General features: G+C 44.0%; 1 protein-coding gene across 1 annotated transcript; it reads right to left on the bottom strand.

The window, feature by feature from the left end:
• Positions 1-22,228: 22,228 nt before the first annotated feature.
• HKDC1 (hexokinase domain containing 1) lies at positions 22,229-57,176 on the bottom strand. The gene is made up of 18 exons (XM_045023853.1): positions 57,083-57,176; positions 49,005-49,167; positions 43,677-43,825; positions 43,467-43,586; positions 42,423-42,518; positions 41,408-41,507; positions 40,001-40,184; positions 37,796-37,951; positions 36,365-36,598; positions 34,795-35,099; positions 33,947-34,095; positions 33,741-33,860; positions 30,906-31,001; positions 30,728-30,827; positions 28,749-28,932; positions 27,755-27,910; positions 25,089-25,322; positions 22,229-23,017 (listed from the first exon to the last, which is right to left on the bottom strand). The coding sequence occupies exons 1-18, from the start codon at positions 57,143-57,145 to the stop codon at positions 22,873-22,875; spliced, it is 2,754 nt and encodes a 917-aa protein (XP_044879788.1). The 5' UTR covers positions 57,146-57,176; the 3' UTR covers positions 22,229-22,872.
• Positions 57,177-60,653: the final 3,477 nt, after the last annotated feature.

Raw genomic sequence — 60,653 nt, 5'->3', positions numbered from 1 at the left:
CCCTAACCGTAACTCCAAGTGCCCTACCCATAGGAACCATAAACGTAGCAGCAAGTGCCCTAACCATAGGATCCCTAACCCTAGAGTGGAAAGCCCTACCAATAGGAACCCTAAATGTAGCTCCAATTGCCCTAGCCATAAGAACCCTAATCCCAGGGAAGGGCACCGTACACATAGGAACCAAAACCCCAGCTCCAAGTACCCTACGTATTGGAACCCTAACCGTAGCTCCAAGTGCCCCACCCATAGGAACCATAAACCTAGCAGCAAGTGCCCTAACCATAGGATCCCTAACCCTAGAGCGGAAAGCCCTACCCATAGGAACCCTAAATGTAACTCCAATTGCCCTATCCATAAAAACCCTAACCTAGGGAAGGGCACCGTACACATAGGAACCCTAACACCAGCTCCAAGTGCCCTACCCATATGAACCCTAACCCTAGCTCCAAGTGCCGTAACATTAGGAACCCTTCCCTAGGGTGGGGCGCCCTATGCATAGGAACACTAACCCTAGCTCAAAGTGCTCTACCCATAGGAATACTACTACTAACTCCAAGTACCCTACCTTTAGCAACCCTAACCCAACGGCGGGAAGGCCTATGAATATGCTCCGTAACCTTATGGGTAGGGCGCCCTGCCCTAGGATTACAGTTCCTATGAGTAGAAAACTTGCAGCTAGGGTTAGGGTTCCTGTGGGTAGGGTTCCTAAAGATAGGGCACTTGGAACTAGGGTTAGGATTCCTATGCCTAGAGCACATGGAGATTGAGATAGAGTTCTTATGGGTAGGGCATATGGAGCTAGGGTTGAGGCTCCAATGGGTACGGCATTTAGAGCTAGGTTTAGGGTTCCTATGGGTATGGCATTTAGAACTAGGGTTAGGGTTCCTATGGGTAGTGCATTTGAAGCTAGGGTTAGGGTTTCTATTAGTAGGCGACTTGGAGATACGGTTAGGGTACCTATAAGTAGCACACTCGGAGCTAGGGTTAGGGTTCATATGGGTAGGTGACTTGCAGCTAGGGTTAGGGTTCCTATGGGTAGGAGACTTGGAGATAGGGTTACGGTTCCTATCGGTTGGGTACTGGGAGCTAGGGTTAGGGTTCCTATTGGTAGGATACTCGGAGCTAGGGTTAGGGTTCCTATGGGTAGGGTACTAGGAGCTAGGGTTAGGGTTCCGATGGCTAGGGTACTGGGAACTAGGGTCGGGGTTCCTATGGGTTGTGTACTAGGAGCTAAGTTTAGGGGTTCTATTGGTACGGTTCTCGGAGCTAGGGTTAGGGTTACTATGGGTAGAGCTCTCGGAGCTAGGGTTAGGCTTCCTATGGGTAGGGTACTTAGAACTAGGGTTAGGGTTCCTATGGGTTGGGTACTAGGAGCTAAGTTTACGGGTCCTATTGGTACGGTTCTCGGAGCTAGGGTTAGGGTTCCTATGGGTTGGGTTCTAGGAGCTAGGGTTAGGGTTCGTAAGGGTAGCTGACTTGGAGCTAGAGTTAGGGTTCCTATGGGTAGGCGACTTGGAGCTAGGGTTAGGGTTCCTATCAGTAAGCAACTTGGAGCTAGGGTTAGGATTCCTATGGGTAGGGCACTCGGAGCTAGGGTTAGGGTTCCTATGGGTAGGGTACTGGGAACTAGGGTTAGGGTTCCTATGGGTAGGGTACTGGGAACTAGGGTTAGGGTTCCTATGGGTTGGGTTCTAGGAGATAGAGTTAAGGTTCCTATGGGTAGGGCTCTGGGAGCTAGGGTTAGGGTTTCTATGGGTAGGCAACTTGGAGGTAGGGTTAGGGTTCCTATTGGTAGACGACTTGGAGCTAGGGTTAGGGTTCCTATGGGTTGGGTACTAGGAGATAGGATTAGGGATCCTATTTGTACGGTGCTCGGAGCTACGGTTAGGGTTCCTATGGGTAGGGCTCTCGGAACTAGGGTTAGGGTTCCTATGAGTAGGCGACTTGTAGCTAGGGTTAGGGTTCCTGTGGGTAGGGTTCGTAAAGATAGGGCACTTGGAACTAGGGTTAGGATTCCTATGCCTAGAGCACTTGGAGATTGAGATAGAGTTCTTATGGGTAGGGCATATGGAGCTAGGGTTGAGGCTCCAATAGGTACGGCATTTAGAGCTAGGTTTAGGGTTCCTATGGGTATGGCATTTAGAACTAGGGTTAGGGTTCCTATGGGTAGGGCATTTGAAGCTAGGGTTAGGGTTTCTATTAGTAGGCAACTTGGAGATACGGTTAGGGTACCTATAAGTAGCACACTCGGAGCTAGGGTTAGAGTTCATATGGGTAGGTGACTTGCAGCTAGGGTTACGGTTCCTATCGGTTGGGTACTGGGAGCTAGGGTTAGGGTTCCTATTGGTAGGATACTCGGAGCTAGGGTTAGGGTTCCTATGCGTAGGGTATTAGGAGCTAGTGTTAGGGTTCCGATGGCTAGGGTACTGGGAACTAGGGTCGGGGTTCCTATGGGTTGTGTACTAGGAGCTAAGTTTAGGGGTTCTATTGGTACGGTTCTCGGAGCTAGGGTTAGGGTTACTATGGGTAGAGCTCTCGGAGCTAGGGTTAGGCTTCCTATGGGTAGGGTACTTAGAACTAGGGTTAGGGTTCCTATGGGTTGGGTACTAGGAGCTAAGTTTACGGGTCCTATTGGTACGGTTCTCGGAGCTAGGGTTAGGGTTCCTATGGGTTGGGTTCTAGGAGCTAGGGTTAGGGTTCGTAAGGGTAGCTGACTTGGAGCTAGAGTTAGGGTTCCTATGGGTAGGCGACTTGGAGCTAGGGTTAGGGTTCCTATCAGTAAGCAACTTGGAGCTAGGGTTAGGGTTCCTATGGGTAGGGCATTTGGAGTTAGGGTTAGGGTTCCTATGGGTAGGGTACTGGGAACTAGGGTTAGGGTTCCTATGGGTAGGGTACTGGGAGCTAAGTTTAGGGGTCCTATTGGTACGGTTCTCGGAGCTAGGGTTACGGTTCCTATGGGTAGGGTACTAGGAACTATGGTTAGGGGTCCTATGGGTAGGGTACTAGGAGATAGAGTTAGGGTTCCTATCAGTAGGCAATTTGTAGCTAGGGTTAGGATTCCTATGGGTAGGGCTCTCGGAGCAAGGGTTAGGGTTCCTATTAGTAGGAGAGTTGGAGCTAGGGTTAGGGTTCCTATCGGTAGACGACTTGGAGCTAGGGAATGGATTCCTATGGGTAGGCGACTTGGAGCTAGGAAGAGGGTTTCCAATGGTAGGGTAGTGAGTGCTAGGGGTAGGGTTCCTATGGGTAGGGTAGTCGGAGCTGGGGTTAGGGTTCATATGGGTAGGGCACTCGGAGCTAGGGTTAGGGTTCATATGAGTAGGGCACTCGGAGCAAGGGTTAGCCTTCCTAAGGGTAGGGCACTAGGAACTAGAATTGGGTTCCTATGGGTTGGGAAATCGGAGCTAGGGTTAGGGTTCCTATGGGTAGGCGACTTGGAGCGAGGGTTAGGGTTCCTATGGGTAGGGCATTTGGAGCTAGGGTTAGGGTTCCTATGGTTTGGGTACTGGGAACTAGGGTTACGGTTCCTATGGGTTGGGTAATAGGAATTACCATTAGGGTTCCTATGGGTAAGGCTCTGGGAGCTAGGGTTAGGGTTTCTATGGGTAGGCAACTTGGAGGTAGGGTTAGGGTTCCTATGGGTAGGGTACTCGGAGCTAGGGTTAGGCTTCCTATGGTTTGGGTACTAGGAGCTAGGTTTAGGGGTCCTATTGGTACGGTTCTTGGAGCTAGGATTAGGGTTCCTATGGGTAGGGCTCTAGTAGCTAGGGTTAGGGTTCCTATGGGTAAGCGACTTGGAGCTAGGGTTAGGGTTCCAAAGGGTAGGGCACTCGTAACTAAGGTTAGGGTTCCTATAGGTAGGCGACTTGGAGCTAGGGTTAGGGTTCCTATGGGTAGGTCATTTGGAGCTAGGGTTATGGTTTCTATGGGTAGGCGACTTGGAGGTAGGGATAGGGTTCCTATGGGTAGGGTACTCGGAGCTAGGGTTAGGCTTCCTATGGTTAGGGCATTTGGAGCTAGCGTTAGTGTTCCTATGAATAGTCAGTTTGGAGCTAGGGTTAGAGTTCCTAAGGGCAGGGCACTCGAAGCTAGGGTTAGGGTTCCTATGGGTAGGCAATTTGCAGGTAGGGTTAGGGTTCCTATGGGTAAGGCACTCGGAACTAGGGTTAAAGTTCCTTTGGTTAGGGCACTGGGAACTAGGGTTAGGGTTCCTATGGGTAGGCGACATGCAGGTAGGGTTAGGGAACCTATGGGTAGACAATTTGCAGGTAGGGTTAGGATTCCGATGGGTAGGGCACTCGGAGCTAGGGTTAGGGTTCCTATGGGTAAGCGACTTGGAGCTAGGGTTAGGCTTCCTATAGGTAGCACACTCGGAGCTAGGGTTAGGCTTCCCATGGATAGGTGACATACAGCTAGGGTTAGGGTTCATATGGGAAGGCAATTTGCAGGTAGGGTTACAGTTCCTATGGGTAGGGCACTCGGAGCTAGGGTTAGGGTTCCTATGGGTAAGCGACTTGGAGCTAGGGTTAGGCTTCCTATGGGTAGGGCACTCGGATATAGGGTTAGGTTTCCTATGGGTAGGTGACTTGGAGCTAGGGTTAGGCATCCTATGGATAGGGCATTTGGAGCTATGGTAAGGGTTCCTACTGGTAGGGCATTTGGAGCTAGGGGTAGGGTTTTGATTTGTAGCCTACTTGGAGCTAGGGTTTGGGTTCCTACGGGTAGGCGACTTGGAGCTAGGGTTAGGGTTCCAATGGGTAGGCGACTTGGAGCTAGGGTTAGGGTTCCTATGGTTAGGTGACTTGGAGCTAGGGTTAGGGGTTCTATTGGTAGGCTACCTGGACCTAGGGTTAGGCTTCCAATGGGTAGGGCACTCGGAGCTGGGGTTAGGCTTCCCATGGGTACGCGACATGCAGCTAGGGTTAGGGTTCCTATGGGAAGGCAATTTGCAGGTACCGTTATAGTTCCTTTGGTTAGGGCACTCGGAGCAAGGGTTAGCATTCCTATGGGTAAGCGACATGCAGGTAGGGTTAGGCTTCCTATGTTAGGGCATTCGGAGCTAGGGTTAGGCTTCCTATGGGTAGGGCACTCAGAGCTAGGGGTAGGGTTCCTTAGGGTAGGGCACTCGGAGCTAGGGTTAGGGTTCCTAAGGGTAGGACACTCGGAACTAGGGGTAGGGTTCCTTAGGGTAGGGCACTCGGAGCTAGGGTTAGGGTTCCTAAGGGTAGGGCACTCGGAACTAGGGCTAGTGTTCGTATGCGTTGGGCATTTAGAGCTAGGGTTAGGGTTCCTATGGGTAGGGCACTTGAAGCTAGTGGTAGGGTTTCTATGGGTAGGTGACTTGGAGCTAGGGTTAGGGTTCCTATAGGTAGGGCATTTGGAGATAGGGTTCGCATTCCTATGGGTTGGCGACTTGCAGCTAGGGTTAGGGGTCCTATGAGTAGGCCACTTTGAGCTAGGGTTAGGGGTCCTATGGGTAGGGCCCTCGGAGCTAGGGTTAGGGTTCCTATAGGTAGGCGACTTGGAGCTAGAGTTAGGGTTCCTTTGGGTAGGGTATTCGGAGCTAGGGTTCAGTTTCCTATGGGTAGGATATTCAGAGCTAGAGTTAGATTTGCTAAGGGGAGGGCACTCTAAGCTAGGGTGAGGGTTCTTATGGGTAGGGTACTCGGACCTAGGGATAGGTTTCCTATAGGTAGAGCACTTAGAGCTAAGGTTACACTTCCTATGGGTAGTCGACTTGCAGCTAGGTTTAGGGTTCCAAAGGATAGGGCACTCGTAACTAGGGTTAGGTTTCCTATGGGTAGGCGACTTGGAGCTAGGGTTAGGGTTCTTATGGGTAGGGCATTTGGAGCTACGGTTAGGGTTTCTATGGGTAGGCGACTTGGAGGTAGGGTTAGGGTTCCTATGGGTAGGGCACTCGGAGCTAGGGTTAGGGTTTCTATGGGTAAGCGACTTGGAGGTAGGGTTAGTGTTCCTATGGGTAGGACATTTGGAGCTAGGGGTAGGGTTCCTATAGGTAGAGCACTTAGAGCTAAGGTTACAGTTCCTATGGGTAGTCGACTTGCAGCTATTGTTAGGGTTCCAAAGCGTAGGGCACTCGTAACTAGGGTTAGGGTTTCTATGGGTAGGATACAAGGAACTAGGGTGAGGGTTCCTATGGGTAGGGTTAGGCTTCCTATGGGTAGGGTTAGGCTTCCTATGCATAGGGCATTTTGAGCTTCGGTAAGGATTCCTATGGGTAGGGCATTTGGAGCTAGGGCTAGGGTTCCTATAGGTAGAGCACTTAGAGCTAAGGTTACAGTTCCTATGGGTAGTCGACTTGCAGCTAGGGTTAGGGTTCCAAAGAGTAGGGTACTCGGAGCTAGGGTTCGGCTTCCTATGGGTAGGGCATTTGGAGCTAGGGTCAGGTTTCCTATGGGTAGTCAATTTGCAGCAAGGGTTAGGGTTCCTATGGGTAGGGCACTCGGAACTAGGGTTAGGGTTCCTATGGGTTGGGTACTGGGAGCTAGGGTCAGGGTTCCTATTAGTAGGGTACTCTGAGTTAGCGTTAGGGTTCCTATTGGTAGGTGACTTGGAGCTAGAGTTATGGTTCCTATGGGTAGGCGACTTGCTGTTAGGGTTAGGCTTCCTATGCATAGGGCATTTTGAGCTTGGGTAAGGGTTCCTATGGGTAGGGCATTTGGAGCTAGGGTTAGGGTTTCCATGGGTAGGCGACTTGAAGATAGGGTTAGGCTTCCTATGGATAGGGCACTCGGAGCTAGGGTTAGGGTTCCTATGGGTTGGGTACTAGGAGCTAGGGTCAGGGTTCCTATTGGGAGGGTATTCGGAGTTAGCTTTAGGGTTCCTATTGGTAGGGCATTTGGAGCTAGGGTTAGGCTTCCTATGGGTAGGGCACTCGGAGCTAGGGTTAGGCTTCCTGTGGGTAGGGCACTGGGAGCTAGGGTTAGGCTTCCTATGGGTAGGGCACTCGGAGCAAGGGTTAGGCTTCCTATGGGTAGGCGACATTCAGCTAGGGTTAGGGTTCCTATGGGTAGGCAATTTGCAGGTAGGGTTAGGGTTCCTATGGGTAGGGCACTCGGAACTAGGGTTAGGGTTCCTATGGGTAGAGCACTCGGAGCTAGGGTTAGGCTTCCTATGGGTAGGGCACTCGGAGCTAGGGTTAGGGTTCCTATGGGTAGGCGACATGCAGGTAGGGTTAGGGAACCTATGGGTAGGCAACTTGCAGCTAGGGTTAGGGTTCCTATGGGTAGGGCACTCGGAGCTAGGGCAGGGATAGCTCAGTGGTTTGAGCATTGGCCTGCTAAACCCAGGGTTGTGAGTTCAGTCCTTGAGGGGGCCATTTGGGGATTGGTCCTGCTTTGAGCAGGGGGTTGGACTAGATGATCTCCTGAGGTCCCTTCAAACCCTAATAATCTATGATTCTTTGGGTAGGGCACTCAGAGCTAGGCTTAGGCTTCCTATGGGTAGGGCACTCGGAGCTAGGGTTAGGGTTTCTAAGGGTAGGCAATTTGGAGGTAAGGTTAGAGTTCCTATGTGTAGGCGACTTCGAGCTAGGGTTAGGGTTGTTATGGGTAGGGCATTTGGAGCTAGGGTTATCGTTCCTATAGGTAGGGCACTCGGAACGAGGGTTAGGGTTCCTATGGGAAGGGTGCCCCACCCCAGGGTTAGGGTTCCTATGGGTAGGTACTTCAAGCTAGGGTTAGGGTTCCTATGGGTAAGGCACTTGGTGCTAGGGTTAGGGTTCCTAAGGGTAGGGCACTTGGAGCTAGGGTCTCTAGTATAAGATGTAACTATGTTTTAACAATGCTGGGGAAAAACCATTGTTCTCCCAAAGACCTGACTTTTTAAAGCCAGAAGACTCCTAAAGTTGTATCACACAGCATCAATATCAATCTCTTTCCATTGCTGTTTTTAAAATAAACATATATAAAAAGTTATATATTCATAGTAAGATAAAGGTAATTAAATTGCAGGTTTTAGATTATTGGATCATCATGCCCAGAGTCAGAATAAATCCCCTTCCCCCATGTATAGCAATGTAATGTAACAAGTACTCTTTCAAGTAAGGATGTCCAGCACCAAAAATTCTAGTACATTATGTGGGATTTTCACCTCCTTCTGAAAATGAATCCCTGCCTCTATAAATCTTTGATCTGATCTGTGTAATAAACTCTCCTGTTAGTTTCTTGGGGCTGGAAACTCTCATTTTTGTCTGGAAATACCAATTTCACACTCCCCTGATTTTATCTGGGGGGATAAGACTGAGATTTGTAACAGATACCCAGAGAATGACACAAGCATAGGCCACTGGCAGAAGCAGAATCCCAGACTCATTTAGTCAGAGACTTCTCTATACTTAAGTTTATCATTCGACTGAAGGAAGACAAAGACAGGAGTTCAAGTTTTGGGGATGCCCTGCTTGTATTCAGAATATTTGAATGAACACACACACACGCACACTTCAAACCATCCCTAAATACCACCTTTAACTACCAATAACATTTAGTTCCATACTCCAGTGTACTATAAAATTATCCCAGGAACAAAATAAAAAAGGAACCTAGATACTTTAGTACACACTTAAATTGACAGGTGTCCTGAAAGCTCTTTAGCAAAGACATCCTCAGAAACATCATACCTTGACATATCTATTACAGCAATGTCAAACTGAATGCTGAAAGACGGGACTTCTAAAAGAATGCTAACATTAAATGTTTCCCCTGTTTCTTTCCACTCAAAGTTTCTCCCCATCAGCTTTCTGATGTTTGTTAGCCTGGGACATGCTCAACTGGGCAGCATATTGAGCAATTAATTTTTTCATATTTCTCTGTTGGCCGCAAGCCATATTTAAAGAGCTAAACACCTGCTGGGTAAAAATGCTACTTACTGCTTATTCCTGCTGTAGTTTGTTGAATTAAAAGTTCTTTATTTGAAAGCTGTAAACAAAATCTTTTTCATCTTTCAATAAAAAATGTGAATCATGTTCTCCAACAATATAACTTCGTTGTGATGAATGAAGGCATTGCTATTGCTCTAATCATGATAATATATCAGCTGGTTTCAGAGTCAATTCCTTTTTGTCTAAAATTTAATGACCATGCAATTATTTAAATTTCAGACTAACAGACTGGGCTTTAGAGATACAATGCTGCTCCCTTGCACTGAAAACACAAACTTGAAAGCAATAGAATCGTTTCTAGACCACAGTTTCTGAATATATAATAAAATCTTTAAAATTCAGTCTGCACAAACAGAATCATGCCTAAACTAAACACAGATGCTTCATTTAAAAGTTGAGTAGAAAAAGCCAAAGCATTACTGTATTTCTCAGTGTGTGATTACAATACAACTCAGGAATCCTTAACAGGCCCACGACTTAAACTTGGCTACATTATAAAATCCCATCTCTCTCTGCCGGAGGGGTTTTTGGTGTCAGTTTTGGGTTGGCTGGGAAGATGCAGGGAACCCCAAGTCTGGGGTCTAAGATCCTTGCCCCCAGAGGGACCTGGCTGAGGGGTCCTGGTTGTACCTACAAGCCCTGCTTGGGACTGTGTTCCTGTCATCTAATAAACCTTCTGTTTTACTGGCTGGCTGAGAGTCACGGTGAACCACAGGAAATGGGGAGTGCAGGGCCCTGACTCCCCCACACTCCGTAACAACTCCCTGAGCTCTTTTTGGTTTAAGTTAATCTCCTGCAGCATTACTGCCTGCAGCACATGTGCCCTTCAGGCATTTAAACAATTTCTTTCTCATGTCACTATTTATCCCATTCATTTTCCACAATCAGCTACAGTTCTAACATCACTGTCCTTAATCTTCCTCATTGAAGTTTTGATGAGGCACCTATAGGGACAGCACCTTCCTTGTTTACCTTCTTTTGATCATAAATCTGATTAGGCTTTCTAAAGCTTTCTCTGTGAGCTCTTCTCATATTTTCCCCAGCAAGCTCCCTCCCTTGAGCAAATTGTCAGTCATGTGATTTATCTGCTTAATTAACCACTTAAGTTCAAAGCACCATAATTTTCGTTCTTACCAGACTTTATAAGACCACAGCCAGGGTGAGGTGGCCATGACCTATCCAAGATATCACACACAGAGCTGGAAATAGACTCCTGAATTCCTGCCTACCAGAGCTTTGCATTCAGGGTGGCTCCAGGCACCAGCACGCCAAGCGCGTGCTTGGGGCGGCATGCCACGGGGGGCGCTCTGCCGGTTGCCGGGAGGGCGGCAGGCAGCTCCGGTGGACCTCCCGCAGGCGTGCCTGCAGAGGGTCCGCTAGTCCCGTGGCTTCAGTGGAGCATCCGCAGGCAAGCCTGCGGGAGGTCCACCGGAGCCGCGGGACCAGCGACCGGCGGCGTGCCACCGTGCTTGGGGCGGCGAAATGGCTAGAGCCGCCCCTGTTTGCATTAGCCACACTTCCACCCTCTCTTATTTTATCTTCAGTGTTTTCTCTCATGCCTCTCACTCTCTCCGCTCTTCACCTCCTCACCACCACCATCACTACTCTCTCACTTACTAGTTCTTTCTCCCCCACATTGTCTGTCTGCTTCTTCCTACCATGATGACCGGCTCCTGGGAGGTTGGAATATATGGTGGCAGCAGATGACCCTTCAAGGCCAGGAAACGAGCGAGCGAGAAAGCCTGAACCAAACCAGTATGAACCACCTCTTCCTCCTCCTCCTCCCTTCATGCCTCTTCCCTCTGTTGCACTCTCGGAGTCTGTATTGGGACAGTGAAGAGAAGAGGGGAAGGAGGTGGCAAGCTTTGACTGACTGTTCAACAGCTCTGAGCTGAGCCTCTAGCCGCTGAGCTGAGCATAAGAACTAGAGAGAACACTTCCTCACAGCTCTGCTGGTGAGTCACGTGGGCTGGGATAAAAGGCAGAGCAAAGGCAGTGAGAGTGGGCAACAGTCACACTAGCTGAGTGATACCTGACAGGTAATTCATGGTCCAGACATAGGTGGCAGGTTTGTATAATTTTTGGTGGTGCCCAACATGGTGGTGCCCCCTCCCCCGCTCTCGCCCTGTAAGCCGATATAAAATGAAGCTACAATGCGTCGGCACCACAAGATTACAAGGGTCAATTAAAAGTGGAAAGTCAGAAGCAGCACTTGCCTGCTTCAATATACAGTATTAAATTTTGTTGCACCTGTTGTGACAAAGTGGGAATGTTCTTAATGTTTTCTCTGAATACTGTGTGGGTGCCTCAGTTTCCCCTGCAAGGTGCCAACTGAAGGTGCTGGGGAAAAAGAGATCAGAAGAGATCCAGAAGACACACAAAGGCTAGAGGAGGGAGTGTCAGTTTGGAGCTGGCTGGGGAAATGGGGAGAGGCCCAGAACTTGGGTCTAGGCTCCCCACCCTCCAAGATGGACCTGACTGAGGGGACCTGTTTTCTGTACCTACAAGCTCTGTTTTAGACTGTGATCCTGTCGTCTAATAAACCTTCTGTTTTACCGGCTAGCTGAGAGTCACATCTGACTGCAGAGTTGGGGTGCAGGGACCTCTGGCTGCCCCAGGACCTGCCTGGGCACACTCGCTGTGGAAAGCACACAGTGTGGAAGGGCATGCTGAATGCTCCGAGGTCAGACCCAGGAAGGTGTAAGCTTCTTGCTCTGGAGACAGTATGCTCAGAGAGAGGAGGCTCCCCCAGAGTCCTGACTGGCTTTGTATGGAGTAGTTCCAAAGCATCCCAGCATCCCCTTCCACACCATGCGCTTCCCAGAAGTCCGCACAGGCACTGACACTCCCTCCTCTGGCCTTTGTCTCTTTTCCAGGCATTAGGCGGCCACCTGATCAATTTGTTCTCCAACACCTTCAGTTGGCACCTTGGAGGAGAGCGGCCCAGGCCATCAGTTGCCCGGAGACAGGGTTTCGGCCATTCTCTGTGCAGACGGCATCACACTGGCACTCTAGGGCGCTACAAAAATCACACCCCCTTATCCCACCACCTAGATCCTTGAGAAATGCATAGGGGAAACTGAGGCACCCACACAGTATTCAGAGAAAACATTAAGAACATTCCCACTTTGTAACACCTGTATACTTTAAAGGGTGTAAAATAATCAAGTATTGTGCTAAACACAATGATACTCCAAACTGACCACCAAATTTAAGTTGCACATTTTCCCCCTCAAGTGAGGGCTCTGGGGTGGGGCTGGGGATGAGGGGTTCACAGTGCAGCAGGGTGCTCAGGGTTGGGGTGCTGGGGGTGCAGGCTCTGGGGTGGGACAGGGCTGGGGATAAGGAACTTGGGATGTAGACAGGCTGCCCCAGGGCTAGGGCCAGAGAGGATTCTCCCCCCTCCTTACAGACAGCAGCAAGCTCCAGAGGAGAGACCCCCCCCCACACAGCACACTCACTCTGCACCACAGTCATTGCACATGCTCCTAGGGACTCTCTCAGGTCTAGAAAGCCCACTCGCCTCCCCTATGGTGGGTACCGGGGCAGGGGTTGTCATCAGGTGTGGCCTCCCCTGCTGCTGCCCGTGGGTGCCGGGGGAGAGAGCTCCCAAGCACATGTGTGCCTCCTTCCCCCTCCTCTCTCCCTCTTCCCCTCCCCCGGTGCTCCAAGAAGCTGCCTGCCACTGATCTCTATAGCCTTAGGCAAAAGCAGCACAAAGGAGAGAGGCACTGGCTGTTTTCTTTCAGGCAGGGAAGCTCCGAGGCGGGGGCAGGGGAGAAACCCAGCTCCAAATATTGGTGGAGCACAGCCCCCAGCCTTGAATATCCTGGTGCTTAAGCACCTTGAGCCCACATAAGCTGCCGCCCCTGAGTCCAGATGCTGCTGCCAGTGCTCTACTGATTTACGCTCAACCATAGAGGACACGGAGTCTTTGGGCCCAGCAGGCTGCAATTAAGCAGGGAGGAGGAGACTTGTGCGAAATCTGAGTTGAAAGCAAGCTTGACAGGCTAGGCTGTGAATGGGCAGAGATGAGTCTTATTTGCCGAGGAAAACAGACACTCCCCTCTGGTCCCATTTCCTTTACTTCTCCAGGCTGTCTCCTTTGCTATGGTCCTGAGGGCTGGTTGGCCCACCTATTTCTTTCTTGCAGCAGATGTGAAGAGTTGATGTCCTTCTCCTTGACTGCCCTGTAAGCATCAACTGTAGGCTCACAGCTGAGCCACTAGACAGTGTGCTGCTGTGTCACTCAATGTCTGAGATTTTTCTTAAAGCCCCACCTCCAGGAGACCTTTGGTTACTTGAAAATGTCAGTTTTAATTTAAAAAACCTAAGCTTTAGCCCTCTAATTACAGAGAAAAAGCTTGAAAACTTGAGTCCTAAAGGCTCCAAAGCCAGAAGGTAAATAAAACCCAATCTTCATTACTTTTTGAAATCTCATGATTTTGGGGACCTGTATCGTGATTTTTATACATTTGAGGCTGGCACCTCACGTTTGGAGACGGGCTTAGAGCAGAGACAATTGGTGGGCAGAGAGCTACACGATGCACATCAAAGGGGGGAGACTTTGTGGTCCTGCTTCCCCACTACCTTGCATTTTCTGTGTCCTTTACATCTAAACAGATTACATGTAAAATGCTAATGGATCAGAATTCTCCATTCACTTACACCAGTAGTAGCCTTTTATGCTCAGTTTGCACAGGTGTCAATGACTACACAAGCTGCAAGGGCCGTGGAGAACCTGGCCCCTAAGGAGAACACCACTTTTCATCTTCTTACCAAGAGAACCACCCCTCGGGAGCTAGCCAATGGTAAGAGAACTTACACAAGGGAAAAGACAGAGTGCAGGGACAGAGTAGAGCAGCAACTTCCCATCTCCCCAGCCCTTCCAATAAACAATTAGGTCAGTTGCATCCTTGATCACAGCACTTCAATGTTTTTAATTTATCTTCTTATTTTGCCTCTTTCTCTATTCCTTTTATTCAAGGGAAGCAGTTCTCCACCCCTTTGCACCAGTGTAGCTCCATTGACTTCAGTTGTTATACCTGATGTACAGTGGTATAACCGAGAGGGAAATCAGGCCCTAGTGTTACAATTCTCCCCACTCATCTTTTACTCCTTTTCCAAATAGCATCCATCCTCTCTTGCAAAAAAGAAAAAAGCTTTTATTTAAATCTCTGTCAAGTCAGTTTCTTTCTAATTTAAGGTTTGGATTTTTTTAATCCTCTCCTTTCAAAAATATGAAGTTTCTATTCTTTTTATATTCATAACCAGGCATGAAAGAACAAGATTGCAAATACAATAGTCAGTGTTTTTTTAAGTTCTTGTCTCTTTTTGTTTGCCAAACTGCTCCCAGAAAAATGCCACTTCACCACAAGAGTAAAAGCTGACATTGAATTCTCTGCTACCTGACAGGTATATCACAGCTTACAATTGTGCAGGAGACAGTCCTAAAATATTTTAACAGAGTTCCAACAACAACATCCCTAGTGAGACATTTGCATGTGTCCCCTGCATAGTGCAGTTTAATCACGTATCTTTGCCAAGGCATCCTAGGATAAGGTTTCTATTGCAAGGAATCTTCCCCAGAAGCCTGGTCTTAACGGACTGATGGCTGCACAAGTTTTCTTCCTAAACATCCCTTCAAGAAACCCATGTCTGGAAACAGACCGCTCAACTCCTTCCATACTGTCATTTATTCCTTCATTGCTCACTCACAACTGGATTTTGTGCTCCTCATCAGAAGACCCCACTTCAGATTCTAAAAAATGCTTCTTTTGAGCTATTTTTCCCTCTGGTAGACTCATACCTTTAATAGTCCCCTGGGTGGAGGTCCTTAAAGTGAATGGAGCCCTGCAACAGAGGAGACTGCAGCATTACCCTCCATCCACTTACAGAGGAAGGGGACACTACAGGTATTGCTGCTAAACTGCCTTTTACCCCTAAATTTCTGATATAATCCAACTGTGGCAGAGCTCCATTGCATTCCTTCCTCTCCTAAGGACCCATTACAGAGTTTGAAGTGGTGCACATGCTTTGCAAACCACTTCCCAGAGTAAGGGAATGTAGTTTCACCACCTTCATACCACAGGCTCCTGTTGGCAGTTGCTCCCCAACAGCCGGCAGCTGCAAAGCAAATTTTCCCCTTTTCAGTACCTACACCTATTATCTGTCCCTTCATCCCAAATCCTTCCCCACTCCCAGTACACTTCCCATGTCAGCTTCCCCACAGGCAGTGGTGAGCTGGACCCGGTTCCCACCTGTTCCCGGGAACTGGTTGTTAAATTTAGAAATCCTTTTAGAACCGGTTGTAAAGGACTTTTAAATTTAAGAAAAGCTCCAGCCAGGGGCGGCTCTGGGTTTTTGGCCGCCCCAAGCAGTCATGCCCGGGAGGCGCCCCCGAGCCGCGGGAGCAGCGGACCTCCCGCGGGCATGACTGCAGAGGGTCCACTGGTCGCGCGGCTCGGCTGGACCTCCCGCAGCTGCGGGCGGTTCGCTGGTCCAGCGGCTCCGGTTGAGCTGCCGCAGGCATGCCTGCGGGAGGTCCACTGGAGCCGCCGGCCGAGCGTCCCCTCCGCAGTCATGCCTGCGGCAGGTCCGCTGCTCCCGGGGCTCCGGTGGACCTCCCGCAGGCATGACTGCGGCAGGTCCGCCGGCCCAGCCTGCCGCCCCCCCGGGAAAGGGCCGCCCCAGGCGGGTGCTTGCCCCGCTGGGCTCTGGAGCCGGCCCTGGCTCCAGCAGCTCCCTGCCCCGGGCCCCAGCTCACCTGGCTCCAGCTCTACCTCTGCCTCCTCCTCCTCTGAAGGCTCCCACTCCGGGCTTCCCGCCAATCAGCTGTTAGCGCAGGAAGCCTGGGAGGGCTGAGAAGGAAGCAGCAGCTTCCAGCAGGTAAGCTGGGGTGGGGGGCAGGAGGAGGGCTCTAGGCACCGCGCATCTCCAGCCCCGACCCCGACTCCAACTCCGGGCGGCGCGGGTTCGGGCTGGACCCCGGCCTCGACCCCGACTCCGGCCGGCCAGGCAGCGCGGCTCCGGGCCGGACCCCGGCCCCGGCCCCGACTCCGGCCGGCCAGGCAGCGCGGCTCCGGGCCGGACCCCGGCCCCGACTCCGGCCGGGCGGCGCGGCTCCGGGCCGGACCCCGGCCCCGACTCCGGCCGGGCGGCGCGGCTCCGGGCCGGACCCCGGCCCCGACTCCGGCCGGGCGGCGCGGCTCCGGGCCGGACCCCGGCCCCGACTCCGGCCGGGCGGCGCGGCTCCGGGCCGGACCCCGGCCCCCGCCCCGACTCCGGCGGCGCGGCTCCAGGCAGCGCAGTAAGGGGGGCAGGGAGCAGGTGTTGGATAGAGGGCGGGGGGTGGATTAGGGTCGGGACTCGGGGTGGTCAGACGGCAGGGAACAGGGGAATTGAATGGGGGCAAGGGTGCCGGTGGGGGACAGTCAGGAAGGAGCAGGGGTTGGATGGGGCCATGGGAGGCAGTCAGGGGCAGGGGTTCCAGGACACAGAGTCAGGCAGTCGGGACAGATAGAAGGGGTGGTTGGATGGGGCAGGGGTCCTGGGGGGCCATCAGGAATAAGAGGAGAGGTTGGATGGGGTGGCAGGGGGCAGTTAGGGGACAGGGAAGGGGGGGATGGGGCAGGGGTCCTGGGGTTGGGGTGTCAAAGAACATGGGAGGTTGGATGGGGCAGGAGTCCCGGGGGGGCACGACCCCCTCGTGGGGTGAGGAGGAGGGAACCGGTTGTTATTATTTTGGCAGCTCATCACTGTCCACAGGTATCTCCAGCCTACGGGCACAAGCCCCCAAGCACCCAAAGCTCATAACATCAAGTGATAGCACCACAAGATCCACCAATCTGTGCACAGTAACTTCTGCATCAGTTTCCAAACAGACTCACTCTTCCACCATCACATCCAGAGAACTCGCTGAAGGAGACACTTTGGCAGGAAAAGGAAGTGAGAACTCTCTCTCTCTAGCACACTACCATTGTGTTTGGGTTCCTAACACAACAGGAGAATTTTTAAATCCCCCAGAAACATGTATTTTCACTGAAATCTAAAGAAACATCATGAAAACATTTCTTCTCATTCTGAGGACCACTACATTTTGGCCCTACACTTCTTTACATGATTCTTCTAATCCTATATAAAACTGAGCTCCCAAGACGAGATATTCAGTGATTTGCTATAATCAGGGATTCCTGAAGGATTTACAAGTGATCCTATATTTACTTCTGAACACTAGTTTGTCAGAGTTACCCAGGGAAACATCTCAGTAGTGATCTATTACACCCATTTACTCTAGATTCTAAATCAGAAGCAAATGTAACAACCTTCTGGTAGCCAGTGTACATCCATTCATCTAAGGCAGGATAAATAGCAAGGAGGAACGAGGAAATGGGAGAGGAAGGTATCTTTGAGATCATTCTTTCACAGAGTCATAGATCTTGTCTGACCTCCTTCACAAGCCATAGAACCTCACCCAGTAATTTTTGCATCAAGCCTACAATTGTCAGCTCTCCTGTCACCAAGAAAAAAAAGTAGCAATTTCAAAAAGTAGGCAAACAGAGGGAAGACACTAAAGAACCTGAAGCACAAAAAAACCAAAAAAGATATTGAAGGGGAAAAAAACAAAATGAAGGAATCACAAAACACAGACAACTTGAAGTAACTCACTTTATTGTAAATCTGCTGCAAGAGTTTATATGCTAGTTATATACATAATTAATCTGCATACTTTTTCAATGTACTGTGTGCTGGGTAACAGATATTCATCTGAAGTTTTTTTATTTTAAATCCCAGCTAAAGCAAAAGAAGGTATTGCTGTGTGTGCTGCGTAAAGGATTTTAGTTCAACTTCTTAAAACATGTACATGTGAGACTGCAAGTCTGCAACATTCCTTTCACTTTTTATGTTGGCATTATCAGAAACAATGTACCATATTGTTAGCTAGTTATAGAAGAATTTATCTTATTTTAGCGTAAGCTGAAAGTAATGAAGTGTATAGATCCTAAAAGCTGTAGCTAACAGGCTCTTTAGGAAATCACTGTGAAGTTCCTCGCCTCACCTTTCCATAGCCCAATAGCTGCCAATCCTCATCTCTTTAGAGAGAGACAGACAGAGAGAGCAAGAGACTGCACATCAGAACCTTGTTCATTATTTCTCTACCCACCTTCAGAAATCAGAGCCTCCCCTGCTGCTATGACATATCATTGTTCTGCTGATGTTTTATCATATCTGTGTGGGCAGTGTTTGGATTCACGGTGCCCCTGCTGCTTAAATGAAGGTTAGACTAAATGTGGACTAGAACAATGTCCTTGGCATTTTGAGATATCTTTAGACAATGATTTCCATTTACTGTGTGAGCAGCATTTTGCGATCACATGATCAGATTCCGCAACACCTACACTAAGTGTAAAATGAAGCCACAAACATTTTATATTGTTGGCCTAGCATATCACACTGCAGCTGAGGTGTACGCTACTCAGCTCCAGTTTTCTAAGGGCTTATTTATATACAAAAAAGAGGGAAATAGGACTTTTCTAATCTAAAATAAGAGTGTCCATACAAAGGTTTTGCACCAGTTTGACTATACTGATTTTGTTAAATTGGGACTCAAACTGTATAGATCAGGGGTTGGCAACCTTTCAGAAGTGATGTGCCAAGTCTTCATTTATTTACTCTAATTTAAGGTTTTGCGTGCCAGTAATACATTTTAACATTTTTAGAAGGTCTCTTTCTACAAGTCTATAATATATAACTAAACTATTGTTGTATGTAAAGTAAATAAGGTTTTTAAAATGTTTAAGAAGCTTCATTTAAAATAAAATTAAAATGCAGAGCCCCCTGGACCAGTGGCCAGGACTCAGGCAGTGAGAGTACCACTGAAAATCAGCTTGCATGCTGCCTTTGGCACGTGTGCCATAGGTTGCCTATCCCTGGTATAGATCAACCCTTAGGCACCTACTTCCCAACAAAGTAATATGCTGTTGCCGGTACACACATCTCTATCATCATCATCTATAATGGATTAAAGGGACTGTTAGGGTTTTTTTTAGATAAATGAATATTACATATCATTTTACAGGAGAAACCTACATATTTTAATGGAAATCAAACCAACAGTTGTATAAATAAAATAGGGGCTCTATAAAAGTGATTCTTTAAACCTAAGAAAATGTATCATATACCACTGGACCATACTCTCTCCCCTCTTTGAGGGGACTATAATGAATCCCCCCATTCACAATGCCAGTGGGAGCCGGCCAAGACCCATCTCCCTCCAGTGGGAGCCAGTAGCTTTTCCACTGAGTCCCACAGCTCCATTCAGATTCCTCTGCACTTTGGGGTTCCCCAGTACCGATAGTCCAGAACACACTGCACTTCTCACAAGAGCATTCTTCACTCTGGGACATAAATACGAGTTTAAGCCCATTTGTACAGGAGTTTAGCAGGACCCAATAGAGGCGCTATCAGGTCCCAGCACTGTCAAGTGAACATTGCAATTCTTTCCCTAAATGCCGCAGTCATTTTAATTCCTCTGATCCTGGGTTGGGTGTGGACTCAGGATGTGGCAGCATTGACCATTTCTGTTTTCGCCAGTTAATACCTACTTGTTTTTAAATATTCATGCTAACATTATGGCCTGACAATTGCTAGTATTCCTATACAAAACTAATACAAATCAAATATTCATCCTCTGTCATATATAGCCAGGATACTTTTGAGTCAGCTGATATTGTGGGATTGCTATTGAAGTTAAAATTGGCTATGCAGGGATCATGTAATTATTCCTGCAGCAACATTTGAATGTATATAAAAAAGATTTGATGCAGGTCACTAGTCTCCAACTACCCACCTTTTTTCAGTAGGGAGTACTGTATGGTATGTTTGAATTAGTACCTACAGCTCTGAAAGAAGAAACCCACTCACCCTATCTAATGTTTTTCTAAGATGCTCATCACCACATGATTTACACTGCTCGTTGCTTTGAAAAAGTTGGTTCCAAATAGTGCCTGCTTATTTTACTTACTAAAAGTAATTTTCTGTGAAGAGTCAGTATTTCATGGGAAAATCTGATCAAGTAGTATTGTTAAATCTGAACAAAGGTATAATGAAAATAAATGTAAAATTATTAAACTACTTGTGGGAGATCATGAAAACATGTGATGCATTCGCTTCTGTTTGTAATACGATTGCATGACTAGTCTGTTCTTAAATATTAAATATGCATTTACCTTCTCCAGCTAGCCCAGAAACAAAATTGATACATTAGCTCTTAGAAAGTGAAAATCATTTTGAATTTCATTAGTTTGTTTTATTTTTTTCATGCATTCAGTAATTTCAATATGTCACAGTGAAAGATGCTATTGACCAGCTTTTAAAAAATATATAGTGAATGTACTGTATCTTAAAAAATGTGATTCATTGTTGCTAGGCTTAAATTTTCAATCTTATTTCAGATTTTATATTATTGTTAACATGAAGCCAGCTATTTAACACAGTGCACAATACTTATGGATGAATCCAAGCCCCGGCTGTGTCAGCACAAATGCTGTGTCTTGCTGTGCTCCCAGCACAAGTACACAGGAATATGTGTGGACAGAGGATTAAGAGGGTATGGAAGCAGCTGAGATTGGAAACCAGAGGTTTGCCATTTTGATTCTTTGTGCTACATATTATTTCATTTCATTTGGCAATCCATTAAATAAGAGTGTGATTTTTTTAAGTCACACCCAAAGGTATTGACTATTTTCAAAATTTCTATAAATCTCAGCCTATTTTACAGTCCCACTGATAAATATCAAACAGGCATTCCTGTTTCATCCCCCGCTGGTTGGCCCTTGCCCATTAATAAACCATCTTTATCAACTGCCTGGCTGCTGAGCTCAGATACTACTGATAGGTTTAAAAAGTTCACATCAGCCTGTGTCTCTGCTGCTCACCCCATGCCACTGAAGTGTCACTTTTGGAGTGAGCAACAAAACATGTTGTTCCCACAAGAGTTAATTTAGCATGATTGGAGACATGCAGATCAGCAGCCAGGGGACTAAGAAAGATGGAAAGAGAAACATTTCCACAAAATGGAAACAATCTGATTTTTAAAATTTGAATGGGGAGGAAAGACTAGAAGGAAAACAAGAACCAGATAAATTAATGTGGCCTTGTTCTAGAAAACATTCCTGGGACATGGCGATTAAAAAAGAGGTGTAATGAGGTGGTCTGTCCCTTTAAAGGCTGAGGGGCAGGGAGCTAGGGTGACCAGATGTCCCGATTTTATAGGGACAGTCCAGATATTTGGGCCTTTTTCTTATATAAGTGGCTATTACCCTCCACCCCCGTCCCAATTTTTCACACTTGCTATCTGGCCACCTTACAGGGAGCAGGGAGCCTGTTCTGAAGAGAAGCCCAGCAAGCAGGTGCTGGAAAGCGGCCAATCCAGCAAGACAGCATTTTGTGATTGGATCTGATTCACAGGTGGAGGCTATAAATAAGGGCCCCAGGCCATGAAAGAGCCTGAGACCAAAAAAACAGGTGAGAGTACACTTTCATATGGGCTGCAGCTGATTTTTGTACAGTACATCCACTTTCTAACAGTATGTGGGGTGCACTGTATTATAACTAGTCTGGAACCAAGACAGTAAAAATGTAGTAATTAGGGCTGTCCATTACTTGCAATTAACTCACGCAATTAACTCAAAAGATTGTGATTAAAAAATTAATAGCGATTAATCACAATTTTAATCGCACTGTTAAACAATAGAATACCAATTCTATATAAGAAAAAGGCCCAAATTGAAATGTATTAAATATTTTTGATGTTTTTCTACATTTTCAAATATATTGATTTCAAATACAAAGTATACAGCACTCACTTTATATTATTTTTATTACAAATATTTGCACTGTAAAAATGATAAACAGAAGATATAATATTTTTTAATTCACCTCATACAAATACTGAAGTGCAATCCCTTTATCGTGAAAGTGCAACTTACAAATGTAGCTTTTTTTGTTACATAACTGCTCTCAGAAACAAAATAATGTAAAACTTTAGAGCCTACAAGTCCACTCAGTCCTACTTCTTGTTTAGCCAATCGCTAAGAAAAACAAGGTTGTTTACATTTACGAGAGATAATGCTGCCTGCTTATTTACAATGTCACCTGAAAGTGAGAACAGGCATTCACATGGCACTTTTGTAATAAAAAAATAAAATATAAAGTGAGCACTGTACACTTTGTATTCTGCATTGTAATTTAAATCAATATATTTGAAAATGTAGAAAACAATCCAAAATATTTAAATAAATGGTACTCTATTATTGGTTAATGGTACGATTAAGTTTTTAATCTTTCAATTAATTTTTTCAATCATGCGATTAATCGAGATTAATTTTTAATCACTTGACAGCCCTAGTAGTAATACATGTTTCATTGAACATAATGTTTCACTGGACAAAGTTAATTAATTTATTCCAATTTGTGTATCTATTTTAAAAAACAAAAATGAAAAAAATATACCCACTAGAGATGTACAGTATCAGAATCTCAATACTCACTGAGGCAGACCAAGCTAAGGCTAAAAACCCCTAAAACCCTGAAAAAACTGGGTGACAAACTCACAGGTTAACATTAGTGGGGCAGGAGATCAATTAAGCACTTCAAAAACTGATTTTTGGGGAAAAAAATTACATTTCTGTGACCTGCTGTATCACACTATGTATGGCATTCGGTCATGTAGCAGCAATGAGTCTATTGTAATAACCCAGAATACAGTGCTAACTAGCATGAGGATACCCCAACCTCCACCCAAGTTACGGTGGGTCAAAGATTTGACTTGTTCTGCATTGACGGTGGTTCTAATCTAGCTGCTAGCTAATAGCGGGTATTTCTTGTTGGTCTCCACCCAAGTTATTTTGTGTAGTCATTGAGCAAATCTCTAATGCACTTGTACAACTGTACTTAAATATTTATCTTTGTTTTTAATTTTCTCCAACATTATGCAATCTTTTTGCCACAGCAGTAATTAGGGCAGCTCCCTTTCCACTTCCATCTTCAGATAGCATGAAAGTCACATCACACTGAGGTGCCATTTCTTTCACTGTTTCCCGTAAAATCCCAGAAAAACTAAAAGAAAAAAAAACACTTTACAATGTGTAAATGGAGTGATCATTTCTACTTGTTTATAAATTATTTAAATCACCACTTATTTAATTTTGTGTATTCTGAAATTTTTAGTTTGCTGATTTTATGCTAATGATTATCATACACGACCACCATAATGTACCCCCAGAAATAAGGGATCCTGAGTGCATCCATGTTGTTCACATCCTTTCTTCACTAACCCAGACTAAAAAAGGTTTGTTTCACCTATAGGAAGCAAGGGGCCAAACAAATAAGACAGCGCATCAAACATCTTCCTTTGGTTCTCCCCCCGTCCCTTCAGTATGTTCTGCCTTCTACAACAGGAAACAGAAACAAATTCTTCCATCCTGTGAGATTGTGAGAGAAGAGGACCCATTTCCTCAGAGGGAAATGTCACTTAATGTTGTTTCTCTCTCTAGCACGCAGCAGCAGGCAACACTGGGTTCCAGATTCTTTTAATATAAAGAAGCACTGAGGCCTTCTGTGGCGCTACTAGTCTAGCCAGCTCTTTGCCATCTCACCCATTGTACTTTATGGGAATTTCATTTTGCCTGTTCCAAGGGGTGCAATAGTGAACATGGAGCTTTTTAGGTGCCAAGGGGTTCTGATGAAGAAGTCCCATCAGGAGCTAATGCAGGAATTTGTACTGCAGGTGATTCAGAAGAGAAAAGAAGGGAAGAGATGCCAAAATAATCTACCCCAATATAACACAAATTTGGATATAACGCGGTAAAACAGCCCCGCTCTGGGGGGGCGGGACTGCCCGCTCCAGCGGATCAAATGAAGTTCGATATAATGCGGTAAGATTTTTTGGCTCCTGAGGACAGCGTTATATCGGGGTAGAAGTGTAGTTAAATCTATGGAAACATTTCCATAGCCTAAGTTTGGCAGTTGGGAGATGACAACTATAAATTCCTCTCTATAAAATGTGTGAAAAGTTAACGTAATCTGGAAACATTTTAACTGCAAACAAAAAAAGTGGCACTTCCCCATCTTGGTCACAGTTTTCATTTTCAGTTTTCCTATCTTCCCTACCATCATGAACTGAAGAGAGCAGAGAAGCCTTATATTTTAGAAACTACTGAGGATGATAGGCAGTCTTCCTTCTGCAAAGCGAGTCTTCTGATGCAGCTAGTTTGGCAGCAAATTCTACACCTTCCTCTACCCTCGTTAGACCTCATTCACGGAACATGGATGTAACCTCAGCAACTAGCATAAACTTCCATTTGAACAAGGCCACCTCTTTGGCAAAAATTTGGCCAAAGTCATCACCAAAAATATTAAAGGTCCAAAATGCCAAAGATTCATTTAGAACCATTAGAAACTTCTTCCGTTACAGGTTTCCAGCGTGAAGATTTCCTTTTGACTGAGATTGGGAGGGGGGCCGGGTTTCTCCCCCTAACTGGAATTTTAATACATTTTAAGCATCCAAAAAGGCCATAAAAAAAGGAAATGTTAAAGGATAATACATGTGCTAAATGAACCAGAGAGGTATACAGTGTTTGACTGATGCAGCTGTTGGCTTGGCACAAGAACAGAGCTGACTTACTATAAATTAATGAGATGATAAATATGCCTTTATATTGATTATTAGTTAACATTTATATTGTATTCTCTTCTAGGGACCAACCAGGTCAGCGCCCGTTGTATCTAGGCATTTATACTGTATAAAAAGAGTTTAGGTAGTTTCTAAATGTATTTAACTAAAAAGAGAAACCTTCATTTCTTGCTTGCTGTGGAAGCTAAAAGATTGGAAACTAGCTCTTCTGTTTAATTCAGAATCAATCATTACAACCTCAGCAGCAAGATTCCCTTTCTTCAGTCAAGCTGCTCTGAACTAATACAGTACAAGGCGGCACTGCTTTGAGCCTCTCTCTTGGCAGTTTTCAACCCTTAGACCAAATTAATAAGTAGACTTCAGGGATACACATTCATTTCTTGAGGATAACCTTTCAGTTTCTATAATCTAAACATACTATTGAATACAGGTTTGTTTGTTTTCTTCATGGACTCTTAAGTCAACACTAAAGCAAAGAAGGAACAAAGTACTCACTGCGGATGTAGTTTGTATAAAGTTCCATCCACTCCAACAGTGATTTTCAAGTGCTCTAGATTTCTGTTTTCTCTCTTCTTCTCTACTATAGCAGCCAGTCCTGCTCCACATAGCTGGGCTGCTCTCTTTGAAACAGCACCACACACCTCCTTTACGATAATGCTGTCATCACAAGTGCTGTCCAATCCAAGCTCCTGCAGAATTCTTCTAACCTGAAGAAGGGCTAGCCGGTCACTGTGTTCATACAAACACAACAGCAACTTTTGGTTAGGAGATACTGTGTGTACTTTCGGATTTTTAGTCTTACAAATGAAACCGAATTGTTAGAGATTAGCTCTGAAGAAAAGCCCAAACACCCTTAATTGGGAGGGAGGTTCTGACTCCAAATCCAAATTTTACATCTTGAGCCCCTCTGTAATTGCTATGAATACCACTTAAGAGGAATGAGGTAGTTTTTAAAGGGCACAAATAGCTGTGGGGCACTTCTCATTGAAAATCAGTAGGAATTAGGCACCTCACTGCCATTTCTGCCTTTGAAAAATCTACCACCAATGGGTCACAAGTCAGCCGCCCTATTTTTTTTTAGCATCTTTTCTTTCAAGATCAAAAGGTGATTTTACTCTGAAGATCACGGACAAGCACCCACATACATGCATACACATGTATATTCAGAGCACAGTTCTTTTTTGTAATCCATTATTAATACTCTTTTTGTAAAGGTAGTAACACTTGAGTGCCTCAGCAAACACTGTGAATGAGATAAAGGCTGTGCATGGTGGTAGGATTTTTAAGATGACACGGTTAGGTAAGAACGGGGATAATTACTCCTAACAATTACAGAATAGTTATGCAACTTCCTCCCCCCCCCCACTCCTATTTTTAACAGGCTTCCAGGAAGGGGAATACTCCATGTTTTTGTGGGGGAATCACAGAATCATAGCACTGTAAAGGACCTGGAAAGGTCATCTAGTTCAGTCCCCTGCACTCATGGCAAGACTAAGTATTATTTAGACCATTCCTGACAGGTGTTTGTCTAACCTGCTCTTAAAAATCTCCAGTGATGAAGATTCCACAACCTCCATAGGCAATTTATTCCAGTGCTTAACCACCTTGACAGGAAATTTTTCCTAATGTCCAACCTAAACCTCCCTTGCTGCAATTTAAGCCCATTGCTTCTTGTCCTGTCTTCAGAGGTTAAGAACAATTTACCTCCTCCTCGTAACAACATTTTATGTACTTGAAAACTGTTATGTCCCCTTTCAGTCTTCTCTTCTCCATACTAAACAAACCCAATTTTTCAATCTTCCCTCGTAGGTCACGTTTTCTAGACCTTTAGTCATATTTGTTGTTGTCCTCTGGACTTTCTCCAGTTTGTCCACATCTTTCCTGAAATGTGGCACCCAGAATTGGACACAATACTCCAGCTGTGGAGTACAGTGGAAGAATTACTTCTCATGTCTTGCTTATAACACTCCTGCTAATACATCCCAGAAAGCTTTTTTGGGATGTTGGGAGGGGGGCAACAGTTTTACACTGTTGACTCATATTTAGCTTGTGGTCCACTATGACCTGCAGATCCCTTTCCGCAGTACTGCTTCCTAGGCAGTCATTTCCCATTTTGTATGTGTGCAACTGACTGTTCCTTCCTAAATGGAGTACTTTGCATTTGTCCTTATTGAATTTAATCCTACTTACTTCAGAACACTGCTCCAGATCATTCTGAATTTTAATCCTATCCTCCAAAGCACTTGCAACCCCTCCCAGCTCGGTATCATCCACAAACTTTGTAAGTGTACTCTCTATGCCATTATCTAAACCATTGATGAAGATACGGAACAGAACTGGACCCAGAACTGATCCCTGTGGGACCCCACTCGGCATGCCTTTCTAGCTTGATTGTGAACCACTGATAACTACTCTCTGGGAATGGTTTTCCAACCAGTTGTTCACCCACCTTATAATAGCTCCATCTAGGTTGCATGACCTTCTGATAAACAAACAAACTAAGAAAATATGAGACAGTATCCAAAGCCTTACTAAAGTTAAAATATACCATATCTGCTGCTTCCCCCTTATCCACAACACTTGATACTCTGTCAAAAAAAAAAAACCTATTAGGTTGGTTTGATATGATTTGTTCTTAACAAATCCATTCTGACTATTACTTATCACCTTATCATCATCTAGGTGTTTATATCCTCCATTTTCTTTCCGGGTAGTGAAGTTAAGATGACTGATCTATAATTCCCTGGGTGTCCTTATTTCCCCTTTTTATACATAGGCACTATATTTGCCCTTGACTATTGAATATTGCCATGGAATATTGACTAGGGGTTATAGAAGGGATCGGGGCCAGGACTCTTACAAAATGATAAGTCTTGATGTAAACCTGGCTGGTCACAACCTCTCTGTGTCTCAGATAATCTCTCTTTAAAATGGATATAATACTTACTCCACATAAGCCACATAGCTATGCCAATGCAAGTTCCCAGTGTAGACCAGCCCTCAGACAAATTCCATTTACTTCAGTGGGAGCAGTGCCCAGGGAAAGATTTCAAGATTTGGGCCAGTATTTTGTCACTTCCTGACCTCAATAGCTCCTATTTGCACAGAAGCAATTGGCAATGAAAAGACAGAAACCAGCTCACTCTAATGAATTACTTTACCTTTCAATATGAGACAGGAATTTTGTTTCAAATATTCCTCTTGTCCTGAGCGATTCTGAAATCTGACCTCTGAACAGAAGTCCATGTTTGGTTAAGTCAATCAAAATTTGCCTCACTATTTCACCCAAATACATTCCACTGGTCATTTTTTCATACCTATTTTACAAAACATATTAATAAATAATTAAAAGATGGCAAATTAATTCTGTTTAATACCATTGGTAGTACACACTATAACCACCCCCTAAAAATATTAAAAACTTGGGTAATTCCACTACCTAAACTCACTGCTGCTTGGCTGTTAAAAAAAAAACAAAAAAAACCCAAACACCTCATTATGTTACAATTACTTCAAACACAAACACTAGTTACAATATTTCATGTTCTAAAGAAAATAAAGAAATTAGAAAGAACACACAAAATATTAAATATAATGCATTGATTGAAGTCCTAGTTTTATTTTAACTAACATTTTACTCAGCTTCCTCCACCTTTAACTTTGGTGGCTGATACAAATTGGCACTTAGATCCAGATCAGTTCTGGCCTTGCAAAACCAAACTCAGCCTCCTCAACTCATTTTTTGTAGGATTTATTTTGAAGTTTGTTTTCAATACAAAACTTTCATAATTAACCTTATTTGGAAAGTATTCACAGTTGATTATTTTATCCTAGTGTCAAGCCAAGTGGAACAGTAAAGTGAAAGGATGACAGGACGATACAGTCATGCTTATGGTTTGCATATATGTCTTAAAAGGTGTTCTGTTTTGCAAATCACCTGTTTTAGCAATGTTGATGTGGGGACAGAGAAATAACTTAGTCCAGATATAAAGAACATAGGTAATCTGCATGATTTATAGTTTGGCAAATGAATTACGATACCAAAATCTCCCTGTAAATTGTTTTTAAAAAAAATAAAATAAAATAAAGGCAGTTCAGGTTCACGGAAGTTGCAGTAACCTATTCATCATTTAAAAACAATAAAATCAGCTTTACCTCTGTTTCCCAGGATTTAATGAACCCTCATCCACTTCTTTATCATATTTTGTTCTGATACTATCAATGCACCCATTGTCACCAAATCCCCCCCATTCCGTGTTAATGCACATTTTCCCTTCAGTCCCTTCCACGATTTCAATATTCTTCATCTCTTCCATGTAGCACACGTTGCTACCTGTTCCTGGGAGAAAGCAACAGGGCTTCAGTCACATCTAGTTACAGAGTAGCTGAAATGCATAGAAGGAAATCATGGTGTCTAAACTGTGAAATATTTAAATGTCACTCTCCTGAACCAGATCCATATTACAAAGATATCCCAAGATCTTAATAGAAATCAGTGTCAACAAGTGGCCTTTCTGATAGTATCTTCTCCATCACTGAAATACAAACATTCAGAACTGAGGTAGGTTTTCCACAGAATATGACACAGAAATTAAGAGTACTGGAGATTTCCTATTACTGCAGTGCCCTCATGGGAAGTTCACTGGAGAAAAGGAGATGGAGTAGGAAGGCACAGAGTCAGGTGACTGAATACTACCCAATTGATATTTGCATCACATTTTGCAGGCCAGACAACTCATGCTACTGTAAAAGTTATTTGACTCAACCATACTTTGTTTTATCCCATGTTCATGCATCTACATATCATATTTGCTTGTTCAGTGTTGCTACACACTGGCCAGGCATCTTTATCTGCCTAACTACAATGAACCCTGAGTCCTTTTATTCGGAGGATACACCAGATTCACAGCTCATCTCTGCATGTGAACACATTCTCCAAAAGAACATAACATCTGAATCTAAAAATAGTTAAGCGGGCAGAGCATCATCTTCAGTGCTTAATTTGTGCCAGGGCTGGGCCCTGGCATCTCTGGGCTTTCCACATCAGTTATGAAAGTAAATCAATTGCTTAAGCCCTGGCACCTAATTGCTTGAGCCATGGCACCTCTTTCACTGTGAATTAAGCACTAATCATCTTCCTACAATATTAAGAACAGTCTCTAAGGATTCCCTCATTATATTCTGCTTTATACACCCTTCCCTGTCCTCACCACACATAAGGCTTACAGGCTGACCACTAAGGGTGTGTCTACACTGCCCGTGTTACAGCGTGGCCATGGCAGACATGGGCAGTGTAGTCACACTATCGCTGGGGGAGAGCTCTCCCGGCGATTTAAAAAAAAAAAAAAAAACACACCCAGAACGAGGGGTGGTAGCTTTATCGCTGGGATCTGGCACTGTCTATCCTGGCACTTTTCAGCGCTAAAACTTTTGTTGCTCAGGGGTGTGTTTTTTCACACCCCTGAATGACTAAAGTTTTAGCACTGAAAGTAGCAGTGTAGACACAGCCTTAAATTGTAGCACTAGAGGAAGAGATGAAACTTCATCCAGAACATGTCACAGCCTTTCCCCCAGCTATATTCACAGCCCGAGGGTGGTGTATTAGAAACAATAAAAATTACAAGCCATCACTTTAAATCCTGGTCCAGCTTGCAGGCTAGAGACTTTGTAGGAAAAGTGTGTGATCAATCTATACCTCGCAGAGTCAGTTTGCAGAAAGCTAGAGTAAGGTGGGGTGAGCTGTGCTGCTCTGTTTTAGTGATCAGCCTATTTTGTTTCCCTCCGTTTGGGGTTTTTTCTGTGTCCTGAATTCTAAGAAATAAAGTAAAGTAGTCTTATTTTAAAGCTTTCCAGCAGAAAACATTTAATGTTTGTATCCAATTTATCTGTTTGTAGGTTGTGAAACATAACACGCTGTCAGTCCAGTGACTGAAAATTAGTTAATCCCATTCTCCAACATCCTGGGGCAGATCATTACCACTGAGCTATCAAACTAGCACAAATTCTCCAGACATTAATAGTTCTAATGACAGAATTTATCTGTCTCAGTGGTAAGATTTTTTTCTATCACAAATCAACTGATCATTTAAATATTTTGCTTTCATTTTAAACAAGTAATTTGACTAGTATTTTACCTGCAATAAAGCCAATTTCACAATTTGGATCCTCATAGCCACATGTCATCATTGTCCCAACAGTGTCATTTACCACTGCTACAATATCCAAGTCAAACTCCTGCAATGGAAATCATATTATTTAGAAAGGGGTGCAGCTGTTTTAACAAATCAAATAGATAGGAATAGAATTCCTTACATTTCTGCGTTTAATGGCCTCTCTTAGCATATCAACAACATCCTCTCCTTCACAGTCTGTTGCCTTGAAACCTTTTGTCCACTCCACAAGTGCTCCCTGTAACAGAACAGCAACAAAAATGACAAATGTAGTTTGATGTGAATCCTGTGCACTGAATGGGGCAGGTTCATGTGGAAAAAGTAGTAGATAAGCATGTAATTAATGACTGTATCATTTACACAAGGGGGCTGAATTAAGGTTGCACAGGTAACCTTCATTCTGGCATTTCCTAACATTTGAGTGCTTGACTTTTGCAAACTTAATAATGTTCTTTTAATGTAGTTTTTTTTATGTATAATATGTTTTTGGCCCGTGTAAAACCCAGCTTCCACTGTGCTGACTCCACTTGCAAAGGCGGATTTACTATGTAACAAACAGTGCGGTGGCACAGAGCCCCCAATGACAGGGGGGGCGCCAAAATGCAGGACAAATCTCATCTGACAACCTGCCCATGAGTCCAGGCCGGCGGCACAGCAGGGCTCAGGCAGGCAGGCTGCCTGCATTCCGTGGCCAGTCGCCCCACACCACTCCCAGAAATGGCGAGCTGCCTGCACATCTCTGCGTGCCCCTGGCAGTGGGGAGGCAGCTCCATGCACTGCCCCCGCCCCAGGCAGCTCATGGAGATCCGCTGCCTCCCTCCCCTGAAGGGGCACACAGAGACATACCAGCAACAGTGCAGCAGGACTAAGGCAGCTCCCTGCCCACGTTGCCTCCCTCCCTCTGTGCTGCTACCGGAAGCAACTGGCATGTCCCTGCAGCCCCAGGGGTGGGGCGGGTGGGGGAGAGAGTCTCCATGCGTTCCATCCACCCCGAGCACCAACTCCACAGCTCCTAGTGGCTGGGAACTGCGGCCAATGGGAGCTGCGGAAGCAGTGTGCAGAGACTCCCCTGCCCCCCGCCTAGAAGCTGCTGCCAGCAGGGTGTGCCGGTTGCTTTCAGAGCTGCACAGCCCAAGGTAAGCGCTGCCCCTGACCTCTACCATCCCCCTGCCCCAGCCTAGAGCCCGACCCAGCACCCAGACTCCCTCCCAGAGCCTGACTCCTACACCCCAACCCTGTGTCTCAATCAAGGTACCTCACTTTATTTTCATTTACTTCCTATTACTTATAATATAGGAGTAGGATGAAGAAAAAAAAGAATGAAAAACGTGGCGGGGGAGATAAGAGAGAATGTTCTTTTTCTTGGCTCAGTCTAGAGGGGGGGCCCCAAAAATGAAGCTGCGCACAGGGCCCCACTAACTCTAAATCCCCCACTGTCCACTTGGTTTGCTGTTGACAGCTTTACTCCATGGTTTAATAAGATTCTGAACCATGCTTGCAGCACAAACACTGGTTCAATTTGTAAAGTTATGTCCCTGAATACTAGACATTACCAAGGTGTAGCTTGTTACCAGAAGAGAGACGCAATTAGATCGGAAGAAGATAGCCTCACATATGCCGTTATTATTTGACCACGTTTGTGAGTGAACTATGACAAGAATTATATTTACTGTAAATAATTAAGCAATCAACTTAATGAGTTTTAAGAAATTTCCATTGCAAAATTTCTGCTCATTTGATGAGTGATACTGGGGATTCTTATCTAGGTTACCTTGTGAGTAGTTTTAACTTGAAGATAAATAATCTGATCCCACTGATGAAGTTTTGAAGTTATGCTAAAAATAACTAGCTTTCCATTGTGCAACCAGTATTATACAGACTGCTCAATATGAACCAATGACAGTTTATGAACGATGTTGAAATCATAGCTGTTAATTACACCAAGTTTTTTAAAAAAACAAGGTGAATTTAAGATAGCAAATTCTTGTCACAGGAAGAGATGAAACAAACTGGCCTAGACGGTGCAAGCCCAGACTCGGATTTATAGCTCATAAATAATCTGTCATTTTGGCTGCATTCATTTTCCCATCACTCACTAATTTGCTTCATATTTGAAAGGCAGAGCGATAAATAGTTCTGTTATAACCAAGTCCTTAGGCTGAAGTTCCAATGTGTGTAGTTGGGGATTTTTTTTGTTTTTGTTGTTCCTTCCCCTCCTCCCCCTATTGGTACAACAGGTTTAAAATAAACCAAGCATTGAATCTCCTTTCAAATTTTTACAGAGTCTAAGTGTCAAATCAGAGCACAAAGTGGGAGGAAGAATCATGAAAAGCTGCTTGATGATCAATCAAAATTCAACCCTTCACTGTGAATGATTAAGTTCAACTCTGCCCACTGGTGCACCACAAAATGGAATAAAAAAAGTGTGAAAAAAAGACACTGAGTGCAGATATCCTTTTTTCTGTTGCATACTTCTGAAAACACTCAATTTGTAGCTGAAAAAGTATGATTAGGAGACTAATCTCCATTGGTATTATCAATCCGAAGGAGAGCAAGAGATTTCGGACCCATTAAAAACATGCAAGATCATTTAGTAGTCCATCATGGCTTCCTCTTCTTGCTCTGTAAGTAGCCAACTGGCTGAATGAGCCAATATTCAGAATGAGTAAGGGTGGCAAAATATGGCAGTATATATACTTAGAATATTTGTGTGTGTTTATGGTGTTTTTTTCATCTCTATTTTATATGAGACAATTCATAAGTCTGAGAATCTGCCCTGAATCTTATTTAAAACCTTGTAAATCCTTGCTTGTAAAAAATACAAATATTTAAATGCTGGATTTAAAATGAAGGGTTTCTGCGTTAAATGACTGAACAGAGACTAGTTAAAAAAATCCATCAAAATGATCCAGCACTTTTCTAATAGGAATCAGACCTACTGTAGCTATTCAACACTGTTTTGTGTTCCAGTCCTTACCTTATCAATGCTAGCTTGCCTGCAGGGGAAAGAGAATGTGAAGCCCAAAGGGAGACGTGCACCTTTAATTCCCATGTACTCCAAAAACTCTGCTATGCACTGGACAATGTGATCAAAGAGCTGGAAGAACAAAAGCCATGTGTAAAAACCAGCACACATTTAGTAGACAATAACGTGGCAAAAACAACAACCAGTTTGGACGTTACCTCTTCCCCTGTTCCTTGCATAATTTCCAAAGGAATGGCAAAGATTTTATTGTACATTCTCACGGATTTTCTTCTCCCACTTCTAATTTTGACAAGCAGAACTCTGAAATTTGTTCCCCCAAGATCAAGTGCAAGGAATTTTCCTTTTTCTGTATCAGAAAAACAAATATTTTTTTCAGTGCTTCTCAACAGTTAGACATAGTACATCTGCCTAGTCAGAACATGCAAGCTACGGGAGCCATTACAGCACACCACAAATACTGGGTAAGAGCTGACTGGGAACTCTAATTCACATCCTGTAGAAAAATGTGTTTCTTTCTTCAGTCCATATTCCCAAGTTTAAATTCCCAAGTTTAAAAGGTGTTCCAAAAGGGAATGGAAAATAAGATATCAAAATTTTGTAGAACGGGAATTCCAAAAATTTGTTTAGAAAAAACACTTATTTTGTTTCAACCTTTTAAAAATGTTTCAAAAGCTTCCTGAGCTTCCAGGAGCCCCACCAGCCCACCCAGTGGGGAGCTCAGCAGTTCAAGGAGCTTGGGAGCCAAGACTCTGAGGGCTACCAAGCTGCCAAAGAGCTAGGAGAGCCTTGAAACCCTGGGAAACCTGCCTGCAAGGCAGCCTGCCTGGTAAACTGCCACAGAACCAGGGACTCTGTCAAGGCTGTCAAGTAGCCGGGAGCTTGGAAGCCCTGGGAGACTGAACTGCCAAGGAGACAGGAGCATTTCACAAGACATTTAAATTCTGATGAATTGGCAATTTCCAACAGAAAAATGTTCCAGAGGAAAATTTCCAACCAGCTCTACTATGTAACCTTACATTTGTGTGTGCCTTACAAAGATCCTTACCTGTTCCATCCGGTGTTCCACAAACATAAGTTGGTAACATTTTCACTGTGGCAGTCACATGTGTTTCTTTCTTCAGTCCATATTCCAATTCTTCCCTCATTTTATTTTTCACTTCTATTAGATTCTCCTTGGAAAGTTCAAATGATGCTAGAATCTCATCAATTTGTTTGCGCTGAGATACCAGTCTGCATGCAACTGCAGTTACCATGGCTGCTCCCTTCCCACTGCCACTTTCAGAGAGAAGAAATCGGACATCACAGTTTGGGACCAGCCTTCTCACAACCTTATGCAGGCGTTTAGGATATCTAGAAGAAAAATCATTGCCTTAGACTCTTGCAAAATATTGTGTGTATAATATACATGTACAAAACCATACACATCTATAATAAACACACAAACTTCATAAGTACAAAAGGAGAATTAGCTAAATGCAACCCAGGGCTGCCCAGAGGATTCAGGGGGCCTGGAGTCTTCGGCGGCGGGGGCCCCGCCACTGAATTGCCACCGAAGACCCTGTACTTCAGCGGCGGGTCCCGGGGCAGAAGGACCCCCTGTCGCGGGTCTTCGGGGCACTTCAGCGGCAGGTCCTGGAGCGGAAGGACCCCCCACCGCCAAAGACCCAGTGTGGAAGGACTCCGCCGCCGCCAAGACCCAGAGCGGAAGAAGCTCTGGGAGCCCGGGCCCCGTGAGAGTTTTCCGGGGCCCCCAGAGTGAGTGAAGGCCCCCCCTCCAGGGGCCCCAAAAAACTCTTAGGGGCCCCTGCGGGGCCCAGGGCCTGGGGCAAATTGCCCCACTTGCCCTCCCCCTCTGGGCAGCCCTGATGCAACCTCAGAAATTAAGAGGGGGAATGGGTGTGCAACTCTTGTTTTCTGGTTATTGGCAACTACAGTTGGTACTGGCAACATCCCCCATGATCAAATCCATACAAATAGGCTATAATGAAATTACACCACAAAGTCTTGCTACATTGGTGAGTACAAGTGGGAAGAAGATCCTGGGGAGAAGGGAGGCCCCTATATGACACATTGGGGAGGGTGTAGAGATAGGCCTTAACCAGACAAGTTACAACTTGCCACCTTCTCAATTGTGTGGACGTGTAGGTGTAGCTTCAGATCCAAGCTTTGAATTCGGGCCCCTCTTTCCATAATGTGCCGACTCTGAACACTCTAGAATTTGGGTAAGCTTGATTTAGATTAGATTCTGGATCCAAACTTCTCCACTCAGGTACACCTCTAGTTAAGAAGAAATGGTGCTACAGCTAATAAACCAAAGGTTCAAAATAGAGAAATGAATTAGGATAGAAAGTTAGTTTGAAAATTCCATGTGATAGATCATAATAAAATGTATTTTGTTGATTGTTTGCTAGAGGGACTGTTTTTATTTGTTTGTTTTACAAAAATTCTTTCAGATTTATAGATTTCGTGTTCAAGTATTGTCTCAAAAGGATGAATGGTAAACAAGACAAGACATGTGGTGAATAGATTGGCGGGGGGGGGGGGGACGGACAATGTTCGTAACCTTTGCTAAATAACCCAGACAAAATAATATAGCAGCTAGACAGCTTACTTACTGAGGGTGTGTTTTATACAGAGTTCCATCTATTCCAACAGTAGTTCTCAGTCGTATTAGTTTTTTATTTTCTCTCAGACGGGTCAGTATTGCTGCTAAGGCAGCAGCACAGAGATTTGCGGAGCGAAACGAAACAATGGTGCAGACATGCTGAACAGCAATGCAATCTTCTTCAGAAGGCGTCAGGCCCAGTTCCATCAGTATCTCCTTAGTGTTTTGGAGACCTTCTTTATGTCTAACACCAAACAAAGAAACATACATTAACCTATACCAGAATAATTGTGTTCGGATGTGACTAACAGAAAACAACACAGACTTAGGTCACAAAAGATTAGGCAATTTCCTGAGAGCACTGGTTCTATGTGCTTCATAGATTACTAGTGGTCCAGAGATGATTTGCTTCCAATCTGCAGTGAGCTGGCTGATTACAGGTTGAAAGCTTCTCCTGTTCATTTTTCATCGTTTAAGGTTTCTTGCCATGAATCAGGTTGTCCAACCAAATAAAATTAGGAAGTCTCAGAAGGCCTGATACAGCTCCAATGAAAGTCAATGAAAAGATTCCCATTAAGTTGACTTGACCCTTGAATAAACAGGGGAGGGCAAGTTATGTTTAACAAACATTAAACAAGCTGCTCCTTTTCTGTATCACTTTCACCCTTGTCTGCGTTCTCAGGTTTTAGATTACTATTAGAAGTAGAACTGGAGCACTATATGCTAATATTCAAGACAAAATGCTCTGTTTTACAGATAAAATGTGCATTTGTTGCTTTTCCCTTAAAGAACATAATAAAGTCGTGGTCCATTTTGTGGCTGCAATATGGCCCATGTTTAAAACCAAAACACCAGAAACAGTTTTCAAACACTACAGACAGTCATCAATGACATGGGCTGTCTGCAGATCCATATATGCTCTTTATCCAGCCTTATAAACCCAAACATAACAACAAGCATGAATACATAAAGCCTTCCACTCTTCTGAAACACTGAAAACAGCTTGGTGGATCTACACACATGGTTAATGTGACCAGACAGCAAATGTGAAAAATCAGGACAGGGGATATGGGGTAATAGGAGCCTATATACGAGAAAGACCCAAAAATTGGGACTGTCCCTATAAAATTGGGACCTCTGGTCACCCTACACATGGCCAGGTCTCTCCATTTGTTACATACGATAAATAGAATACATTTAAATAGTTTAGTGTGTGTTTGCCTCTGTATTACTTTATTACCTATTAAAAGGTTGGTCTACTAGATTCTCCTATTGATTCTAGCACTGAATTGATTTGAGCAGAAATTTGATCATCAATCCAGGATCCATCTCAACAATCAATTTCAAATATTTGCATATTATAATGGCATGGAAGATGACTAGTTGCACTTATGGAAAGGCTAAAAAGTGATTACTGAAGAGTGTTTTTAAAAGCTCTTACTTTTCCATAGCAGCTACATGTTTTGTCTCAATCTTGTCCTTAGTACGGAGAGCTGTTGATATCTTGCCATTGAAGAGCAGGCCTTTCTTTGCCATTTTTAGAAGAATGAGTCTTACAAGTTCTCCTAAATACAATCCACTAATCATCTTCTCAAACCTGTTAGTGAATACAAGCAATGGTTACACTCAAGAAAGATACCTAGGTGTCATCATGGATAGGTCTCTGAAGATATCTGCTCAGTGTGCAGTGGCAGTCAAAAAAGCTAACAGAACATTAGGAACCATTAGGAAAGGGATAGATAACAGAAAATATAATAATGCCACTATATAAATCCACGGTACACTCACATCTTGAATCAGGGGTGAAAGCAGGGGCGGGTCCAGGCCCCAGCACGCCAAGTGCGTGGTTGGGGCGGCATGCCGCAGGGGGCGCTCTGCTGCTCGCCGGGAGGGCGGCAGGCGGCTCCAGTGGACCTCCCGCAGACGTGCCTGCGGAGGGTCCGCTGGTCCCGCGGCTTCGGTGGAGCATCCGCAGGCACGTCTGCGGGAGGTCCACCGGAGCCGCGGGACCAGCAGACCCTCCACAGGCACATCTGTGGGAGGTCCACCGGAGCCATGGGACCGGCGACCGGCAGAGCGCCCCCCGCGGCGTGCTGCCGTGCTTGGGGCGGTGAAATGGCTAGAGCCGCCCCTGGCTGAAAGTAACATAAAGAACTTCCCAGTACGCTGGAGTCCTGAGCAGGGGGTGGGGCCTCAACTGGAAGGAGAGTGGCCTCAACCAGAAGGGGTGGGACCTTTAGAGATTTAAAGGGGCCCGGGTTCTGGCTGCAGTAGTGGTGGCTGGGAGCCCCGGGACCTTTAAATCACTGCCGGAGCTACCAGCTGCAGAGGTGACTGGGACTCGGGGGCCATTTAAAGGGCCCAGGGCTACCACAGCAGAGCCTGGGGCCCTTTAAATTGCCACCTGAGCCCTGCTGCCGGAGCCCCGGGGTAGCAGAGGCAGCCGGGGCTCGGGCGGTGATTAAAAGGGCCAGGGGCTCCCAGCCACCACTACCGCAGCGGAGCCCCAGGCCCTTTAAATTGCCAAAGGAGCCCCAGGGGTCCCGGCTGTGTTAATGCTTCTTAAGCAATGTATTCATATATTTGCCTGCAACCCAGCCATTGGGAGGAGCTTGGATGAAATACACTTTTAACACAGGTTTCATCTATATGCATTGGGGACTCCTCTTTTGAGCACCTACAGGGTGACATGCAGAGAACACTTTAGAAGATATTGTATCACAGAGAAGAAGTTTTCAATCACTGACCTTGCATAGGAACTCTTGGCATTCATACTGAATGAGTGGACTGAAGTTATACTAATATTCCTAATTCTGTCACTGCTGAGGAGCTAACCCCACCTCTATCCTGTGGTCCCTCATTAACATGCAAGTAATTTCAGAAGAACACATGACAGGTACTCTTATGATGAAAAATGATAACAGATCAGCCTCACTTCCTCATTTTACTCTATCACAAAATGACAATAGAATTACTGACTAGTAATACAGTAACATTACTAGTTGCTTTGTGGGGATAGAAGGTGAAATCCTGACTCCATTGAAGTCAAGTCAATGGCAAAACTCCTATTGACTTCAGTGGGGCCAGGATTTCACCCAGAGTCTCCAACAGGACCCTTCCATCTGAAATAAAAGGAAATGGAGTTGCAGAAAATGATCCAGAATGCATGAGGTCTGTGGCTTCCAAGTCACACTGTGCAGTTCGGGGTGCCCCAGCCGGTGAAGGCTCACAGCAGCAGTGTGGCACAGCCATGTAAGAGATCCCACCATCAACCGGTAGGTTACAGAAAGGAAGGGGATCTTAACTGAACCGGTCCCAGGAACACTTTGGGTATGGATGGATGGAGGCTTGAGCCAGTTTCCATCATGGCTGAACTAGTTCACCTAACCCTACTTCCATTCCCAAGGGCTCTATAGCTCAGCGTACACTCAGTAAACAGACTCAAAATGTGGAGACTGTCACAGAAAGGACTTCAGTAACTCAGACATAGGTTAGGGGTTTGTTACAGGAGTGGGTGGGTGAGATTCTGTGGCCTACATTGTGCAGGAGGTCAGACTAGATGATCATAATGGTCCCTTCTGACATTAAAGTCTATGAGTCTATGAGAAAGCCTCATGTTAGTAAGTGAAGGAGGAACAATACTTACAGTTGTTTTCCAGGATTGATAGATCCCAAGTCAATCTCCCTGTCAAACTCAGTCCTGAGATCATCCAGTGACCCATCGTCTCCAAAGGCTCCCCACTCAGTGTTAATGCACATCCTCCCCTCATCACCTTCCACCAGATCAATGTTACTCATTTCTTCCATGTAGCAGGCATTCGTGCCAGTTCCTGAGTGTATCAGAAAGAAACAAATTTACTCATGAAGAATTAATTGAAAATACATTTTAGAATTAGATTCAATATTTCCTTTACCAGAAAATGTACTTTCATTAAGTTACATGTTATCCTATACAAAACCTGTATCTGAAACCTGTTAAATAACCATTGAATATCAAGGAAATAGTGAATGAATGAAATGAACTGAATATAAGGGCTGAGTCATTCAAAATATTTGTGCTATTTCATATTCACTCATATATGACAGTTTAAAAAAATAAAATTAGGAAAATGTGAAGCGGACATGTTATGAAAAGAGTATATGATTCTTGTTGGGAAAGGTGAGAAGAGGTTTTCCTTCTCTGGACAAAAATACATGGATTTTCTATAGCATTAGCAGAAACATTTATTTTGTAGATCAGAATCTCCTGAAAGAATTGGATAGAAACACAACTATAGCCTCCTTTATTATTTGATGATCTATCTGTATATGAACAGGATGGAAATTCCTTAACATTATGGACCTCTCACTTCCTGACAGTATAAACTATAAACAATGTCATTTTTAAGCACGATTGTTGCAGTCATCAAAAGGCTTGAAAAGACTAACTGTAATGAAACATTTTCCAAACAGCTGGCCAAAAAAAAAAGAAAAAGAAAGAAAAACAGCTGTTCACCGTGGGTCTGACCCCAAGAGCTCTCCAATGTCTCAGAACTTGCCAATGTTGTCTTGTCTTTATTTTTTTCTTAACAGAACTAAATATGTACATGCAGAGGTAAAATTTTAGGATATATTGAATTGTCCCAAGGTTAGGCAGAAGTCACTAGAAGAAAGACAGACAGACAGACAGGCATCTGTGTAAGAAAAAGAGTAAGTAGAAGCATTCAGGAAGTGATCATTTGTAAAAGATCCCAGGCAAAATAAAACAATACAAGTAGCTTCTTTTTAAAATATAAATTTGTACAGTATATAAGATGACAACACTCATTTTACTGATTTAGGACTAAAAAAATTTTATTTGCAATTTTTTGGCTCTGCAGGTGGTGTCACTTAAATGTTTACTTCCATTTTGTATCCAAAAGTGAGAGACTAGTGCTTGACAATCCAATCTTTTATGTTTTTAATTTTCAAATAGTTTATTTTTGAATTGTGAAGTTGAAAATGCCTCCATCCCCCAGATTTGCTAAAATCATAAGCCTGCTTTTTCAACCCTGCTTTAATAAAATAAAATTACCTATTATGATGCCAACTTCACAGCGCTGATCATCATATCCACAGGTCATCATTGTTCCCACTGTATCATTTACCAGTGCTAAAACATCTACATCAACATCCTAAGAAAATAAAGACCACTAGTAAATAGAAAAACATTTACACCCTTCCTTATAGTTAAGTAACAGTGTTTAGACCTCTTAAAGTTAGTCAATGTGACTAAGATTAATTTATTTCAATGGTATTTAAGCATATGCTTAATAAGGATGGACTTAAACACATGCATAAGCGCTTTGCTGAATCAAGGCCAGAATCTTCAATTGTTCTCCCATTCCCTCCAATCCACCAGTCCATAGTCAAGAAATTAAAGAAAAACAAAAGCTCCAATTCTGATGCGATGGCACCAAAGATCACCATGCAAGTCACTAAGAACGAGGTTCAGGTATCCTTACTCATGTGAAGTGGCACCTTATTTCTTGCATAGCCCCACTGAAGCCAAAGGGAATTTGAGGGAGTAAAGAGCTACTCAACCTAAGTAAGTGCACCAGACTCAGGCCCTAATTAACAAAACATTCATGTCAGAGCTGCACAGGTTCTTGCTGATGTCAGTGACACTAATACACAGACAGAGAACAAATGAAAAGCAGAGCTGGGTTTTTTGCCATGTTCGAAACAGTGAAATATAGTATATGCTAAAAGGAGGTCAAACAATTTTTTTTTCATATTTTGTAAATATTACAAGGGACAGAGAAGGTGTAAAGGAAACTAGCTTTTTAAAGCGCCATTGAATACGTAAAGGAGAATGCTAAAAATTAGGTTTTAATTATGTTTCATTACTAATTTTAAAATGTAATCAAACATCCCACAGTTAGTACTTTTTATTGCAAGTACAGCAAAGTCAAGCACAAATAAACTATCCTTTAAGACTATAAAAATATGTAAGCTATCCTTCATTACCAAACATAGGCTATTTATTTCTATATGATGAAATGATTTTATTCTATTTATTATTAAGACTTCTGCACTATAAAACTTGCCTTATGCTTTCTGAGGGCACGGCGCAGAGAGCTGATCACATCTGTCTCCTGCACTCCTCGTACCTTAAAGTACTTTGTCCAGGAAAGCAGCACACCCTTTAAAAATATTCAATGTATGTTACAAATTTTAAAATAACATTTAGCATTAATAACTACAGAAGCAGTAGACAATAGAATATATTCTATCATTGGCTTTTGGAGAATTTCACTGCCACTACTTCATGTGTAAGAATTTGAGCAGAAGTAGCAGAATCACCCATTGGCAATCCACTGGGATGCGGAGTAAAGGTCTTTTCATATAAGCAGCCTTGTCAACTATAGCCACCACCAAAAATACTACAGAAGTGGTCAAAATAAGACCCTGATCCTGTTAACAAGTATGCACATGTTTCGCTTTAAGCATGAGTAGTCCTATAGACCTCAATGGGCCTACTCACATACTTAAAGTGAAACATGTGCATAGCCTTTGCAATGTCAGGGCCTAATACACTAACTTCTTATTTTAAGAGAGGTAGCAAAAAACAGGCAATCAAATAAAGGCAGCCATTGCAGCTTCTGTTCCCACCCACCATATGCTATCTGATTATTTCAATCATGTGTCCCCCAGTATTTCAAATCTACTAGAAATATCACAAACAAGAGGGATTAAAATATAAGCCTGCTTTATAGCACAGAAATACGTCTTTTGAAATCCATGTAGTATTTTCTATCAGCTGAGTAGATTGTTATTTAAATCCTGTATTGACACATAAAAGAAGAGTTTTAGTTTACTGCTTCAGTTGCACTGAAATAGGATAACTAATCCTTGCGATCTACTTCAGCACATAATTGTGATTCCCACTTCTTCCTCTTGTAGGTTTATAACACTATGCAGAGTGTGTAGGGTAATATGAAACTTGGTTGAACTATGAATATTTTTCTTCCTCAGAAAGCCACACAAAGGTTACTTTTTCCTACACTGCCATATGTTAACAATCCTTTCAAAAATTCTCTCTGAGTTCTACTACTATGATATAGCTACCAATAATATTTTTTTAATCTCACCTCTTCTAATTTAGTCTGTATGCAAGGAAAAGAAAATGTAAACCCAAGAGGGAATTTCTTATGTTTTATGTTTTTGGTCTCCATGAAATCTGCCAGACAGTCAGCGACATAATCAAATAGCTGTATAAAAGAGAAAGAACAGGACAGGTCAATAGCGTCAATTATATTCAACACAGAAAGCCATTCCACAGAGGAAAATGCACCACGTACTTCTGTTCCATTCCCATGTGTGATCTCCTTTGGGGTTGGGTAGAACTGGCTCTCCATTTGAACATTCTGCTTCCCATCTTCAGACACTTTCACTTTTAAGACTCGAAACTTGGAGCCACCAAGATCTAGAGCAAGAAAATCCCCCTTTTCTGCAATAAAAACAATAAAGGTTACTTACTACTACAGCAGCATACAGTAATGTGAAGCATGACCTGAAGACATATTTAAGGTAAGTGCTTGGGATAATGAATGTACATTATCAATCATTTGGAGCAGAATTGTTGCCAGTAGTTAAAGGAATCGGAGCAGTGAATAAATTCTTTAGCTCTTCACTAGATTCTGCAATGAAAATAAGGACTATTGTAGGGTGTGGTATGAATAGTTGTAGGCCATATTGGAAATGCAGTCCTATTGAAAAAAAATCAACAGAACTACACACGTGCTTCGACTTGGACACATGGTTAAGTGACTTCCTGAATTAGGGCCCTAGTGTCGAGTGTAGGGGAGGGATGATGATCTCTCCTTGAATTTGAAGCAAGCTGATATATTCCACAAAGGGGATCGAGGCGAAAATGCTTGTGTAATAGTTTGACATTCAACATTTCATTTTATTATATATTAACTGTCTCCCTTGCTTTTGTTTATTTTCCTTTCCCTTCCTTAGCTCCATTGCTCTGAATAGCAGCAGAAAGACCTGATAGGTAGGTGGAGGGCCAGTGCAGTCCCTTCCCAGGCAGAGTGAAACTGCATAGGCCATATTGGGTATGTCTACTCTGCAGCTGGGAGCAAGCCTCCCAGCCCAGGCAGACAGACTCACTCCTGCTAGGGGGCTCAAGCTAGAGCACTAAAAATAACCGTCTGGATGTTGCAGTGAAGGCTGCAGCTCAGACTTTCAAGCTCACCCGACCCCCTTGGCTTCAGAGCCTGAGCTGATGTTTTTAGTGGACTAGCTCAAATTCAACCAGTGAGTCTATCTACCAGGGCTAGAGGCTTGCTCCCACCTGTAGTGTACACATCTTCCCCAAACAGCACTGCCTGCACCTCTCTATCCCACTAACAAATTTTCTCCAATAATTCCCCTCTACCCAGAACCTTCACATATGAAATTTCAACAAAAATGAATTTTTAAAGTATTACTTATTTATTTTTAACTAAGTTGTTTTGGAGGAGTTTGGAAGTTAAACTTGGCCTTATGAAACCATCAGACAGCTAGAGCTTGTCAAAATTCACACCGTAGACATTTTTCATCAAAAAATTAAATTTAAAAAAGTAAAAAACCCTATTTGCCCCCCCTTCTCTCACTCTCAGACCCTTACCCACAGGAGTTTGTGTAGCCGTATGTGACCTAAACTCCATGCCAGACTGAGATTTTATTGGCTCTGACATTGAAAAGCAAAGCCAGAAATATACCTCAGTAATTCTATGGGCTGGTATCATGAAGGAAAGGAGATAAACTGGATTAGTCAGTAAACTATGACACTAGTCAGGAAATTAAGAGCTGAATGACTAAAATTAATGGCGTGCTATTAAATGAGAACTATTTCAAAGAGTGAAGCTCAAGGTGCAGATATTCTGAAAGTTAATTATAACAGCACACTTGAAAATTTAAACAAATTCCAATCACCTCAGAATCTGCCGGAAGTTTTGTCTGCAGAGAAAACTGGTCTGTTCCAGTAATCAATGGAGAATTCAGGGAGAGTGCAAAAACGGCGTTACGCAAGACATAGTTTAACAGTAAGGTACCTCACAATGTGACATATCAACAAGTCCTTGACACCAGAGAGAGAGGGACTGTTATCTGCCAGGAGAAACTGCCTAGAGTTGGCCTTGAGACAAGAGAAGTTTTGAAACAGTAATGAGACAATCGCTGAAATCAGATATCCTCTGAAGCGACTTCGGAATTTCAGGACGGGCTGAGTGTCATTTTAAAGCTATGAAAAGCCAAGGGATAACAGGCCTTACTCCATGATTTACTTTTCTGTTTTGGTGCTGGGAGACAGAGCAAGCTCTAATTTCCAGCAGGGTGACCTCTCACCCGGTACAAGACCCCACAAATGCCCCTCATTTCAAGGAGCAGCACTGATCTTAATCCCACAGTTATCTATGTTCCCTACAAATTTGCTATCTCCACTTTTATTGTTGAAAATTATCTATCATCAGAAAAAGAGCCATGGAACTGAGGTGACAGGAAGAAGGATTATTCACATGAAAGGGATACAGCCTCACATCATTTTAAATTTCTTGCATGAATAATTTGTGTCCCCCATTTTGGATCTGTAACTGGGTGGCTTGCTCTCGGGTTGGAGAGCCTGGGGCTAAGCCAGTCCTGATTCAAGGATGAGCCCCACACGAGAAGGCTCAGGTAATTCCATTATAAAGAGCAGCTGGGAGCTGCATGCGGGGGACATGCTCAGAGAGAACAGACTCTGCTAGGAGTGAGCAGGTTCCAGCAGAGTCCTGGGATTCTGGACTAAGGGTATGACTACAGAGCAATTAAACACCTGTGGCTGGCCCAGGTTAGCTGCCTCAGGCTCTCTCAGCAGGCATTCGGGCACAGACTGGCACCAGAGCTTGGGGACCCCTCCCCGCCACAGGGTTCCAGAGCTCCAGCTCGAGCCTAAATATCTACACCACAATTAAACCACCCCACAGCCCATGCCCCATGAGCCTGAGTCAGCTGACCTGGGTCAGCTGCAGGTTAGACATACCCTAAGACTCCAACCAGGAAGGGCTGGAAGTCACCTGCTAATTCAGGAGAGACCCTGAGCAGGCAAGGAAGAGTGTGAAAGCTTTCCAGCCAGGGAGGCCTGGGAGTAGGAAGAGAACTGTTTGTTTGTGGGATTTGAATTTGGGATTTTGAGTTATTTTCTGTGAATAAACCCAGACCCCAAGGAGGGATATTTTGACCTCAGAAAAAGTATGTGGAGTCCATGTCAGGAGCCCTTTGAGGGAGAAATTATTAGCAGCCACCACAGAGGCACCCCTGGCCACGAGGCACTATGTCAGACCTGGAGTGCTGCATCTGGGCCTCGGCAGGCTGAGAAGTCTGCTTGTTCAGGGAGAGACTTCACCTTTCGTTAAGCCCGTTACAGTACTTACTGGAAAATAAAGAGCTTTAATATGCATGCTGGATAAAACAAATAGCAGCCAATCATGAGACAAACCACCAGGAGTCTCATCAGGATGTGTGAGAGGGAGACATTTAACAGGCTTTAACCACCAAATCCTATTAGTATTAATAGGTAGCAGGCAGCTAAAACTGTGCAGGAAACTGAAAATCAGCTCTCAGAAATTTAGGTAGAGATTGAAATTTTCCATAATAAACTCTGGTTTGAAGATGCAACCCTTTAAATATTGTGTGTGGCGGGGGTGGGGGTACTCAGAAGCTAAGGGTTTGGTAGTTGAGTGAACCCAAACCAATGCCTGCCTTCCAGAAGGAAGCTCTCCTGCTCCACCAGGCAGCAGCTAGCCCTGTCCCGCTGCGTGAGCATCACAAAGCCAATGTCTGCTAAAGGGAACCTGCTATGGCTGGCTTCTGCAAACTAAACAGAGCTGCTTTGGTAGGTTCAGTCTCCTTTGTCTGGTCAGTTCAATCATCATTCTGCATATCTCATTAGGGACTGAAGCACAGATTACCTCTTCAGTCAATTTGTTTGCTAGTGCATGGCTGATTTATTCCTGTTGCTGGAAATGAGGATTAATTCCATCAAATCTAATGAGCACTTTCCTGACAGAGTACATAGACTGTGTCGGGGAAAGCTCCTTCTGTGTACTGTAATTTTCACAATGTGGAAACCTATATTTTTAGAGATAAACACAGAGGTACAGAAGTCACTGACGGGAACCAAACTGCATAAGGGCTAAGTAGCCATGTCAGGAAATCATGGATCCGGGCGGGAGAGGGAGTTATTAGAACTGAAATACAATAGCTGGGGTTTAAGATGAAGGCTCCAGTCCTGCAGTGGGGTTCACTCCATCCCCTGTGTCCACTCCAAGCTCTGTTGAGTTCTGCATGTAGCCCCTCACAGGATCCAGGCCTCATCATACTGCACCATTCTGGCTTCAATTAATTTAAATATTTTTCCTCTTGTATATCCAACTCAAGAGGAAAAGCATCCATTTGCCTAAAGTTATACTCATCCTCAAAATGAAAACTTCATATTGTCTCCAAATTGCATTGATGTTACTGGACTGTAGAGGGTCCCCTCATCCTATTTAATCGCAGGTCCGGAGTTGGTTTGAGCACTGCTTCGTGCCAATGGCTAAGACTCGATTAGTATTTTTGTATTCAGTAAGATGAAGGTTTTTAGAGCTAGCTGAGTGTTGTCCTGATAAAAGCAAAACACACCCACACAAAAGGCATTGTATATATTCATGTCATCTGACGGCACATTGTACCTGAAAAATATTACGTGTGTTTAGACATTTTTGTTAATGAGCCACAATTATCTTCTCCATGAATGACAGCTACTCTAGAAAGCCATTTAGCTAGTTAATATTAATCCCCAGTCTTCTACTCTTCCTGCTGTGCTGCAGCTGAGCATTAACATCCCCTTGAAACCAAGGGAATGTTGGACTGTACCTGCACAGCTCACTCAACAGCTGAGCTGAGTTGTGCTTGGAACAGGGAGCAGCTTGTCACAGCGTAGTTGACCCTTCAAGGGGAGAGAGGCCTCAGCCCCAACTGTGACAGTTAAATCACCTCCCAAGGTAGAGAAAATGGGTCATGTGACCTAATTAGGCCTCTGGGATAAAAAATGGAGAGGCCTGGCTGGTGGGAGAGGGGAGAAACCAGAAGAGGAAGCAAGCTATGAGAACTGGTGCTCACTGGAGAGCAGGAGCACCCACAAAGGAGCCCAGGAAAGACTGGAGAGAACCTGAGAAGGACCAAAAGCCACTGGGCCCCAGTACTCCTGTGTCAAGGAGTGGAATCTCTCTTGGACCATCACAAATGCCCCTGGGAGGAGGGATGTGGGACTCCTAAACTAGTGAGACAAAGGGCTAGGACTGTGGGGCCAAAGGAGCTGTAGTTGATAAAAGACTGAATAAATAAGATCCCACAGAAGAGAATCTTATTGTAAAGATTCTGGTCTTAAGAGTTGAGCATTATTAACCATTGCAAAGAAACAAGAGGGAACTGAGGGCATGGTACCTGTAGGGCCACTCTAGGGCACAAGGGGGCACCTTGGGATGGCACCAACCCATCCACACAGGTTGAGACTGTTACAGAGCTCCAAATTCCAAATCCAAGATGCCTGGACATACTTTGTTGTAATCCATCAATTCCTTAAACCAAAGAAAAAGTAATAATGCACCAGGATCACTCACCAGACCCATCAGGAATCGACCGTACAAATGTTGGCAGCATTTTTACAGCAGCTGTTGGGTGTGCGTCTCTTTCCAGGCCCTTCACCATCTCTGCTTGGAAGCGCGTCATCACGTCAAGTAATACATCATCAGAAAGACGCATGTGGTAAAGGAACCTGTCAACCTGAATCAGGACAGTCAGAATATTATTTATGATGAAATATCACCTAGGGAGCCTGGCCTAGGATCAGGACCCTATTGTGCTATGTATTACACACACACACACACACACCCCCAAAAGATAGTCCCTGCCCCAAAGAGTTTACACTATAAGTACATAAGGGATGATTTATCTCTACTAGAAGTCACTAGAGCAGGATTTCTCTCACCATCATTAGTGTTCAGTTACACATAAAATGCTTCCTATATGCAACCACTAATCACAAGGGTTTTGTGCAGTGTCCTGAGCACAGAGTTTAGGACTAGGAACTCCTACATTCTAATCCCAAATCTGCTGCTGACTTCTGAATGACCTTGGGTAACTCACTTCACTACTCTGCCTCAATATACGTCTGTAAAATGGAGATGATTGTATGTACCTAACTTTCAGAGGTGGGAGAAATAGTTAAATGTTTATAAAGTGCTTTGTTAAGCACCATACATACATGTAAAATGGGTATTTACCCTGATCCTCTGATTCTATTAGATTTTCTATAACATTAGCTATAGTCATACGATATAGGCTTAGCCTGGTCCTGCCCCATTGAAACCAATAGCTAAATTTCCATGGACTTCAGTGTCAGAAGGAGGATGGCCTATATAAGAAATGCTTCAACCTATAAAATCTATTTGTAAAGACGTTTAACCCAGTATTAGTAAAATACTATCACAAAAAATATTAGTTATTTGTCCATCAGAAAAGGTCTGGCCTGTTCAATGGAAGATCCCAAGTCTTGGAGTTACACAGCTCTAACCAGAAATCAGCTGTTTTGTGCATTTTTTTTTCTCCTATATACATGTGTTTGGGCAACAAAGAACTGAACAGGAATAAAGACTTTAGCCATGTCTACATTACAGGGACTACAGTGGCATAGCTACAGCGTTGTAACAATGCTGGCATAGCCCTGTATTGTAGACGTTTTTCTGTTACTGCAGGAACACCATCTCCCTGAATGACAACAGCTAGATTGAAGGAAGCATTCTTCCCATTGACCTAGTTGCCACTACACCAGAAGTTAGGGTGGCATAGCTCATGGGTATGGATTTTTCACTGAGCACCATAGTTATGTTGACCTACATTTTAAGCGTAGACCAGGACGTTGTGCGACCTTAAGTCTCCCCACTCAGGACCAATTGATTCACCAATTCATGAGTCTCAAACAGTAGTCAAAAATTACTTACACTTGAATAGATTTGTGAATCTTTCAGAAGAATTAGGTGTTACTGGTGCTATTAGCTAGTCCTCTGTACCCAACTTTGCAAACTCCCCATCTCTCCCTATCACCAGCACCACTCTTTTTAAATGCTTACCTGGTCTCCTGTAGCTGCTCACATCCAGCCAAGCACACCAATATCTTTTGCCTATATTTGCTGCATGAGTGGTATGATCAAATCCTTACCAAGTATGTAAGGGGAAAGTTTGTGGCTTTTAAAAAAAATCTGCCTTAAATTTTAATTAGCATAGGACTTTAAAAATTAGGAGAAACATTTTACTATGTGTATTTTAATTTCTCTCTGGTCTGCTGAATTATAACACATATTTTCTTATGAGTGCTGTACTGATGGCCTTTCTGTTGTTTAGTCGTCACATTTATTGTTTTGACCAGATTAAAATATTTCTACATTGCATAGAGCAATGTTTACAGTTAAAGAAGGCCAAATATAGGTAACCCATCTGATGTTTGTGAACACACACACACACACACACACACACACACACACTTGCAGTTGTGAATGTTACAAGGAAGGTAATTGTTCTTACTTTCACATTTATACCATTATACATATCTGAGTTTTCAGAGAAGGAAGATTATCCTTTGATCATTTGAAAGGATGCATCTATAAATGTCATCTCAATCCAACCTTCTATTGACTTTCCTTGTACACTTAATGTAGTTCTTTCTATGTAATACATAAACAGAACATTCAGGCTGCAAAGGCAAGCACTCAAAAGTTAGGAAATGGTAAAATTAAGATCGTCTGTGAGACTTTAATTCAGCTCTCTTCTACACATGCATTATGATACCATCTTTAATTACATGATCACATACTTTATTCATTCCCCGTGGTCCCCTGCTTCATTTAGTGCAAAGAATCAACACTACTCACTTATAGTGTGTCTACACTTGAAATGCTACAGTGTTGTGTAGGTTTCCTTTCAGAACAAGGACTGATAGTTCAGACAGAGTGATCACTTTGTGAAAACACTTCACTTTCAAAAGATGAGCCTGGGAGCTTAAATTCATAACTCTGATAGACACTAAAAATCATGGACTGAGCAGAGACACTGGAATTATGGGTTATTACAACTATCCATAACCCACTAACCCCCTCTTCTTGTCCCACAACTGCAGACGTGTTAAGAGGCCACTCTACCTTGAAAGGCAGGGCCGGCTCTGGGGTTTTGCCACCCCAAGCGGCGGGAAAAAAAAAAAGCCGTGATCGCGATCAGCGGTAGCTCCACCGCGCCGCTTTCTTCTTCGGCAGCAGATCCTTCCCTCCGAGAGGGACAGAGGGACCCACCGCCAAATTGCCACCCAAGAGCCCGACGTGCTGCCCCTTCCCCTTGGCTGAGCTGGTGCCTGGAGCCAGCCCTGTTGAAAGGTCCCTTAAAATGTGGCTAAAGTAACTACTCATGCTAAACAACCTGTTCCACCTTGCATTTAGCTCTGACCTTCAGAGTACCTATCCCAGACATGAAGAGGAGCTCTGTGTGGCCTGAAAGCTTCTCTCTCTCACCAACAGAAGTTGGTCCAATAAAAGATGTTACCTCATCCACCTTGTCTCGCAAACATTAATAAATCTATCTTCACTTAACTCTTGTGAGGTAAAGCATTACCAGTCCCTATTTTACAGATGGGAAACTCAGGCACAGTGAGATTAAGGTCAAGATTATACTAATTTCAGGTGCCCCAGTATGGAGATGCCTATAGCCTTTTAGAATTGTATAGTACTATCTATGTTCGGAGCACAGTTCCCATTGACTTCAGTTTCAGCTGTGAATGTTCAGCAGTTCAGCAAATCAGATCTGATTGTCTCAAGGCAGGCACTCAGAAAATGAGGTGCACACATAATTATTGGCCATCTGTGAAGAGCTTGGTTTAAATGACTTGCCCAGCATAACACAGGAACTCTGTGGCACAGGGATAGAATTTTATTTTCTGGTGTGACATTCAACAGCCTTAACCATGACACAGGCCCCTGTCTCCCTCCACTGTTCTGTCTCATTCACTAGACACCTTTTACAGTTTCTGCAGCAAATGAGATGGGGTCCTACAGACAACAGCTTCATTCACTACACATCGCTAATTCATCCCAGAGCCCCATCCATCCTGTTCACTGAATGAGAACAGGGTCCCATGGAAAAAGTAGTATGTGAGCACAATTAAAACTCTATGCATCATATTGACACCCACATGGATCTTTAGCAGGGTTAGAATCATTAGAACCACTGCACAGATCTCTACCACCTGTCCTAACTGAAAGCAGTAGTAGGTTGGCATCCTCTGTGTGGGCCAGTCACTAGAAGATGAGCCACACGCTTTGCCAGTGGAGTTCATAGATATTTGCTGACTGCAGAGGAATGCTGACTCACAAACCCTTGATATTATTCCAGATTCTAACGGGAGAGTGTTCTAGTGGTTACAGGTGCTTATGCCCCTCTCCTGCTCCATTTGCCCTCATCCCTCTGCCCCACCCCATATCTGGCCCCTCTAGCCCCAGTTAGTGTTCCCACACCACTCAGCTCCCTATTCCAGTTCCCCTCCTTCACTCTACATACCACTCATCCCCCTGGCTGCTCACCACAGTCCCCACTCCCACGTCCGCCAGGCTAGGCACCCCATCCCTCTGCATTCCAATCAACTTATATTGATTAGGAATCGGCCTAAGAGAAACTAAAATAAGTCACACAAACCAAAATATGAGTATCTACCCAGGTGCTCGCACTGGTTTGACTAACACAGCAAAGGAAAAAGAACAAGGAGTACTTGCGGCACATTAGAGATTAACAAATTTATTTGGGCATAAGCTTTCATGGGTTAAAACCCACTTCATCAAATGCATGCAGTGGAAAATACAGTAGGAAGATATATATACACAGAGAACATTAAAAAATGGGTGTTGCCATACCAACTCTAACAAGACTAATCAATTAAAATGGGCCATTATCAGCAAGAGAAAAAACTTTTTGTAGTGATAATCAGATGAACTGCAGAACTGGAATTGATTTGCAAACTGGACACCATTAAATTAGGCTTGAATAAAGACTGGGAGTGGATGAGTCATTACACAAAGTAAAAACTATTTCCCATGCTAATTTTTCCCCTACTGTTACTCACACCTTCTTGTCAACTGTTGGAAATGGGCCATCCTGATTATCACTACCAACATTTTTTTTTCTCCTGCTGATAATAGCCCAGCTTAATTGATTAGTCTTGTTAGAGTTGGTATGGCAAGACCCATTTTTTCATGTTCTCTGTATATATATATATATATATATATATATATCTTCCTACTGTATTTTCCACTGCATGCATCCGATGAAGTGGGCTGTAGTCCACGAAAGCTTATGCTCAAATAAATGTGTTAGTCTCTAAGGTGCCACAAGGACTCCTTGTTCTTTTTGCTAATACAGACTAACACGGCTACCTCTCTGAAACCTGACAGCAAAGGAAGAATCTGTCATTTGTTTATATAGATTCCCTTCTTTTGCAGCATCCCTTCCAATTCTACCGGGTTGATGGTTTGCAAGCTAAGCTGGTGCTGGCAACACATTTCTGTGCTTGTGCAGAGCTGTCAGAGTGATGGCAGAGTATTACAAGCAGAAGTCTGTTTATACACAGAAAGGGCTTGGCAAAGCCATAGAGGATCAAGCTCTCTCCCACTCTGACACTTCCACCGTTCCTGGGCTCTCAGTGGGAGGAATCACTTTCAGGGTCAAGGTTCACTCTCCTTGCCCAGTCAAATCCAGGCTTTTCTGAACAGTCAATCAGCAAGTGTGCTAAGCCTTTCCCCACCCCCTCCAGCTTCTAAAATTCATTTCCAACTTACCTTGCTAAGTTACATATTTTTGCACCAGAGAGCTAAGCCACTGATTTACAGCACAGGTGGATTGTACCCAAAGGCCATCTCAGCCTTGCCTATGGCAGCATAACCATACGATTTAAATAGGACCTAGTGCTGTGAGGTGCTGAATGACGCCTGGAATGGTGAGCACTGGACCAATGGGAGCTGAGTGTGCTCTCCTCCTCAGGAGGAGCAGGTCCATAGGGAACCAAAGGCTGATTTCTTTTCCATCTTTGGAGTTATCTGTTTTAAACTGCAGCCCTACTTTAGCTGTCTGAGCTGTTTCCTGGCCATTGGCCATGAAAGGGGTTCAACAGTGGAGATTGGAGAGTGCTTGTACAGCAAGTCATGGTAAAGTAATGGTGAGCCGCTAAGAGGCAGTTTCATTTAAATGGGATTGGGAATTGATTGGCCTGTTCTATTGCCAGATATCGATATTTGCATGGACCATTTCTGGAAACTAAATGACTCATTCACAGTCCCATTTAAAACCAATGAGCCAAAGTTATCCAAATCACAAGATGAAAATCCAGATAAGAAACAGGCAAATCTATCAGGTGCAGCCAGGACACTGGGAATAAATTTAGAAATTTATCATCTAAACGAGAGATTGCTGAAAACATTATATTGAAATATGTTTTAAGATAAAGGGAAAGGGCAAGTTCTCTAAGGCACTCCCATCTCTCTCCCTCACACACACACTATTTTCTCCAGAGACGCTGATAAGTCTCTGACAGAACTATCTGAATAGTGATAAAAAAGTTATTACATCTGTCCTTTTGCAGAGGTCACCCCCTGATCATCAGCTGCCTTTAGAAAAAAACAAATTAAGGTGTGTGTGTACGTGCTTGTTAGGCTTAATGTGTATTCTAGTTGCATTTTCTCTGGCTCAGTTTGGACAATCACCCTGTTTAGCAGCAGACTGTGGGCAAGCATAAACCCTTTAGGAGCATCTGCACTTAAGATAAGGGAGCCCTTCAAAACAAAACATTCCAGAAAGACCAAGCACAGCCTCCTGGGATCTCTAAACTGCTTTACAACCAAAGCAAGGTCATACCATTAAGTGGTTTGATTATAAAGATAGGGACCTTCATAAGATCAGGAAAATCTCTATAGAAAGTAAAATTCTATCTAACAAGCTCCCTCTCATCCCATTGGACCAACACAGCCCTTATGTTCAGTGTCTTGCCTTTCCTATGAAACTGTCATTGTAGCAGTGATGAGCTGAGGAGGGCTCTGGAGTCTCCCCACATCTTTGGTTAATGAAAAATCAGCAGTACAAGAGACAGCTTATATCTGGGCGCCATAAAAATACTTCCAAGTGGTTGGCTTTGATTGCAGCAAGTAGCAGGCTGCTTTTTTTTTTTTTTTTTGTCACTCCCAGAAACCTGACAATGGCTTGACTCTTCCATTAAAACTGTACATCAATAAACTCAGGGTATTTTCCAGGAAAAAAAATAAACACAATTCCAGGAAACATGCTGTTTCAAGTGCCATTGCTTGCTTCCTTAGTTATGATCATGAAAAAATGTTGGAACACAAACTGAGGTTTATCACAGACTAAGGGGAAAATCTGAGATTTAGCGCTGCTTGTTAAGAGATAGGCAGCATGTTACCTATTGCAATGTCCACTCATCCTCTTTCTAAAAGGAAGGACATTTAGAGAGCACCCAGCAAGCCCTTCCAGAAGAAGGCACTCTATTTTTCGCAGGGGTGGGGGGGTGATCCAACCTTGTTCTGTTGCTGGACTAGCCCAGTGGTGGGGCTTACATCACTCATGGGGATCTTGGCTCATTTCCTCTTGCTCCTTTGCTTAACAGCCCACTCTTGCTTCTGGTTTGCTCATGTATCTTAACAGCCATTCTTCCAGCTCATTAGCGAGAGTGGCAATGACAGGGCCCAAAGGGAGTCTAGATCCCTCTTCTCCAGAGACAGATGGCCACAACGTGAGGGTGAGGTGGTGTTAGGTCAGGAGGTGGGAAATCTGGGGTTTAACAGAGATGCAGAAGACTAACTCAAGGAGCATGCAGAGTGTGTAAGGGTTTTATGCTGCAGTGCCATAAGCCCACATACCAGCGCTTTGCCAAGAGACTAGACTTTGCTATCTGCTGTGTACCCAAGGCAGGGCACCATCAGCTAGTTTGTTCACACATCAAAAGCTTAAAGTCTGGTCTGTCTAGGACGTCAGTGTTTACAAATCTGAGTTTTAATTAACAATAATCAAACATCTTGGCTGAGATTTTCAAAGCCAGCTAGAAGATCTGGACATAAAAACTTTCCCATTAAAATGAACAGGAGTTGTGTGTCCAAATGCCCCTGGGCCCGATCCAAAGCCCGCTGAGGACAATGGGCGTCTTTTCATTGGTGTCAGTGAACTTTGACTCAGACCCCTCCTCAGTTTTGAAAACCTCAACCTCATTGTCTAAATCAAAGTGACAATGCAACCAAACAAGAGTGCAGGTTTCTCATACTGTGCTTCACTACAGCACTATGCCGGAGAGCACTTTGTTCTTGAGCATTTTGAAAAAGAAGCCTCAGAGCTAATATTGTAGTCTTCCCTTATTGAAGATTATTTACACATTCACTATATACAGAGTTTTGTTTCCTAGCGCTATTCCACGTTTATCAGATCTGAAGACTAAAGGAAAACAGGACTGTTTTAAAGTCCAAAGATTTACCAACCCTTTGATCTCCACCTCTTTGCCAGGAGCATACTACACAGCATCCACACTCTTTTTTGCTCAGGCAGTAAAATAGTCTCTGCTCTCCTGTAACCCACATCAATCTTACCAACAAATAAATTTGGACCTTACCTTTTTGATTTGATCTTCTTTTAGTTTTGTAAAATAAAAAGCTAATAAATGCACAGCAAACATTTTCTTGAAGCTTATTGGTGCTTCAGTGGTGACTGAGCTGCTGTGAATAATTAATTCCAAAGTGGCAGATCTTATTCATGAGCTAAGTGTTAGAAAGACTTCAACAAAGCCATTTCCCCAGAGTGAGATATTAGAGCTCCTGCGAAATCAAGTCCAGGACTTAATCCATTCAGTTTGGTTGGTTCAATGATTAAACTTCAGTCTGTCTCTCTCTCTTCCCCACCCCCAGCCAGTCCCTCCCTTCCCCTGATACAAACTTTATTGTCTAATAGTAAGCATCTGGCTAGCTGCCAAGGTGAAGGGGGGAAAAAAGATGCGTATTAGCCCATTCAGGAATTTTTACCACTTAACAATCCAGTTACTATGCAATGCTCTTTGCTTAACCCAGCACCATCTTGTGCAGCATTTGACAGACTTCCACAAGAATGTGACAAACACAAGCTGCTTCAATGAACTTTAGATCACTTAAAAAGTTATGCAGAGCTGTTGGAATTCAGGATGTTTCTTTCATTTGGTTAGCATTCCAGTTTTTGAGACAACCCGGTGTTTCTTAATAAGGTGTATATCACTTTCTGGTACACACAGCACATTATTCCCTGGGGCTCGTCTCAGTAAGCACTCACACTCACCCTGGCCAAGCAACATTTGCCCCTAGTTTTACCCTCTTACAATTCCCAACTTGCACGCATCATTCTCCCTTTGTCCATGCTGCTTGCAGAGGCAATGCGTGGAGGGTGCAGGAATGGGGGGTCATGTGCCCCCCCCATTTCTGCCAGGGCTTATATGCCCTGCCCTGAACCCCGCTGCATACCACCAGAACCTTTAAATTGTACCCCTCCCCCTGCAATCAACAGGTATGTGTCGTCTCTGGCTGCTTGTGATGGCAAAATTTAAGACGTATGTGCTCAGAACTGCATATCCAAGGGAAAAATTTGGCCCATTTGGCAGCTGGACAATTTTAATATTAGACTCAGTCTTAGAGAGAAATTCAATCATAATTTAAGGTGTGCAGCTCTCATTGAGAGAGGCACCTATTGATGTCAGGGCTGAATTTAACTATATCTCTAGCTTTTAACGTTTTTGTCAAATACTAGAAACAAGAACAGAAAAGGCAACTGCAACGCAAAGAAGATGAGCATGCTGTAAATAAGAGTATTTCTAAACTAGACCTTTCACTTAAAAAAAAAACAACCCAATTTAAACACCTTGCCAGTCTGAGATCATGGTTCATTTCTCCCAGATTCATCTTTTAGTAAGTACTAACAGGACACACACACACACACACACACGACTGTCTCTTTACTCATTATGTACTTTTCTCATTTGAGTCACAGTGCTGGCTGGCCAATTAAATTGAGAGCATCACCTTTTAAGCTTCATTCCTCTTTGTTCCAAAGCTCATTGTGTGTCTCATACAGGTTTAATTTTCACTCTCTCATTAGGAATATAAATAAATGCCACATTAAAAGAGTCTCAAAGATTTTAATTACCAGACAAATTTTGTTAATCAAGTGGTATTTGTCGGTTTCATTCTGATAGCAAATTCAATCAATCAGAGGCTTTCAGTGCATCCTTGCTTTGGATAAGTCGGAGGGTGAGGAAAGAAGGAAAATTACTGTTTCCATTCAATTGATTTTTCAACACACTAACAGACATTAAAAATAAGAAACTGGCACTACTCTGGCCAGAGTGGTCTAGTGACATTAGCGCAAATGACAACTGAGGCCCAAATGAATATACCAGCTTCAATTACCTGTATCATGGTTTGTTACTTGTTCATACATATTAAATATAGCAGTGTTTTATCCAACAAGCAGTTACAACCCCTCCCTCCCACTTTCAGATCGTAAAGCATCACAACATGACTTTTATATCTTTGTAATACTCCCTTTGCAGCCACATCCTGAGGAATTATGGAGTGTTCTAAGGCGGATGATCATCTCCAATCCAGCATGCAATTATCTTACAGTCAAAGACCATCAGGTAAGAGCCTCATAACCAGGATGGAGAGCTTTTAACAAAGGTGTGCATGCCTCAAAAAAATTCCAACACCTGCCCCTACATCAAGGGAAACACCTGTTAACACCAAGGTCCCACAGGCAGGGGATGCTGGTGATGGTTCTGCTGCCTGCCAGCCTCTTAGGGTACGTCTACACTACGGGACTATTCCGAATTTGCATAAACCGGTTTTGTAAAACAGATTGTATAAAATCGAGTGCGCGCGGCCACACTAAACACATTAAGTGCAATACTGGAACAGCCTACCGAGGGAAACAGTGGGGGCGAAGGACCTCCATGACTTTAAGATTAAGCTAGATAAGTTTATGGAGGAGATGGTATGATAGGATAAGGGGCTTAGTCAATAGGTCAATTAAGTGCCACACAGGTAAATAGTACAATGGGTCAATGATATGATATCCTTAAGCTTTTTCTAGAGGGTATGGCTAGAGAGTCTTGCCCGCATGCTCGGGGTTCAGCTGACCGCCATATTTGGGGTCGGGAAGGAATTTTCCTCCAGGGTAGATTGGCAGTGGCCCTGGAGGTTTTTCGCCTTCCTCCGAAGCATGGGGCAGGGGTCGCTTGCTTAAGGAGTGGGTGGATCGGCATATGAGGCCTGCATCTTGCAGGAGGTCAGACTAGATGATCATAATGGTCCCTTCTGATCTTGAATTCTATGATTCTATGATTCTATGAAATCGGTGGTGTGCGTCCACGGTCCGAGGCTAGCATCGACTTCTGGAGCGTTGCACTGTGGGTAGCTATCCCATAGTTCCTGCAGCCTCCCCCGCCCCTTGGAATTTCCGGGTTGAGACCCCAGTGCCTGATGGGGCAAAAATCATTGTCGCGGGTGGTTCTGGGTAAATGTCGTCAGTCACTCCTTCCTCTGGGAAAGCAACGGCAGACAAGCATTTCGCGCCTTTTTTCCCTGGATTGCCCTGGCAGATGCCATAGCATGGCAATCATGGAGCCTGTTTTGCCTTTTGTGACTGTCACCGTATGTGTACTAGATGCCGCTGACAGAGGCGATTCAGCAGCGCTACACAGCAGCATGCTTTTGCATGACAGCAGAGATGGTTACCAGCCATACTGTACCATCTACCAATCCATAAATTGGTAAAAAGATGATCATGGATACCAGTCCTTTTGCACTGCACCATCTGTTGCTGTCATAAGTGCCCCTGGCTGCTCTTAGCCAGGGGCGCAAAAGCCAAAATTGGGAATGACTCCCTGAGTCAATTCCTCCTTTTTGGTATCTAAAAATAGAATCAGTCCTGTCTAGAATTTGGGCAAGTGTACTAGAGAACCACTGTATCATAGAACCAGAGAGCACAGCTGCTCTGTGTCAGATCCTGCAGAAATTATGAGCTGTATGCTATTCACAGGGGGTGCTCCTGCAACAACCCCACCTGTTGATTCCGTTCTTCCCCCAGCCTTCCTGGACTACCGTAGCATTGTCCCCCCACTTGTGTGATGAAGTAATAAAGAATGCAGGAATAAGACACAGTGA

This window comes from Mauremys mutica, chromosome 7 (genome assembly GCF_020497125.1).
Source record: "Mauremys mutica isolate MM-2020 ecotype Southern chromosome 7, ASM2049712v1, whole genome shotgun sequence".
NCBI lineage: Eukaryota > Metazoa > Chordata > Testudines > Geoemydidae > Mauremys > Mauremys mutica.
The sequence above is the reverse complement of the archived record's forward strand: the minus strand, read 5'-3'. Positions and strand labels throughout refer to the sequence as shown.

What these genes read in the sequence shown, in the direction of transcription:
- HKDC1 (XM_045023853.1), bottom strand. Translation starts at nt 57,145, where the DNA reads ATGTTTGCTGTGCATTTATTAGCTTTTTATTTTACAAAACTAAAAGAA. An exon ending in GGCAAGCTAGCATTGATAAG is followed by an intron (nt 31,002 to 33,740) that starts GTAAGGACTGGA and finishes GTTCTGTTACAG; the next exon opens with GGAGCACTTGTGGAGTGGAC. An exon ending in TTCCTGTCTCATATTGAAAG is followed by an intron (nt 25,323 to 27,754) that starts GTAAAGTAATTC and finishes GTATGAACACAG; the next exon opens with TGACCGGCTAGCCCTTCTTC.